The sequence below is a fragment of the Bidens hawaiensis genome, unplaced genomic scaffold (genome assembly GCF_021521415.1).
Source record: "Bidens hawaiensis isolate Kalapana, Puna unplaced genomic scaffold, B.hawaiensis_p1.1 tig00025990_1, whole genome shotgun sequence".
In the NCBI taxonomy this organism is placed as follows: domain Eukaryota; kingdom Viridiplantae; phylum Streptophyta; class Magnoliopsida; order Asterales; family Asteraceae; genus Bidens; species Bidens hawaiensis.
In genome coordinates this window covers 4,165-76,253 of record NW_027494178.1, presented here as the reverse complement: position 1 = coordinate 76,253, position 72,089 = coordinate 4,165, and the positions used below count along the sequence as shown (strand labels likewise).

Genomic DNA, 72,089 nt, shown 5'->3' with positions numbered 1-72,089 from the left:
TGGGGTCTCGTTCTGACGACCCTGACTAGATTCGGCCTTGCTGGCCTCATGTGTCGCGATCGCCTGCGCGATTATTTCCGCGAGTTCCTCGGGTGTCATGGTAATTCCCTTGGCTCTGGTTGGAGGCATTCTTGTTCTTAAAAAAAAAAGAGAAAATATAACAACCTTAGCGCATGTACCATGAGCACATAGTGTTTTTATCCTTAATGTTCACTAGACATTGTGTGACCCGTGTTCCTAAGTGTGTGTGGTTTTTCTTTTGAAAATATTTTCCTTGAAAAATACTTCATGCGATTCCCCGACGGTTATAGTCTAGGTTAAAACTTCTTTTCCTAGTTCGCTATAACCAGTGCTCTGATACCAATCTGTCACACCCGGCCCTGAACGGCGGAAACAGCCGGGCGCGCGCGAGTGGGGATTGATAATTAAGCACGGGCCATTGCAAACATTCAAAGTAAGATTTTCATTGCGCATGAAATGTTTAATACAAATACATTACATTGTTTAAAGATTACATAAAAACATCCAAGTATAAAAACTGTTGAAGATTTCCACGCCATATCCCCTTTGCGTGGCGGGAACAACCGCGCGCATCGAAGGGATAGAACTAAAATCTTCCAAAAAGCTAGTTTTAGATGTTCAGCGTGAGGTGCTCTAGGTGTGACTCCATGCGCTACCTAGTTATCTCCTGAAAGACACGTAAAACATTTGAATCAGTATAAACTGAGTGAGTTCACAAGTTTTAGTAACTTGATAAATCGTATTGCATCATAGTCTTGATAAAAATCATTCTAAAACATAATTCTGATAGCATCATTGAAACACATGCTTAGTAAAACATAGTTCTGATAATGTTTCCTTTGATAAATCCGTCCCGCGGGTTACGCGCGAACATTTCTGAGAACCGTGCTCGTCTGTGTAAGTGGCGCTGCCACTACGAGCGAATAATACCATCCCGCGGGTTACGCGCGGACGTTGTGCCGAAAAAAAACAAGGCGCTCGTCTGCGTAAGAGGAGCGACCTCTACGAGCGGGCTCAATCCCGTAGTACTGCCCCGTGACATGCTAGGCACTCGTCTGTGTAAGAGGTGCGACCCCTACGAGTGGGCGGATCAAACCAGCAGTCCCTACCCTTAGAGTTCCAATGGTAAAGTGATCACTTACTCGAATCTGGTGCACTAACGTCGAAAACCATAGATAACCGCTTGCATTGCTCATCATAAAACATAATTTAAACACATAATCGCTTGCATAGCTTGTAAGTATACCATGATAAAACATTATTTCAGTACGTGTCCCTCGCCCCGAAAACAGTTTAAAAATAGTGAAAACAGTGAAAATAGGGGCTGTGAGACTCACCTGTGGTTCTTGTTAAGGGATTAATCGAGATTCGGGTTTTCTTGGTGTTGGCCTCGGAATTGAAGGTCTAGAATACGATTAAATAGCAAATATATATATTAAGATCAAGAAATAGGAGAATATAAGGGTTGGAAAGTAGATCTCAGGGTTATAATCTCGGCTTACCTAGTAACAGGAACGGAATTGAAAATCAAACGGATGCTTGGACGATGATTAGTGCAATTTGCAGTTTTAAGAGAGAAGTTTGAAGTGTGTTTGGGTGATAATTTGGGTTACATATTTATAGGCAAGATTTAGGGAACACAATCCCTTGCTTTAGGGGGTTGTAATCTTTTCATATCTAGGTGTAATGATGATAAAGTATGGAAATTATTATTATCTATTTAAAAGTGAAGGAGTGGATAAAAGATTCTGAGGACATGCAGGTCTGTGGTTGGTGAGAGTAGGGTGGCTGACAGTTGACTTTTCATGTTACAGTATGCTTTTTCAGGTGCTTTTGTCAGTGTACAGTTAAAAAGTAGAAATCTCTGAAACACGCAACTGTTTCCTTTTTGGGCGGGAATAATCCCCTTATATCTGGAGATTAGGCTAAGTGTTCTGCGCGTATAGCTTTGTGCGCATAGCTTTCTGCGTGAAGGACATTTCTTTGCTGCGGGTAGGTACGTAACCTTCTCGCAGTCAGGGACATTGAGTTTCATTTGTAGATTCTCCAGGTGGTCTTGATATTTCAACATAGTGATCAGTTATGTTGAAGTCAATTCCATCTTGGAGCTTCAGACAAATTAACTCTCAATGTTCCTGCCATGCGGGGAGGTTAGTTCTCCTTCCGCACGCGCATAAACGATTTAGGATGCACCCGCCTTAGCATCATGCGGGACGGTCAACCCATCAGACAACATAAAGTTAAGTTACATGAAAACATAAAGCCAAAACATTCGCGCATGGCGCACATAACATATGCCCACGCTGGTTCTTACATCGCGCGCTCGCGCAGGGCGTACATAACAATTGCCCGCGCTGATTCTAACATAGCGCGCTCGCGCAGAGCGCACATAACGTGCCCCGCGCTGACTCTAACATAGCGCGCTCGCGCAGGGCGCACATAACGTGCCCGCGCTGATTCTAATTTAGCGCGCATAATATTCACAATCACCTAATTATTAGGTTGATTACTTAGTTTATAGGGTTGGGAGATTACCGGGTGTCACAGCACAGGCCATGCTGGTTGGTGGATAGGCTACGGCCAACAGTAAAGGTCGGCTGTATACTGTTCCTTTACTGCCGGCTACGCACTGTTCCACCAACTGTAGGCTGCGCACGTCCCATCGTAAGGGTTGGTGAGTAGGCAGCGGCTAATAGTGACAAACAGTACTAGAGGGTGCTCCTCCTCGTATTGTTGTCGGTGAGCTGTCACCCTGTGATTGGTTCATGGGCTGCTCTGGTCAAATTGTCTGTTCCGCCCATACCTTAGTAGGTATAGTACGAAAGACCTTCCAGAAGCATACGGACTGGCTCATTTAGGCGGGAGTATTCCCGCCTTGCTCATTCCTTCATGTGACTACTGAAGTAGCGAATGCCTTGTGCGTGTAGCCTTGCTGTTAGTGCGGGTAGCCTTCCCTGATGGCTTGTATCCGCAGCTGCGGGAACAGGCGGGGTACTTCGCCATTGGGAGGCTTTCCCTGCGGGTACAGCTGGCGTACTGCGCGTAAGGTTCCCTGAGCATGGTGGGTCCTGCTGGAGCAGTTGGTCATTGCGCAGACGTCCCTATTCAAGGTGAGTCTTGCGGGTCCAACTGGGCTCTGCTGGGACCTACCTCTTCAGTCACCTCACCGGTTGTGATATATGGTCACCATAGTGGGTAGTCTTAGTCTTAGATGAAAACTTAAGGGTGTGTATGTATATACTAAATTCTTTTCCTTGTTTTTTTTTCTATATTTTCAAGACTGAAAAATAAATGATTTTTGTTTTATTCTAATCGTTCTCACCACATATATTCTTTTAAATGACACCTTTGTACAATTGGTCTTTTGGTTAAGTAACATAAGAATGATGGTTTAAGAGTTTAAATCTTTATGTTTTATATTGGTGAGTTTTTTTCTTAAAATGTGTTTTTAACTGAGTTAAACTTGAACGTTAAAATTAATACGAAGAGTTCACATTCCAATTTGAAAAGAATCACTCAGTATTGGTGGTTCTTCCAAACCATGTGAAAAAAAAATTTGAATTGTTTCGAAAGTCAATAATGCCTCTCAACTTAACTTTCACAAACTCAAACCTACGGCCTACTGATAATAAAAACATAATTAAATTATCTGGTCTTTTCCTTGAAGACATCTCATAGACAAAATAATTATAATATTATTATTTTATGTAGTAATCCATCATTTTCCCTTTTTTTAGTTATGTATATATTTTGTACTTAATTAAAATAAATCTTAATCTTTACATCTATGCATATTTTTGACACAAAATCAACTTTAGGTATGAAATACAAAATAATACTGTAAATATTTGTACTTGTCGGTTTACATGTATTATATTATATAAAATATTAAAACGGTATTATTGTAACACGACCATCTATCTTTCTCCTGTTCATTATGTCAAATCAGCATTACGTAAACATGTTTATAGTGATTCTCATCTTTAAATAAGTTGATTGATGATTACATAATTTTATTAGTTAAGATGAATATTATATTGTTTTTGTTATACTAAAATAACATTCCATATACCCAACGTCTTAAACTTACATTTTCATATTGAAAAAGGTTTCGTACTCACTTTAAAATAGATTTTCAGATGTGACATGTCACTAAATAAATGCAACATGACCCTTTAGTAAATTTAATTAAGATGTAGACATATATATTAATGACAGAATTACAAATTTTGTCCTTTAAAATAAGACGAATTACGGTTCGTGTCATTTTCTAAGTTTCCTTGCAGGCGGTGTACTTTAAACTTTTTTTTCCTACAAGTTTTGTCCTTTGCGCTAACTGGGTTAGAAAAAATCAGTTAAATCCCATCACGTGAGGCGCATGTGAGGGTACTTTTGTCCTTTCATATATCTCTGCAACTAAGCCCTGTATCACTCTTCCCCCTCCCTCTCAATCTAATCAATTCCCGGCGATTAAAAACTCGACAGTTAGACCCTAAACCCTCGTATCCGACTCGACTCAACAACCCGACAGTTAATACCTTAAATTGCACATCATTCTCAGAACTTAAACACGTAAGATGGATGATCCTCCTCCTCCTCGATTCTACATTCGTGAAGCTGATGAACAATCAAATGCTGATGCGTTTTATGGTAAGTTAAAACTTTAGGGTTTATAATTGGGTTTATTTAACTAACAGCTGTTTAATCTTGTTTGTGTAGTAAATAATCCACATTTGTTCACGATCAAGATGCACCATGGTGGCAGTTTCACTAAATTTCCTGGACGGGTTTATAACAGAGCTGTTGTCCATTTTGTTGACATGCTAGATATTGACAAGTTTTCAGTTCACGAGCTTGATCGAATCTTGCTTGAATTATCCTATCCTACAGATAAGGTTAGATTCTACCATTATGTAGTACCGGGTTCTGAATTGGATTGGGGGCTTAGAGCTTTGGGAAGTGATGATGATGTTAAGGGATTTTCTAAGTATATTGGAGCTTTTAATCAGTTAATGAATGTGTATGTTGAGCATGAGTTCACCTCTGTACACACATACTTCTGCTCAACCTCAAAGTTTACCATTGAAGAGATAACAAATGAGGAGTTTCTTGCAAGCGAGGTCGTACTAGATAAAGCAAACTCAGTTAAGAAAAGGTTGCTGTTGGAATGGCAAGATAGCACAATGAGGTTGTTGTTCAAAAGGTAGTTGTGGAACAAGACAAACAGGATGCAAATGTGAATGTTCAAGAAGAGAATAATGTTGGTGTTGTTGAACAACAAGACCAGATTGATATATGTCATGAGGATCCAGAATTTGACCCTATGTTTGGAGAGGATGCTTTTGGTGTGCAACCTACAAATGAGGTGGAGATTGATTACAATGGTGATGTAGATGGAGGTGGGGATGGAGGTGGATATGGTGTGCAGCCTACAAATGAGGTGGATATGGATTACAATGGAGGTGGGGATGAAGATAGTGAAGATTCTTCAATTTCAGATGAAGAAAGTGGAGATGAGTCTTCAAGTTCAGATGAAAGTGGAACTGATGATAGTAGGGATTCTAACTATGAAATGAGATATGAGAGTTCTGATGATGATGAACATCTAGAGGGTTGTCCAGTTAAGAAACCAAAGAATGTGAAGAAATTTAAGAACAAAAAGAAATCTAAAAATGTTAAGAAAACTAGGGATGGTGATGAAGATTCAGAAAGTGATTCAGATAGTGACTTCAACTATGAAGATGGTGAAACACATGATGTAGATGTATATATGAGGGATTTCAGACTGCATACTGATTTTGAAGTTGAACAGCAGGATGCAAATTGTAGTTTAGAGGTTTTGGACATAGAAATGGACGATGTGATGTTGGATAATGATAGGATGTATAATGAGAAACAAAGAAATGAGGGGGACATGGATTATCTTTTCCATGTGGGACAAGTTTTTGGTACAAAAGCAGAGGTGAAGGATATGATCAAGGCACATGCAGTTGAAACAAGAAGACAAATTAGGATAAGAAAAGATGATTTGGTAAGGGTCAGGGCTGTGTGTGAAGGAGATATGGAAGATGGGTCCCACATGCAGGGGGTTGGATCTAGCAGTGCTAATAAAGATGAGGGACCAGTCCAGAAAAGTATTGGGGGTAGGGGAAAAAGGAAAGACCCACTTGCTATTAGATGCCCTTGGGTACTGTTGTTGTCATACCAAAAGAGAACAGCTTCATGGAAAATTACAAGGTTGATAAATGAACATAAATGCCTTCAATCTAGGGAAATTTATGCTTGCACAGCCGGGTTCCTCTCAAACCATTTGGTTACTGATCTTCAAGATGACCCAAAGCTGAAAGTTAAATCCATCAAAGAAAGGTTTCAAAGGAGGTTTGAAGTTGGTGTGTCTGAGATGAAAGCTTATAGGGCAAAGATGTTGGCTAGGGAACATATAATTGGAAATTTCAGAGGCCAATATGGGTTATTGAGGGATTATATTGAAGAGTTGAAGAGGACTAATCCAGATACAACAGTGAAGCTTGAATTAGAAGAATGCTCAGATCCAACATCTGAGACAAGACAATTCAAGAGGATATGCATCTGTTTGGGGTCTTTGAAAAAGGGGTTCAAAGCAATAGGTAGGGATCTGTTGGGACTGGATGGGGCTTTCCTTAAAAGTGCTTGGCCTGGTCAACTTTTAACAGCAGTTGCTCTAGATCCAAACAATGGATACTACCCTTTTGCATATGCTGTAGTTGAAGCTGAAACATTGAACTCTTGGGAATGGTTCTTGGAATGCCTTGGTGATGACTTGGATATAAACAACAGATCCAAGTTTACCTTTATGAGTGACAGGCAAAAGGGTCTTATACAGGCTGTAGATAAGTTGTTTCCTTCTGTAGAGCATAGGTTTTGTGTGAGGCACATTGAAGATAACCTAAGATCACTCTTCAAAGGAAAGCTTTTAAGGGATGCTCTTTGGAAGCTGGCTAGATGTACATCACCTACACAATATGAGAGAGAGATGAACAACCTAAAAAACTTGAACAAAAGGTGTCATCTTTGGGTATCTAAGATCCCACCAGAAACATGGTCAAGGTCACACTTCTCTGGTAAGTTTTTAATTTTGTATCCTTTATTCTCTCATAACTTTCAAGTTTTGTCCTTTATCTGTTGTGTTTTGTTATAATAGGTAGAGCAATGTCTGATGTGTTGACCAACAACATGTGTGAATGTTTCAATTCAAAGCTGGTAGATGGAAGGGACAAGCCTATTATCACATTGCTGGAATACATCAGAGAATATGTGATGAGGAAGATTGTTACTGTGTTGAAGGTAATTGATAGGTCATCAGGTACTAACACCATATGCTACACAAATTATGGAGTCAGTGAAGAAGGAAGCAAGCAGGTGAGTTGTATGTGAATATTTACTTGTCTTGTAAATGATGTGAATGGTTTACATATTTGGATGATAGGTACTCTGTGCATTGGAATGGTGAGGATCATTATCAGGTAACAGGTCCATATGGTGATCAGTGTGTAGTGAACATGAGCACAAGTACATGTGCATGTAGGAGATGGGAGATAACTGGGATACCTTGTAGACATGTGGTGGCATGTATTTGGGTGAAGGGTGCACATAACAGATCTGTTGGCAGGCCAGAAACATTTGTCAAACCAATTTACACAATGGATAGGTGGAAGGCAGTGTATAGCTACAAGGTGTATCCCATCAATGGTATGAGTATGTGGCCCACATCACAAGTCCCAATCCAGATCACAGCTCCTAAATTAAAAAAGCAAACTGGAAGGCCAAAGAAATCAAGGAAAAAGTCAGCAGTGGAAAGGGAAGATGGTGGTTCAAGGAAAAAGTCAAAGGTTGATGCAAAGGGCAAGGGAAAGGCTGTGGAGGGTGAAGGCCAGAAAGTGAAGGCAGTGAGAAAGACAAAACCAAAAGGATCAAACACTTGTGAGACATGTGGTCAAAAGGGTCACAACAAGAGATCATGCATGAAAAATTTTGCAGATTAATGTGCCTACTGTTTAACTGTTTTTGTAGTTTTTATGACTTTATGGTATGGATATTTTTATGACTGTTTTTGCAGATTAAGTTGTTAGACTTTTTGTGAAGTTTTTCATGGTATGGATGTATTAAGTTGTTGTCTGGACTTATTTTAAGTTTTTCAAACACTTGTATGGATGTATTAAGTTGTTATGGATGTATTAAGTTTTTCATGTTTTTGAAGTTTTTCATGGTATGGTAATGGTTGTGCATAACTGCAGATGGATGGATCAGATGTTACTTATTTTAAGGGTTTGGACATATTTGCCCTTGGATCAGATTTTACATAATTTAATGGTTTGGCAGATGGATGTTTGTGCAGATGACTCATTCATCTTTTTGTGCATATGGATCTGCAGATGGATGGATCAGATGTTACTTATTTTAAGGGTTTGGACATATTTGCCCTTGGATCAGATTTTACCTAATTTAATGGTTTGGCAGATGGATGTTTGTGCAGATGACTCATTCATCTTTTTGTGCATATGGATCTGCAGATGGATGGATCAGATGTTACTTATTTTAAGGGTTTGGACATATTTGCCCTTGGATCAGATTTTACCTAATTTAATGGTTTGGCAGATGGATGTTTGTGCAGATGACTCATTCATCTTTTTGTGCATATGGATCTGCAGATGGATGGATCAGATGTTACTTATTTTAAGGGTTTGGACATATTTGCCCTTGGATCAGATTTTACATAATTTAATGGTTTGACAGTTTTTACTTATTTGCCCTTGGATCAGATCAGATCATATTATGCAGTATTCATCTCTTGGTTTATGGATGTTGTAGATGGATGTGTAGATAGTGCACAATGTGCAGATTGTGCATGATGTGCAGATTCTGCATAATGTGTAGATTGTGCATAATGTGTAGATAGTGCACAATGTGCAGATTGTGCATCATGTGTAGATAGTGCACAATGTGCAGATTGTGTATACAATCCATCCAAAAGTCCAAAATAAAATAACCAAAGATCCAAATTAAATCCAAAATAAACTGATGATACGTTGCTTAAAAGGGATCCAAAATTACATCCAAAATAAAGTCAAAATACATAATACTTAAACTGCATAAAGTCCTAAATTAACTAATAAAGTCAAAATACAAATAGTCAACAACTTCAAATTCAGTCAACTAGTTACATTTTCATTGCAATTACAATTGCAATGAAAATGATCCAACTAATGACCAATCTGTTCTTCATCTTCCTTGCTTGTTCTTTATAACTCTTTAAACTTTGTTCAACCATGTTTTTCGATTTCAATAAGCCCGGGATAATCTCCAATGCCCGTTCACACATTGGTGGGTCACGCCATCCAAGAAAGGGGCAATCCGATGTCTGGAAAAGAGGAGAAACATGAAGTATAAACAATTGACTGGAACTTAAATCGAATTACACACTTACCATGTCCGGACAAGAGAAAAACCGACGACCTGGATTTCTATCAGTCCATGAAGTTCGAACAACTGCTACCTTGCCACAAACACAGTAAGCCATCATCAATTGAGCCCTGGTATTTGAATTTCGCATCGAGCCCTAATTGATTGAAGCCCTAATTGAGTCGCGTCGGATACGAGGGTTTAGGGTTTAACTGTCGGGTTTTTAATCGCCGGGGAATTGAATCGATTGAAGGTGGGGTTGGGTTAAAAAGAGGGGGAAGAGTGATACAGGGTTTAGTTGCAGAGATATATGAAAGGACAAAAGTACCCTCACATGCGCCTCACGTGATAGGATTTAACTGACTTTTTCTAACCCAGTTAGCGTAAAGGACAAAACTTGTAGGAAAAAAAAGTTTAAAGTACACCGCCTGCAAGGAAACTTAGAAAAGGACACGAACCGTAATTCGTCTTATTTTAAAGGACAAAATTTGTAATTCTGTCTATATTAATTGGAGCATGTGATTTGTAACGAGTTTTTTTTTAATTGATTTCTGTCTATATGTTAGTATTAGTTTTTAATATACCTCATCGTTAAAAAATAAAACCCATAAATAGTTAGATGTTCACTCTCTCAAAATATAATATCGTTATAATATTATAGTTCTGTCGCTACTTCTAGGGCCACGGGAAGTACTTTTGATCGAAATATTTTCGGTCCCCAATATGTAAGTTATTAGGTTGTAGCAAAATATTAAACGCGTCATCTTTATTGGTCCAACGACTTAAAAAAAATTAACTGATAGTGAAGCAAAATTTAAACCTGAATGATATTTGGATCTATCATATTCACATTATTATGTAGAAATATTAGATTAAAACATGGATTATTGTATGAATAAATCTTAATAATAACTACCATTGTATAAAAATAGAGAGGTAGAAGTGTTTCTTTAATAATAATTAATAGATAATTGTTTTTATCTAGCAATAAAAATTGAAGGTTAATAAAAATGTGGTGGATGGGTAGATATATGAAGTAATATGAGTAATAATTAACGACACCAATTTTCCACCAAACTCTAGTTTCAAACTCTAGCTTTTAAATTGACATTTTGACCTTTCAAACTCAAATCATTTAATGACCAAAAGATAAAGTCCATATACAAAGCTTCACCTCCCAACCCCCACCCCTACCCAGTTGGCTGGCTTGCCAACCCCATTAATTGTGCTCACATTCATATTATTTTGATTATTGGCTTTAACATCTAGAAACCAATATAATTTGTTAAATTTATGATAAACAGTAATATTTGGATGTTAGAATGACTTAAGAAACACGACAAATTGTACCACGTATAATAGTGTATTTTAAGCGTCATTTATAACATAAAATTTCAATTCCAAAAGATTTTTCTAGAAACCGACATTTGTCCTCTTCTTATCTATCTAGTAACGTCATCTTATTTCTTAATTCAACAATCTCAAGCTTTACGTATAAAATAAAATAAATATATATAAAATGCACGATATTATCCGACTATTTCACAAACAAGCAAAATTATATTCATGTAAAACATTCTTTTAGTCAATACTATCATCACTTTACAAAATGATAATGTTATTGTAAGTAATAAGTATAATACAAACTTATTAATTAAGAAAAATAAATTATATCTTCTGTTTCACTTCCCGCCAAACCAAAATAAAAAAAAAAACTTACATAATAGTCCCCAAAGATTCTATTGTTTACAGTTTACCTCCTTTTATTTTTACTTCCAAGTAATAAGCAAAAGTAGAACAAGATCCTGAAGAAGAAACCCCAAGCCAAGGTGATCCATAAACAGCTCCATTTGCCTAGCACATTAACCCCTTGCTGCTGCAATAAGTCGGACCCAGTGGTCAGGCACGTCGACCCGGTCAAGCTATACCCTAATGTATCACCCATGTTTTGTAACAGCTTAAGTTTCAAGGACTCATCGAATATGCCGAGTGGGCTCCCATCGAAAATTTGAGTACCCCGAACAAAGCATTTGTGGGGATCTTGAAACTCGTTGTGTAAAACCGCTTCGTACGGGTATTTAACTAACGAAATGTAGTGAAACCAAATCCAGTAGTCAGGGATTCGATCACGGTTGATGAAAAAGCCGCTAAATAATAAAAAGTAGGCGAGTATCGCGACCACAATGACGTATCCGATCATGACATGTGGTACAACAGCGGATAAGAATGTAACGAATGAGCTCCCAGCCCAAAATGAGGTTAGGATTATGAGGAAATAGAACAAAAACCCGACACCCCCCCGTCGAGCCCCACTGCCCAGAATGTGATTATTGCGAATGTGATCGATAGGATAATAAGCGAAGGGATCGTGACGAGTGAATGGGACAAGACGTATGAGGAACGGCGGTACGCGTTGTACGCCGTTTCCCTCATGAAAATAAAACGTTCTTGAATGAATATTGGTAACGCATCCGCGCATGTGTAGAATGTTGTTGACATCGCGAATGCGAAAAATCCTAATCGCTCCTTAACGCCTCTAGGGGAGTTGTCGAGTTTCCAGAACACGGTGGCTAAGATGAACCCGGTTACCATAACCGCACCTAACCGAGTAGCGAATATTTCTGGCATTCGCCACGAGTTTTTGAATGACCGTTTTGATAACACTAGCATTTCCTTCCACATTGGGTTTGCGAAATTCGGGACCATTGTGGTAGGGCTGACGTGATCAGTGGTAGCTCCCGAGACTAATTTGCCTCGGGAGATACTTGCACTAATCGCTTCTTTTAAGGATAAACCGTGAGTGGGAGTTTCGTTTCCCGTGACAGTATGTCGTGAGCGTTTTAACATCTGCCATGACTTGTTGAACTCGACTAAGCTTTGGGTCCCACCTGGAGAACCTTCGAGTTCTCTTATCAAATCAAGTGCAAACTCAGTACGATTCTCCTTGTCGGGTATCGGATGGCTGAAATCCGCAAAAAAGGACAAGAGATTCGACGGTGAGCCGCTATAAACCGTCTGTCCACGCGACAAAAACAATAATCGGTCTAATAACCCGAGTAACCGAAAACTCGGCTGGTGCACGGACATGATCACTATACTTCCGGATTGCGCAATCCTTTGCAATACTTTCACTACCATATACGCGCTAGTCGAATCGAGTCCAGAAGTCGGCTCGTCTAAAAACAAAATAATCGGATCGTGAATAATATCAGTTCCAATAGAAACGCGGCGACGTTCTCCACCAGAGATGCCTCGGTGACCTTCGTCACCGATGACTGTGTTCGCCGCGTTTCTGAGCCCTAACTGATCAATCAGGGCTCGGACTCTTTGCTTCTTTTTAGACTTTGACAACGTCCGAGGGAGCCGAAACTCGGCTGCGAACATCAACGTTTCTTCGACCGTTAACATCGGAAACAACAGATCGTCTTGCATAACATAAGCTGATATCACCTTCAACAACTTCGATTCCAACTGCTCACCATTCAAAGTAATATTCCCTTTCAAACTTCCTTTTGCTATTCGATTCGCTAACGCATCGATAAGAGTCGATTTACCCGAACCACTTGCGCCAAGGACCGCGAGTATCTCACCGTCTCTAGCTGTACCAGATATATCATTCAACAACACCTTGTTTCCATGAAACAAGTTCTCTCCTCCAGGCTCTGCAGTGGTTGCTAAAGAGCCTGGTTTATTATGACCTGACAGTACAGCGGGAAGGCCAAACTTTCCACGTGCCTTCACGCTGTACGTCAGGTTAGTAAACGACAGAACAAACGGCAACGCCTGTGGGACGGAGTCATTCCCACAGTCGTTGCCGTTGTTCATTTTGTTCATTTCCAGTATACGATGCGCGGTGTTATCCCCGCCATACTCCAGAAGCTCAGCGAGAGTTGGAGAGGCGGGCGATAGTTCCGCAAACTCCGGCAGGTCCGCCACCCCTATAAGAGCTGACATTTTTCAAGTAACCGGACTTAATGGAAGTTAATTGTAGAACAAACTAGCGAGTTAATAATAATAACAGGAGTGTATATGTGTAGGTGGTGGGATATGAATATGATGCACCTGTTTAGTTGATGATTTAAAGATTAACCTCTATATGTATATATAGAGAGAGAGACCTATATATATACACATGTATGTATATATGTATTGTCGAAGCACGAAATGAATCTAACCTGATCCATGACGATGTTTCCACGGATTTTCGAGATGAACGAACCACGTCTTGATCTTCTTCTTCAGCTGCTTGAGACCTGCGATGGCTTTTTGGGGGCGTGGAGGTGACTGCTAAGAAATCCTAAGATCTCTTGTTTACAGACACAAAGAAGTGGTGGTGGCTCTTATTGAGCATGACCCGTCAATAAGGAGGTGGAGACCTCCTTATATAGAGTCTCATGGCCACCATCATGGTACCCTAATGGGCCTAGCCCAGTTAGGGTTACCTCCACAAAACCCCCTCAGCCCAATAACATTGTATTAGTCCATATAATAAAATAAGCCAAACATAATAAATTTAGGGTCGTAAAACCGGGTTTAGTACCATACCCCTACAAGCCCCCCAAGTCCAGCGTTGCTCCTGGGCGCGCAAGCGTCTAGGTGGAGCGCTGGACTTTTATGAGGTGTGTTAAGTCATGGGGCGGTTTTTTCCCTTTTCTTTGGCCTTGTCTTTATTGTCTGAGTTTTGGGAAGTTTTCCTCATGATGGTGACATGTTGCGGTCCTTATGATAATGATGGTGCCCTGTCATAAATAAGATATAGGACGCATCATAGTGGCGCGAGGCCTGATAAAAGATGGAGCGCGCATCTCGATAATAATGTAACATAACTTGCGCGCGAGGCAGCTTACGAGTTATGAGAATAATAAAGCCTGCGCGTAAGGCGGCTTACGAGCTATAAGAATAATGAAGCCTGCGCGCATGGCGACTTATGAGCTGTAATAATAATGAAACTGGCGCGTGAGGCGACTTACGAGCTATAAGAATAATGACAGCTTGCGCGAGTTGCGGCTTACGAGCTATGATAATAATGAAGCTTGCGCGTGAGGCGACTTACGAGCTATAATAATAATGAAGCTGGCGCGAGTTGCGGCTTACGAGCTATGATAATAATGAAGCTTGCGCGTGAGGCGAATTACGAGCTATAATAATAATGGAGCCTGCGCGCAAGGCGACTTATGAGCTATAATAATAATGGAGCCTGCGCGCAAGGCCGACTTATGAGCTGTTATAATAATGAAGCTGGCGCGTGAGGCGACTTACGAGCTATAAGAATAATGACAGCTTGCGCGCGAGGCGTCTTATGAGCTGTATGAATAATAAAAGCTTGCGCGTGAGGCGTCTTACGAGCGATAAGAATAATAACAGCTTGCGCGCGAGGCGTCTTACGAGCTGTATGAATAATAAAAGCTTGCGCGCGAGGCGTCTTACGAGCTATAAGAATAATAACAGCTTGCGCGCGAGGCGTCTTATGAGCTGTATGAATAATAAAAGCTTGCGCGTGAGGCGTCTTACGAGCTATAAGAATAGTAACAGCTTGCGCGCGAGGCGTCTTATGAGCTGTAAGAATAATAACAGCTTGCGCGCGAGGCGTCTTACGAGCTGTATAAATAATAAAAGCTTGCGCGCGAGGCGTCTTACGAGCTATAAGAATAATAACAGCTTGCGCGCGAGGCGTCTTATGAGTCGTATGAATAATAAAGCCTGCGCGTGAGGCGACTTACGGGCTGTAAGAATAATGAAGCTTGCGCGTGAGGCGGCTTACGAGCTATAATAATAGAGCTTGCGCGCGAGGCGTCTTACGAGCTAAAAGAATAATAACAGCTTGCGCGCGAGGCGTCTTATGAGCTGTATGAATAATAAAAGCTTGCGCGCGAGGCGTCTTATGCTTCGACATGTATATTCACACATATATGTGAATAATGTTTGGCATGCTATCGTTTTCTACTATTTAAGTAATAGCAAATATTATGTAACATGATTATACTAGAAAAAAATGGTACGCGTTATTGTAAAAGTAATTGTATAATTTTGTAGATGTATAAAAATGTATTTTTTTTTCAATTAATAGTTAAATATATTACACCTATATAAGTCTATGGAGCTTGGCGAAGTTCATAAGGAGGTTTTTCACGGTATTGTTATTGTCGCTTGTTGGAGAATTTGGAATGCGAGAAATGAGAAAGTCTTTGAAGGAAAAGAGGTTTAGATAGACGAGCTGATTGGAGACATAAAGCCCAACGGGTATCTTTGGTTCAAGTTTAGGTCTAAATATAGCCAAATAGATTGGTCGAAGTGGTGTAATTTCTCGTTTATGTAGTTTTATAGTTAGTTTTTTTGGTGGCTTCTCTCCGTTTTTGTGGAGGTGGCTGGTTGTTGTTTTGGGTTTTCTCGTTTATAAAAGTTACAGTTTCAAAAAAAAATATTTGTTTTACCTTTTTAAAGTGTGGTTGGTTGTGAAAATATGTAAGTTAAACGAATTTAGAAACTTGATAGCTTAAGGCTTAAGCATATGTATATTTTAACACAAAGTAATACAAAAAGGTGAACTTATGCGTGAGATTGTGGTTATAACTTATAACACTTTGTATCGTGAATAAGAAGCACTTAATTAAGTTTATTTTAACATTGGGAGTCAATTGTCTATGGTATATATGCCCTTTAGTGTATTTGGTATACCCTTGTCGAAGAAGAGTGGAGTTAGGGCGGCACTTCGGCACCATGCGTAAACAGTGTACCTCTTGTATCGACGTCTGCCATTAACCCTTTACGAGGTTTATTACCACAACGTTAACGACTGTAACAGTTGATTAATTGTTGGACTAGTTCCATATTTGAAGCCGTCAATTTCAGTGCAATCTAACATCTTATTATGAGATGAAACGCACAAGATAGAGTATTTAAATTTAAGACCACCGACTCCAACAAACTTATTAACAATGATCTTTACTAGTAAGTGGCTGGAAAGTTAACTACTTGTAGAATTGTCTTTTTGGTAAAGTGCCTGGTTTCTAGCTGATGAAACACCGGAAACCATTTCCAAACGGCTGATCATGAATCAAATATGGAAAAAGTTTATGAGGATAATTATTGGCCTCTTATCATCTGTCGGAAAAAAAATGCCGTACAATTGATCAAATCAACATTAGTTGGTAGTTTAGAAATCACATATACAAATCAACGCTATAGTAAAACCTACTAGCGAGTTATATTGATATGCTTTCGGGTTCTAAATCATGTGTTATATTGAGTTGTTACATTGCTCTTGAATAATTAATCAATTAACTTCCGTTGCTATTGTCCAAACTAATTAACTAGTATTTACTATGCATTAATTAGCAGCTTACTTTGAAAACTTATATAAAAAAAATACTATAGTATTTTAAATAAATTCGTATAAAATGAAATATATGCTATAAGTCAAGACATATATTATTCAAGGTGTTTGGAAATGAAACAAGGTGTTTGGAAATGAAAGACACTACAAACACGTTTTTCGTTACTCTCACGAGACTCGGTACATAATATGTTATCGTATAAACAAATTTTTTTTTTGTGGTTGTTTAATCTCTAAGAAAAGATAATAAATATTATTAGTTACAACTCACATCAAATATTCAATTAGTTACGATATTTTCATAGTGAAGAGGTAGGTCCCAGCAGAGCCCAGTTGGACCCGCAAGACTCACCTTGAACAGGGACGTCTGCGCAGAAACCAACTGGATCCGCAGGACCAACCATGCTCAGAGACGTGACGTCCTTACGCGCAGTACGCAAGCTGGTCCCGCAGTAAATGCCTCCCGATGGTGAAGGACTCCGCCTGTCCCCGCAGCCTCGGATACAAGCCATCAGGGAAGGCCACCCGCGCATCAAGGCTACACGCACAAGGCACTTAGCTCTCAATCATTCAGTGTCACCTGAAGGAATGAGCAAAGCCGGGAACAATCCCGCACAAAGGCGGGAGGGGGAATACTCCCGCCCAACTAAGCCAGTCCGTACGATACGGGAAGATCTTCTATACTGTACCTGACGAGGTATGGGCAAAAGATCTGACCAAAGATACGACAGCTTATTGACAACAGTATGGCGAGCAGCATGCTCCTGTACTGTATGTCACTATTAGCCGCTGCCTACTCACCAACTCCTGTCATACCACGTGCATAGCCGGCAGTTGGTGGAAAATGAATAGTACACAGCAGGCCTGGTCACTATCAGCCGCTGCCTACCCACCAACTACTAGCAGGGCACGTGCGTAGGACACAGTTGGTAGAACAGGAATACTATTCAGCCAGCCACACCTCCTTGGAAACCTACCTTCGGCTATAAATACCCAAAATGGTATGACCATCTCATCTTATCTTATATCATCATATTATACATGATATCTGCTCTAGTAATCTCTTAATATACATTTATATTTAAAGAGCAATCTAGTCTGATTCTCACGCCGGAGGGTGGTCACAAGGAGGAACCCCCCCCCCTTCTCAGTGACAAGCTCACGGTGTCTATTTTGCAGGTTATCAGAAGAACCATCTTCTCAGGGTCTAACCCCTCGTGGGAAACATCTATCTAACCCCCAGGTTACCAGTAATCTGCCCGGGGTCCGGTTAGTGTTTCTTCATTGGCGCCATCCGTGCATAAAGCTAGAACTTTATTTTTCTCCAGTTTTTTCAAACTTCTAAGATGGTTAGAGAAATTCCGGTAACCACAACCCCAGCTACTGGGGGGAATACCGGCAACACAGTTTTTACAAACACTACCCCGGTTACCCAAGCCGGGGCAAGTGAAGTAAATTTTACAAACACTACCCCAGTTACTCAAGCTGGGGCAAGTGCAGTAAATGACCGCCTACTGGGATCCACTGATACCCAGTTTGAGAAACGAAAACTCCCCCGCCAAACTCTCGATGAAGTTAAGGCATGGGCGGAGACACGACAAAAGGAATTCCAGGCTGAGTTGGACGAACGCTTGCGTTCCGTACAACAGGCCGACGAATTCGAATACTGGGAGGATGACTCGGAGGAATCCGACTACGACGCGAACCCTCGCCAAAGGGCAAAAGGGAAGCGTAAGGAAATGGAATCCCAACCGATAAGGCATTTTGGACAAGCCTTCAAACCAAAAAGCACAGGTGGAAGTCCACGAGACTTCTCCAAAACGTTCAGACCAAACGTTGCAAATGCGGGAACGTCCAAATTTGCAAGGGACATTGCGGAAGCAATCGCCCCAAAGAGTGCCAAACAAATGCCTAACATAGGCACATATGACGGTATATCTGATCCAGACGATCATTTGAACAGGTTCATAGCGGGGGCAACCGTCAGCAATTGGACGGAACCCACGTGGTGTTACATGTTCCAAATGACGCTTGTGGGGGCTGCTAGAGCTTGGTTTGATCGTCTACCGGTCAACCACATCTACGACTGGGCAGACTTCCAGCAGAAGTTTAGCCAACACTTCAGTCAGCAACGGAAGTATACCGAGGAGCAATGGACAATCCTCAAATGCATACGAGAAGAAGATGAATCTCTGCCAAACTTCATCACTCGCTTCAACTCAAAGAAGCTAAGTTTGGGCAATATCAGCGAAGATCTTGTTCGCGCTGCCTTCATCCAGGGCGCGCATGACCCAGAGCTCATCCGCAGCCTAACGGGTAAAGATGGCATGCCATCCACATGGGATGCCATCATGACAGCAGCAAAACGTTATGCAGAAACGGAGAAGCAACTGGGTAGAGATCTCCCACAGAGCACAAACCTCTACACTCAGAAGACGAGAGAAGACAACGTCCTCACCGCCCGACTAAATAAAAAGCGGAAGCTAGGCATTTGGCAGTCAAGGGTAAACTTTGACACCTCACCCGGCTTGCAACATCGATTGGGCGGAAGGGATAATGTACAGCCGCACCGGAACTCCAGATGGACGCCACTCACCAAAAGCGTCACTGGGGTATTCGCCACTGAAGAGCTCCCGTGGCCAAAGCCTCCAATAATCCGACATCGTCATGATGCTGATCGGAGCAAATACTGTGACTTTCACAAGACAAAAGGCCACAACACTGAAGAATGCATAGACGTAAAAGACATGGTCGAAGCATTTGTCAGAGATGGGACGCTCGCGCACCTCGTGGCGCAATAAAGGCTGAGCAGGCGGGTGCGTGTAGAACCTCAGCTGGGGAAAACACGAATAAAAATTCCAGCTTCAATGTCGAGACTACATGCTGCGTAAAGAACGAGATCCCGAACCAGGTGCGTATCGGCTCGATGGCACTCCCATCCCAACATGGAAGGGAGCTCATTTACACAGTTTGCATGTAAATCAATTCCAATTTGTAAAGAAAAGGCCAAGAGCCACTTCTAATGGAAATGATTCTCTTTAGAACATCGAAGCTGATGATTTTACTTTTCTGAACACTAATATGCCGGCTTTCACCGCATAATTACGTAAAGTCGTTGCGTGGGAAGGCGGTCCTACCCGCACAAACCCAATAACAGGACAAAACCTTCACGCAGGTCAGTTGAAGGGGAAAAGTTCAATTATCCCATTAAATGAAAGTGCCGGTCTATCCGCATGAATCATGAAAGGAAACTGAACACTAACCTATCGACAACCGCGCGTCGAACGGTTCAAAACAAAATTCTTAAAAGGATGAAGAAAACCTACACGCAGGTCAGATAAGGGTAAAGTTTTGCCATCCTACTAAGTGCAAGTGACGGTTCCACCCGCACAATCACGAAAGAGGAAGCAAAACTTCACACCTATTATCAACCACGTTCAAAGGTTAACTTATCCTCAAAGGGTGAGGAAAACCTACACGCAGGTCAGATAAGGGTAAAGTTTTGCCATCCTACTAAGTGCAAGTGACGGTTCCACCCGCACAATCACGAAAGAGGAAGCAAAACTTCACACCTATTATCAACCACGTTCAAAGGTTAACTTATCCTCAAAGGATGAAGAAACCTACACGCAGGTCAGATGAAGGTTAAAGTTTAGCCATCCTACTAAGTGCAAGTGACGGTTCTACCCGCACAATCACGAAAGAGGAAGCAAAACTTTAACCCATTATCAACCACGTTCAACAGGTTAACTTATTCTAAACACTTGGAAAATTGCTAATTTAAACTAAGTATGCAAGTCATAAGTTTATAAAGCAAGGAACCCAGAGAAGGAAATAACAATCTTATACGCAAAAAGATTTGTATTTCACAAGATTATTACAAGAATGGCCGGGTAACTACCCGCCTACAAAACAAAATCTAGTCTATCCTAGCAGCGGGAAGGGATCTTCAGAATCAAGCTTCAGGACCACTTCCACTTGGACCCGCCCCATCAGTAGAGCGTGGCGGTTCAAGGAAGGCCTTGAGGATAGCAAGTCCATCATCAGCAGCAGCGACTTCCTTCACCTTCTCCACCACCGGATGCGGGAAGGCGGCATATTGGTTCATCGCTTGGTCATATGCAGCTTCGGTGTCCACATCGAACAAAGGGAAGTTGGAAGGCGGGAAGCCTCTCTCAACGAACCCTAGACCAAGCAGGAAGCCGGCCTTTTCCCCATCCTCATGAGAAGCGTTGAGGGCTGCGCTCATGGCATCATCGTAAGTAGTCTCTGAGAAGACTCGATGCACAACCTACAAAGAAAAAATACAAGTGTCAAACACCTTTTCTATGTACAAAGGAAAGCGTGAAGACGTAAAGCTAAACATACCTGAGACAACGCTTCTCGAAGAAGTCATTCCTTGGCAACCAGAGCTTCTTTAAGGGCGGCTTGAGCTTGGGTGCAGGCGCATTCGGCTTCGCTTTTGTTAAGGTTGGCAAGTAGCACTTCCTTTGCGGCAGCCTCTTCGACGCCCTTAAGCTTCCGCTCGGTATGGTCAAGCACGCCCCTCTGGTCCAAGATCTCCTGGAGCTTCTTGGCATCTTCCATCGCCAAGGCATCATGAGCACGTTGGAGAGCCTCTAATTTGGCCTTGAGCTCCTCGTTCTCCACGCGTAAAGGCTCAGCAACGGCTTCAGCCTTGGTGGCCCTCTCGGTTGCGTTCCTCGCAGTCTCCTTAGCCAGCCGAAGCTGTTCGTTAACAGCTTGGGCAGCCTTGGAGCGGGCCTCGAGTCGCGCTTGAACCTCAACCTCGAGGGCCTTGAAGGCCTTCTCCTTCTCCGCAGCAGCTGCGGCCAACTGTTGGTTCTCCTCCCGAAGAGCCCGCGCTTGAGATACATCCTTGGCGCGAGCTGCTTTCAACTTGTCGTTTTCACGACAAAGCAGCTCGACGCGCGGCTGCATCCGGGCCTGGAGAACCCGAAGCTCATTGGTTAGCCTACCCTCCTGGTAGCTAGCCATGGCTTCCCCCAACGCACCATGGGGAGCAGCGTGGCGAGCCCATTCCACGCACTCCACAGGGGTACGAAGGGTTGTTCCTCGGCGGATGTTCCATCGCGGAACATACACTTCATTGGAATCCGACACTGCAAAAGAAACAAAGCAGTTAAAAAAATGAAGAGATATAAGAAAGGCCGAAAGAACCCTACGCACCTGTAGGGTCAACTACAGGCCGATAGCCGCCGAACCCATCACCTGAACCCAATGGAAATCCATCCAAGAGGTCAGGCAGATGGGAAGGTGGCGGAGAGATGCGAGAAGCCCCACGCGTACCTGATTGTCCGGCCGTCGTTGCCGATGGCGAGGGCATAGTAGCAGCCGCCGTGGTCTCCGCCGCGGTCGCTGCCGCAGATTCTGCAGCAATGGTAACCGCCGGCTCGGTGAAGGATGCTGTAAAAATCGCACTCACGGCCGGCGGTGACGTCATCTCGGCTGGAACAGTCGGCTCAAAGGAGTGAGCAACTGAACCAGCGGAAGCAGGCGCAGGCGCCTGGGTCGACGCCTCAGGTAGGCTGACCAAGCCTACCGTCATCGGCGGAGAGGTACTCCTCTGCGCTCCACCCTGGAACGCGTCAACATCCACACCTGCGTAAAGAAGATAAATGTTAACATTAAAGCTATGAAGATAAAAGCTAAGAGAAAGTTGTACTTACGGGTTTTCTTGAGCTTGAACGTACGGACGGGCGGGGACGAACCCGATGGAGCCGGTCTCTTGATGCCGGTCACCGTCGTCGTCATTGGTTCTCCGGAAGTAACAGTCGTAGCCTCCGGAACAGTGGTCTTCTCACCACCGGGGTTCCCCGCCACCTCTTCACTATCTGACTCAGTGTCAGATAGGAGCACTGGATCGGCTGTGGAGGCCGCCTTCTCCTTCCCTTTCCCGCCGGCAGCCCTCTTCTTCCGCACTAACGGAGGACCATCTGCGGATTCCTCAGAAGAAGACAGGATGTCAGGAATTCCAGCAGCGGGTACAGCACTGAGGGGTGGAGGAGAGAATAACGCCTTACCTGGCCGCCGGTGGCTCAGGATCTCGTGGCCCAGCGGATAGACCTCCACAAACCGATCCGCTGTTTGCTCCAGGATGGGCAACTCGTTCTCGTCAAGAGCACGAGTACCCACCCGCACGGGACCGTCAGCTTCCCGCGGGTACAGGAGCGACTCCAAATCGTTCCCCTCTGAAAGAAAAGAAACAGTTAGAAGACAAACTCATATCAGCAAGAAAGACAAGACATACCATAAGGAATAGAATTCAAACCGTATTCGAGAAGGATGGGAAACCGAGACGCCTCCTTCCATACCCGGCTCATCCCCAGCATTACCATCCCAGACTCCGGAAACCGGTAAACCGGAGATTGGACAAGTGATATCTTCGCGAACCATTCCGCCTCCTGGTAGCTGGAAGCGTGAAGGCTCGGAAGCGCTTGCCCCTTCTTAAACTTCATGGCAATGGGGATGGCGCGGGCAGAAATGTAGAAGAACTCCCGCTTCCACGATCGGAGACTGCGCTCGGTCGCGCAAATCTTCAAACCCTTGATCCGGGTTGTCAGGGTGTACCACCCCTGGATGCACCTCCAAGTATAGAAGGTCATCAGGCGGTCCACATAGGGCTCGATGCCCAGAATTCGGCACACCCACTCGAAGTGCCGAATCTTGGCAATCGCCATCGGATGCACCTCGGTCAGGTGCACACCGTGCCTCTCCAGGACACGGTACACAAACTTTGTCAATGGGAACCTAAGGTTCCCATAAACAAAGAATGCAGCATATACCCCGATCTTGCCACTGGGGGCATCGTACACAGTCTGCTGAGGTTCAGGAAACTCAGGCTCAAGAGACTCAAGCATGAATTTCCTGACGACATACTGGTACAGATCGATAGGTAGAGCACACTGGCACTCGCCAGCAGTACTCCTATCGTCAGCTACAGCTTCAGCATCATGAGAAGACATATTGCAGAGGAAGAAAAAACGATTTCGGAGGAATGCTCAACTGAATAAGGGAGTATTCACCAGAAATCGCCTTAGAGATGAAGAGAAGTGAAGGTGTGAATTACAAAGGACCCTCTCCCTCTTTATATAGTGATCGCAATTAATGCGATGAAATTAATGCGGAAGAGAGAGAAAACGAAGGTGCAATAAAACTATGACACGTGGCAAAAAGCAAGCTGGCAACAGCTGTTGACAGGACGCACACCATTAATTTCGCGGCCACGCGCCCGAAAAATCGCGCCCACGCGCCTGAAAAAGCGTCTGGAATGACCATGTACTGTCACGTCGCCATAACTTCCTGCACGCCCTGACACAGTCAGAAGAAACCGTCGCACGACGTTTCAGATGTTTGGACTGTTCCTATCTTTCCACCAACTCTTCGAATTTCAAAAAATTCAAAATTCAAAAAGATTAAAAAGTAAGCGGGAAAATACCCCCTTACCTTGGCAAACAAGTAACCGTAAGACGGCTGCGGGTACAGTGTTAAGGCAAAACCCTTCACATACCTAGCACCCGCAGGGAATTGAAGCCAAGAAAACCTTGGCAAACAAGTAACCGTAAGACGGCTGCGGGTACAGTGTTAAGGCAAAACCCTTCACATACCTAGCACCCGCAGGGAATTGAAGCCAAGAAAACCTTGGCGAACAAGTAACCGTAAGACGGATGCGGGTACAGTGTAGGCAAAACCCTTCACATACCTAGCACCCGCAGGGAATTGAAGCCAAGTATACCTCGGCAACCAAGTAACTATAAGCCGGGTGCGGGTACAGTGTAAAGGCAAAACCCCACATACCTAGCACCCGCAGGGAATTGACGCCAGGAATACCTTGGAAGTAAAGTAACCATAAGACGAGCGCAGGTACAGTGTTAAGGCAAAACCCTTCACATACCTAGCGCTCCGCTGGGAATTGAAACCAAGAAGGATCTTCTGGGCAATGCTTGCGGAAACGGAAATAACATCCCCGCATAGCGGGAACGTCGAGAACTACGTTGTTTGAAGCTCCAGGATGGAATTGGTGGTTTTAACATAATTGATCACTATGTTCAAAACTACCAAAACCTCATGGAGAATCCACACAAGTGGGACTCAACGCTCCTGACTTGCGAGGAGGTTACAGACCTAACCGCATCATACCCAAAGACCAAGCAGGAAACTCGGGAATTTCTGCAAGTGACAAGGACTTCCGCGGGAGGAATCCCCATGGAAAACCTTAAAAAACCCCTTTTCAAAAACCCTTTGCTTAAAGTCCAAAAGTTCACCTCACTTTATTAAACACGCATGAGAAGAACATTGGACTGGGGGGACTTGAAGAGGTAGGTCCCAGCAGAGCCCAGTTGGACCCGCAAGACTCACCTTGAACAGGGACGTCTGCGCAGAAACCAACTGGATCCGCAGGACCAACCATGCTCAGAGACGTGACGTCCTTACGCGCAGTACGCAAGCTGGTCCCGCAGTAAATGCCTCCCGATGGTGAAGGACTCCGCCTGTCCCCGCAGCCTCGGATACAAGCCATCAGGGAAGGCCACCCGCGCAGCAAGGCTACACGCACAAGGCACTTAGCTCTCAATCATTCAGTGTCACCTGAAGGAATGAGCAAAGCCGGGAACAATCCCGCACAAAGGCGGGAGGGGGAATACTCCCGCCCAACTAAGCCAGTCCGTACGATACGAGAAGATCTTCTATACTGTACCTGACGAGGTATGGGCAAAAGATCTGGCCAAAGATACGACAGCTTATTGACAACAGTATGGCGAGCAGCATGCTCCTGTACTGTATGTCACTATTAGCCGCTGCCTACTCACCAACTCCTGTCATACCACGTGCATAGCCGGCAGTTGGTGGAAAAGGAATAGTACACAGCAGGCCTGGTCACTATCAGCCGCTGCCTACCCACCAACTACTAGCAGGGCACGTGCGTAGGACACAGTTGGTAGAACAGGAATACTATTCAGCCGGCCACACCTCCTTGGAAACCTACATTCGGCTATAAATACCCAAAATGGTATGACCATCTCATCTTATCTTATATCATCATATTATACCTGATATCTGCTCTAGTAATCTCTTAATATACATTTATATTTAAAGAGCAATCTAGTCTGATTCTCACGCCGGAGGGTGGTCACAAGGAGGAACCCCCCCCCCCCCCATTCTCAGTGACAAGCTCACGGTGTCTATTTTGCAGGTTATCAGAAGAACCATCTTCTCAGGGTCTAACCCCTCGTGGGAAACATCTATCTAACCCCCAGGTTACCAGTAATCTGCCCGGGGTCCGGTTAGTGTTTCTTCACATAGCCACCCTAGTCCCTGTAGAATTTACGACAATTAATTTGGCATGCAGGAGGCCTCTCGTCAAATTTCACTTGCTAGTCAATTTATCGATTTTCAAATCAATTTAATTATCTGAAATTAATAAAGGACGCCTAGTTTTGAAAATTGATCAATTTTGCGTTCACGAATACTATTACACTATATCAAAGTCAACTTCACCTCTTGCTTCATTAAAAACTGAATTTACGTTATCAATATTATCAATTATTTATCGTTTATCAAGATATGTAAATACATCATTTGATACTATGATATATGTGGGGGGTAAAAAAACGAATCCATATCCGAATAACGAATTCAAATTATTTGAAAGTTTCGAACATCTGAATTTTCGAATTTAGATTTGGACAATGATTTTGAAAATGTTCATATCTCTGAATTTCGGATATTGAAATTCACCATCTAAAATTCAGATATCTGAAACTCGGGTTATTTGAATTTGGACGGGATACGTTACTTATGATTTATGAGATATATTTCCGGTACTTGGTGGTGGTTGCATGCAATAAATAGACGGGTACTAAACTACTAATTAGTGCACTTGTGTTTGATGTTATATGTGCCATCCTTCTATTGTTAAATCAGTAGTCGCGCCTATGATATTTGACTATGTTGTTTGATAACGCTAGCTATAAATAGTACAATGTTGATTGATGAGCGTGACATATATCGCCAAACTCGGAAGACATTGTATTCAACTCATATCTTCGTCAAAACATATCCGTTAGTTTCTTGGTCTCAAATGAATTGATATTTAATTGATGAATTTCAGGCAAAGTGATTGCTATGGTTTTGGAAAAACTAAACCAAAACTGTTGAATCAGTTAGGTTGACTGGACCGGCTAAACTGGCTAACACGATTTTGTTTTGCTAGTTTGTTGGTTTAAGTTTGTTTTGCACGTTGATTCTTCTCGAAACCCGTGTAATTTATAAATCTACAAACAACCCACCACGTCACAAATATAATCATCCCGATCAACTCTTTCTTAGACTACCTGTAGTGGCCTACAAATTGTAGCGAATTTGGGCGAGCACACCGCCCCCCTTGGCGATTTGGGGGCATAAGGTTTTTATCGCCTGGTTTGTGTGTGTGTGGTGTTTGTATATATTATTATTATATATGTGTGTGATATATATATATATATAGGATTGATTTCTTTTAAGAACCACTTTGAGTTTTAAGAACTCGAAAGAACTCAAGGTAACAAATTTTTTTTTCGAATTTTTTTTACACATGTGTAATACGTAAGTGTAAGTGATGTACAAAAAATTACGGTATTTTTTTACACACCGAATCGACTTTTTACACATGTGTAACTAACGTTTAAACTTGTGTAATTATCAAAAATACTTATTCTCTCTCCTGCTTCATTTTTTAATTGAATTTAATCTCAGCCACATATTTCATATCATTTAATTAAATGTGTGGTTCAAAATTGAGTACTTAAAGTTCTTAAAACTCACCATGGTTCTCAAAATAACCCTCCCATATATATATATATATATATATATATATGGGGCTACAACACCATTACACCAAAAATAACAAAAACTCGCTCTTTTATCACGTGGCGTAAAACACCCTATTTATCAATAGGCCCAACCATAACATATAAATGCCAAATTCGATTGGCAACGTACACTTACCTAGACTTGTAAACGAACCGAACAAGCACAGACACTTAAACGAACAATATTTTTGTTCATGTTCATTGGTTTAAAAATGAACATTTTCGTGTTCCTTTATATTCGGTTGTTTAAAATCTAAGCGTACAGTTCACGAACATAACTGAACAAAAGTAAACGAACATAAATGAAAATGAATCTATATGAAAAAACATGAAATAACAAAAACAAACACAATTGAACACACTTAAATGACCAAATATATAAAAACCATTAAGTAGAAGATTCATCCAAATATTATTTAATTATTTTCTATTAACATGTGCATGAACATAAGCGAACATAAATAAAAGCCATAAACGAACACAAACGAACGAAATATGTCTTCATGTTTGTTCGTATAAACATACACAGAAATTTTGTTAGTTTTCGTTTGTTGGTTAAATAAACAAACATTAACGAACTTCTCTTCGAATGGCTTATGAACGGTTCACTGAACGTTCATCTCATAACATGTTCAAAATATTTAAACATTTTTTCTTGGTAGCCTATTCGGCAACACCCTGCCAAGCATGTATATTAATTTTACAAGGAAGCCACTTAAACCGATTTGGAGAAAAGCTTGTAAAAGAAGGCAAAGGTCGGGTGAGAAAAACATGAAAGGCTCGGGAATGCAAGAACAACAGCCAGGTTTCAAGTGTCAACAATACCAGAGATGGAACGACGCTTCACTTTCTATATGACGTTCGTATCAAAAATACTTGAAAAAAAAAACAAATTTCTTTTATTTCCGATAACTTGAACCCGAGTACCCGATTATTGGCATCCCTACCCGTGGCCTACCCTCGGGGGTTGGGAGTGGAGACACGCCACCTCAAAACATAGGAAAGTCAAATCCTTATACAAGTTGTACCTACTTGTACAATATTCCAATGCAGCAGAACAGTGTCCATTTATTGGGAGGCTTACGTCGGAGACATTGCATATACCCAATAAGTGCATGTCATGTGAATACCATAATTTGAGTTCATACCACCAATTATTGTTTCATAAATTGAATTATATTCACATTATAAGTTTGTATCACAACAAAAACATATTCTATAGCTAAAAACATTCTCTGATTATACTTTTGTTTAAGGTAATCGAACTAACCATGCGTCCAATCGGTAAGTTTGAGATCAATACAGTTTCTTTCACGATTTGAAAGTTCAACCGACGACTTAAATCCTGCAACCAATATTGTAAACCTAACCAAACGTGTAACCTTTTTTAATTTATTTTCTTTTTATTAGACATGTATTATATTTAAAACCATATTTATAATTTAAAAACTAACAAAAAAAACAATGATTTTGGGTTTATAGCAAAAACAAATTTATATTTTTGTTTTCAATTTTTTTTTTTGGTTTTACATTGCTATTTAGGCTTTTAGGTACACATGATTAGATTAGATGGAGAAAAGACATGATCCAAAAATGATTGGAACATGTAGAAACCTACATTTTTGGTGTCATAAAGTGATATAAAAAAGAACCTTGTTTATTGTAGTTTGTAGATGAGGTATGCATTGTATCTGTTAAATCTTGCAAATAGCTAATTTTGGCATGCACTAATTCACATGCTATACCAGGCTTTGTTGTTTGACTCTTTGAAAAGCCTACAAATCCGACCAATCAAATGTGACTGATTTGGCCTCAAGACCTAAATTATTAATTAATAACGGGGTTGACAAGTCTGGCTGAGCATGAACGGTTTCACACAACTAACTTAGTCGTGTTTGGGTTAGTGTTAGTGTAACTAATAGTTATTGGAGTTACCTTTGTTTGTGTGAAAATTGTGTATTGTTTGTGTAAGTTGTAACTACATTGTGTGTAATAAATAAGGGGTAATCAAAGAACTTGAACATGCCCATCTTTGTTATTTTGTAGGCCCGGATGTTTTCAGTCCAACGGGCCCATCGTTATGAGACTGGTCAAGGTGGTCAAAACGGGGTCAAAATGTAACATTTATAGTTTTGCTTAATGACGAAGCTTGGCGAATACGCCGGGTTGCCGGGACCCAATACGTATAAAAAAATTCATGAATCAGGGTGTTCGAACTTAAAAGTTTCAAACAAAAAACGGGTAAACTTACACTATGTATAAAAAAATTTCGGACAAAAACACATTAATTTAGACTATTAAGGAAAAAAAGGGGTGGTCGGAGCCACCCAGGACACAATACAAGCTTCATCCTTGGTTTTGCTTTTTCCAATGTAATGTATACAAGTCTCGTGAAGTAAATCACATTTCAATTCAGTTATTATATACATTCGATACGGTTATAAACTTATATTACTTGTTTGGTTATTCAGTATGATCATAATAACCATAGCTATAACCACATCAAAAACCATATATATAATCGAACTACTTTTTTTAATTGGTTCAGTTATTTTGATTATCGTTTGATTTATGTTTTTCTACTCAACGTTAGTTTCAAGCATGTCAGCCCATAAAACTTAGAATTATATGTTAAATATTAAAAATTATAGCACAACGAAACACTCAACTTAATCTTACGACCAGTTTTTTTTATGTTTAAATTATTTAACTTATATTAGTTTTATTTATCTTTTAAGTTGTGTTAGTTTCAATTGTCATTTATAGTGAGTTATGAACAATAATGACAAGGTCAACAAACCAATTGGTAAGTCTATCCCAAATATATAATTAACGTGTTCTGATTAGAAGATATTTTATAACACAATTAACCAATCAGGTTGGGTTGGAGGTATTTGAACCGGCAGCCTAACCAAAAGCAAATTAGACATCCGCACCAAATGCAACCAATCGAGATTCTAATATCAGGCGATCCTTGGACCCCAAAAGTCATGTTTAAACAAGAAAATCATTAATATGATAAATAACGTACCTACTAGCTCTTCCATCCACATGTTTAAAAAATATCATAACATATTTATACTGCGAGATAAATTTAACAAATATATAGACACATCAAACAACTTAGTATATACGTACACATAGTATGTAAAACGTACTTATTCCACGACATACGAATAACTATACGAGGACGATGCTAAGGAAATGACGAATGCCATGACACGAAAAATAGGTTAAGTGTCAACTTAGCAATAAATGAAGTGTAGAATTTAGAGGACGGGTGGGCAGTAAAGACCGGTGGTGGTTCCTATCAACCCCATGATGCATTGCCTCCTGTAATTAATGACACACGCTTGTTGTTGTTACAACTGTTGATAACATACGGTAGAATCTAACACCAAAGCTTGCATTGCCATCACCACTTTGGTGGGATGGTAAAGGCTTTGGCCTTTGGGTGAGAGGTCCAGGGTTCGATTCCTGGCATTGGCGGTATAATGTAAATAGTAGGAGGAAAGCTTGAACATTCAAAAAAAAAAAAAACAAAGCTTGCATTCAACGGGTTAATAAATGGGTCGTTAGTTGTTAACAAGCTACCATAGGCCATAGAATATAAATAAAAATAAATAAATATAATAATAGTTTTGAAAAACATGTGATATTTAATATATTTACCTAAAAACAGAAGGTTTCTATTTAGGGATATGAGTAATAGCTTAATAAGAAAGATATGTATAGGCAGGCGCGTCAAAGGCGGGTTGAATTGTTCAACTTGAAGAAAACTTGTATTTTTATTTTGTTATAAAACACCAGCTCTAACCCACACGTATTTAAAGTCATGTAGACTAAACATTAAATAGTTAGCCCGTTTATGTAAACATGTTGAATGGGTTGACAGGTCAGATTACATAAAAGTTGATATTTTTCTTAAAATGTTTGTATAGAACATTGCCACTCAAATGATCTATTAAGTGTCTTCGAGTGATATGGTGTGTTGGTAAGGTGTTTGTTCTATATCTTAAAGATGAATGTTTCAAATCCTACAAATTGCATGCATAAGTTGTTTACGCAGATAGACTATGGTTTGTTCAAATTGCGGTTTCCGTTTCTATGGTTTATTCATATTTGCTATTTATGTTAAAAAGTTAAAATTTGCTGTTTCCGCACATAAAATTTCATTTTTATTGCATTTTTTGTTCCTATGGTTTGTTAAAATATGTTATTTCAATCCAAAATACGTTCACGGATCACAAGGACATAAATTATAATAAAAATGAAACTCTAATAACGAATATAGGAAATTAAAAACTTTTAGATTAAAATAACATATTTAAACAAACCATATTAAAGAAAATCCCCTACGCTTTTTTTTTCAATTGGAAGAATAGGGTTGGAGTCTCTTAATAAATAACATTTTAAATAATACGGAGTAAGTGATTAAGTATGAGTGGCTTGCAATTGTTTTTTATTTAACTATATATTAAAGTTTAAACTAGCCTTTAGCATCTGATTCGATACTCTTATAAAAAAATAGACCAAGTGTTATGGTCTTTTTATGACTTAGTCTATTTTATAAATTTTGATGGTGTCATTTTATAACTTATTTTATGTATTAGACTAAGTGTGGTGGTTTTTTATCGAAACGTCATTCACAAACCACACAAGCAAATATGGCGCCACCTGCCCACCCACCATTTCAATACTCCAAAACCACTTGCGTCAATAGGGGAGGCGTTATTGTGGTGGCGCTAGCTAAAGGAATAAGGGACCATTGGGGTGATAGTTCCAAGAAAAAGGACCCTTATAATTTGTTTAAAAATAATTAAAAAAAAAGTACATTCACATCTACATTTTTACATTTTATCTTCAGCTCTTTGCCTCCTCGTCTTGTTAATATATTATTTTCCGTTAAAGAAAATAATCCATGGAACTCAGCAGCCCGATATTCCAAACCCAATGACAAAACAACTTGAACAACATGTTTCGGTCCATTTTAACGTGACGAGCTCATGAAAACTACAAAAAAGGCAAGCCCGAATCTTAGTAAAACTTGACGAAGAAGACAACTAGATCTTAGGGTGTCGTAATAAACGAGACAAGCTCATGAACACCACCATCACCAGGGGCGGACCCACATAGGTCTGATCGGGGTCCCGGGACACCGATGTTTTTTAAAAATTACTTAGAGACGGTATATTAAATTTTGTAAGGACCCCATAAAAATTAATACTTGGAACCCATACTATTAAGATTGAACTGGTACAGTATAAAGTCCCTTGTTTTACTTGTGAGAGGTTGTAGGTTCAAGCCTCACCATACTCCTTTTTTGTTGTTTTTTTAATATCCTAGTCTTAGTTATTCAATTAGGGTATTTGTGCTTTTTGTTAGTTTCTCTCATATAGTCATTATCACCATGCAACATATATAATGTTAACATGGATTTTGCATATTCTTTTATTATTTACCTTGTGTATGTATATTATAATTAATCATTTATTTGTGTTAGAGTTACTTTTTCATGTTTTGGTCAATTATGTAAGACCATATATATAGATTATGTTCATGTTTTTCGGGTATGAATTAAAAGTGTATGTTTCATCTAGTTTGTAATTTAGATTCTTTCTACTTACTCGTTTCCAATGACACCATAGTTCCGTGTTTTATTGTGTTCCTCGCCTCGACCCGACCCGAATAACGACCGACCCGAAAAATTTTGTAAACCGGAAAAATTGGAACCCCATTGACAAAAAATCCTGGGTCCGCCACTGACCATCACCAACGCCGCCACACACTATAATGTTTATTTAATTCCTTTGTTTTTTTTCTCGTCTATTAAACAACCCAAAGTGAATATTCATTACATTCTTATATCATAACCAAACATATAAATGAATTGGTAATGATCCATTATCTTCATTTGTCAATTCCATTACAATTCACTTAATTACCATACCAAACATACCCTTGTATTTTTAATGTGCTACAAAATGAAGATCCAAATTATACGAGGTGAAGATAACAGGTGTTCTGTAGTCGGACGTGTTACGAAATAAAGATCTAAATTAATGTAATTCAAGTTCGATTCATGCCCCCATTAGTTAGTTTCAACGGCATCAGGTGATGATAGGAGACAAGTCGAGTATGTAGCGTTCTCTAGTTGAATCCTTAAACCGAACGTGTTTTATCTCGCATCACTATCGTGTCTTCGGGCGAGTGTTCGCAGACGTTGGCTTTAGGTAAGTGTTTTCCGCATATCAAATGGCAAGTGTATATCAATAAGATGAATTTAACAAGCATACCATAGGGGTGTTCTTCGGGTTTTTTAGGTCGGGTTCTTCAGGTTTCAAAGTTTTAAATCTTGATTAGAAACCCAACCTATATATCTCATAGGTTTTTCGAGTTTGAGTAATTCGGTTCGGGTTTTTTCAGGTTAACTTAATCGAGTTTCGAGTATCCTAAAAAAAATAAAAAAAATACAAAGCTAAAATTAAAACAACATATTCTTCTTTGCTCGTAATACAAATAATAAAATAATAAACCAACAAAAAAACTTAATAAAACAAATTCAAAAGAAGAGCAAAACTAACTCGGACCGTATTCGTCTTCAGTCGAATGTGATTTGGTTGTTCGATTATGGTTGTTGTTAGTAACTTTAGTTGCTAAGACTTGATCTATTATACCTAATTCAAAACTAAAAATTATTCAGGTTGACCCGAAACTTATAAATCAAACCCGATAACCAACCAGAATTACTTCAGTTCAGGTTTAGGTTAGTCTTTTCCCGGATTTGGTTTTTCAAATCGAGTTAGTTTATGTTCGGGTTTTCTCATGTAAGGTTGAGTCTCGGGTAAAAAAAAGTTACAGCCCTAGCATACCATATGAAGGATTAAAAAAAAAGAGTAAAAAGTAGGAAAAGGAACGAACGGTAGAGATACAAGGACGCCATTAACGCTCGGATAAAGATCTCTCAAGCTTCAATACAATCTCTATATCTATTCTCCAGCGTCCGATCTCTCTCTTTCGCGCCAAATACAAAAATCACCAATTTTACAGGTGTGTCAAATTTCACAATACTTCTGTCCTACTATTGGTGTTTATTATAATTTATGTTATATTGATAACTGTTGAAAGGTTTAGGGTTTAGGTAGGTGATATACAATGGCGGATGTACCAGGGAGTCCGGGTGGCGGTGAACAGAATTCGAACTCCAGGGAGCAGGATAGGTTCCTGCCGATCGCTAATATAAGCCGGATCATGAAGAAAGCGTTGCCTGCTAACGGTAAGATTGCCAAAGACGCTAAAGAGACCGCGCAGGAGTGCGTTTCCGAGTTCATCAGTTTCGTCACTAGCGAGTACGTACGTTTGAGCTAAGTTGCGAATGCGTAGTTGTAAATTTGAGCAAGTAGCTGAAATTAACTGTAATTGGCAAAAATAGTTAGTCTGGTTCCACAACCATTCGGTTATGGTTACGGTTAATGTGTCATTTTTTACTGACTTTAACCAAAACTGAACTGAACCGAACCTTGTTTGTTTGTGTTGTTCACTTGTTCTGTGTTTAATAACCTCTATTTTCATATTTTTATACCTCCATTTATAGATTTGAACATTTAAATTAGGGGTGCAAACGAGCCGAGCTGTACTCGAGCTAGGATTGATAAAAAGCTCGAAACGAACCCCGAGCTTTTTCGAGCTCGAGCCTCAAATAAAGCTTGTTTAGTTATCGAGCCTAAACTCGAGCCTTGTGTGGGAAGCTTGTTTAGGCTCTTGAGCTCGTCGAGCCTTGTGTATTTTTAAGTTTCACCTCTTTTGGACTTCTAGTTTTATATATGAAGTAAACATGTCACATCTGAGCTCAAGCCAAGCTTAGGCTCGTTTATGGTTTTTCTTAAAATATATAAGAATAATAATAAATGTATGCAAGTTAATCGATAAATAATAAACGAGCCGAGCCTAGCCCGAGGTGAAAAAGCAAATCATGGGCCTTGCTCGAGCTCTCGTATATCAAAACGAGCTGAGCTCGAGCCCTCGTATGTGAAAACTAGTTGAGCTCGAGTCTCGTTGAGCTTTGGCTCGGCTCGTTTACAGCCCTAGCTGCAACGTTTATAACAGAGCCTGGAACACCATAACCAAGCTTGGAACCTGCATATTTCAGCTTCGAAAGTTTATAACTGGGCTTAAAACACAGTAACTGAACTATATTTAACCTGAACAAAGGTAAATACACTGGACAATTAACCGAACTTAACCAAAACCAACGGTTAACCGACCATTTGGTTATGGTTCAGCCAAATTGATTTTGCACACCCCTAATGACTACTGTAAATCAAGAAACTTGTAGCAGATTTTTTTTTTGGAAGTTTTCTGAATTGGATTAACTATAAGTTTATTGAAATTTGCATTCTTTGCGCGTTGTAGGGCTAGTGATAAGTGTCAGAAAGAGAAGAGGAAGACGATTAATGGTGATGATTTGCTATGGGCAATGGCTACGCTAGGGTTTGAAGATTATATTGAACCACTCAAGGTTTACCTGTCTAGATACAGAGAGGTAATTCAGTTTGTGGTTACATAAATGTTTTAACTAATGGTAAAAACTGAATGAGATCGTGTGAAAGTGTTGTCTTTACAGTTTAGTGTTCAAATTGCTAATTTGGGGGTTCAAATTGTTGATTTCGTCAGTGTTTTAAGATGTGGAGTGAAGTATCATTTATGCTTTGATAAGCAAATTAACAACTTTTGTGTTTGGATAGAAGCTACCTGCTTATGATCATTTACTTATTCTGGGTGCAATTGATAGTTTGGGAGTTGTTTGTTTAAAATGGTTATCTGATAATGATGAGTAATTGAGTAGTTTACTTTTAAATCCTTAGATAGGAAAAATCGGCAAAACACTAAAATAACTTCTTATCAGAATATTACATTATAAGACCGCATAGGCCAATCCAAAGACTATCTTCTGCATTATGTTTTGTTGCAAGCGGTTATTAAGCAATATTTATAAGCAACTCCAAACATCCCTCTAAATTTAGTAATTTACCATCTCTACAGTTTCAAACAAGTTGTTTTGTGAAAAACAGTGCTTTTATCTTGTAATGTTTCTGTTGGTATCAGCTTCTCAGTTTCTTAAATTTGTTTTTAAACGCGTTTTTTTTGTATTTTCCTTCTTTATGATGTTGGATGCTTATGTGGAATGCTGACTGCACAGTTTGAGGTTGGTGATTCACTTGGCATACTTATAAAAAGCCAACTTGATTTACAGCTTTTTAAGTGTTAAAATAGCTAACAGAGTGGTATATTTTACATAGGGTGATACAAAGGGATCTGGCAAGAAAGATACAGTTGGATCTCAGATTGTTCCAAATGCAGAGGTCAGTAAAAGCACTGATTTTTTTAGCTTCAGTTTCTAGTTTATGCAGGGTTGACATTTCACGCAACACGACACACGACCTAAAAATAGTCAGTTTTGATTTGTCATGTTTAATAAACTGGTAGTATTCGAGTTGACCTGTTTAACTCACATAACCAAACATGGTATGCACAGGTTGAACCTTTTAATCTGCTTAGTTTAAACATAATTTATAAGGTCAACCCGTTTACGACATTTTAACCCATTTATTATATTAGAAATTTCTACCTATTTATGTACCATTAACTCATTTTCAACCCGCTTGACAGCTAAATAGGTTACACTGGCCATCTTTGGGTTACAAATTTTAAGTGTGTCTGGTTTAAGGGTTTAAGGTTGATGTATTTGACATGAATAAATACACGTGTCTTGTTAGGGTTGATCAATACAATCACCCAACTTGACACGATTGCCACCCATTTTTATTTTTTGATCGTTTTTTTTGCTTATGATTTTGCATTGGTGTATCGATATGCAGTATACTCATCAAGGATCTTATACACAAGGCATGAGTTATTTTTAATTAGCACCTTTGGACTTTCAAGTAAGATATATCTTTCTCCCTTGATTAGTTTTTTTCTGCACTCTATTGGCGAGTAAATATTTTGTAATCTCTTGGTGAATTGTTTCATAACTTATCAGTAAATATCAAACTCAAGGCTGGCTAAATTATATGCTTTGTAATCTGTGGAATTATTGGTTGCTCAATATTGGTATAGCTAAATTTTAAGCCTTATGTATAGAGTATTTTGCAGCCGAGGGGACATGACATGATCCGCTTGTTGATGCTTTGTAATCCGTGGAACTATTGGTTAAGAACCATCAAAACCGTATAAGAACATAGATCTGGTGATTTATTGTGGGTAAAGTTTTTGATTTTTTTTCTCACTTTTTTTATGTAAAACAATGATAACATGTGCATATAGAGCGATTTAGGTGTGGGACAAGGTCTCAAACCGAACCAAAATCATGATTTTGTTTTTTCGGCTTTAAGAGACCGCCTGGTTTGGGTTTTTGGTTTATCTTATGTATTCGTTTGGTTAAATTGAGCTTGAATTCCTTGAAATGTTTCTATTTGAATACAAGGCCCAAAGTAATAGAGCTGGTCCAAAACGTTTTGGACTCATAGTCATAATAATAAGTTTGGGTAATGAATCAATAACAAACATTCAAACAAGCCTTCAAGACTTGTGTTTAGATTTTATACATTTTTACTAGGGTATAGCCTGTGTTACACACGGGTGGAAAAACATGTCAACAAACATAATAAATTTAAATAACAAATTCAAGCAACACAATACTTCTTCAAACTTTCAGACCAAAACGTTAACCAATTACATTGTCTAGATATTAAACTTAAAAGTTACAATACGTTAATGTACATTGAACAACCAAAAAACATCAACAAAAGACATAAACATGTTATTACATATTAAACCTCCATCAACTTCTTCAAACATTCTACCAAAGGAAACTCATTTTCCTTCACCACCTGAAAATATAATAAAACAATAACATCCAAATTAAATGTACCATAATAACATATTTAATAATGAGTAACATTTAAACATTAATAAAGTTGTTTTTATTAAATTTTTGTTTTTATTAAAACAAAGTAACATACAACAACAAACAAAGTAAAATGACAAAATAAAACATCTTTCTAACTTAAACCATTAAACCAAAAAGATATATCAATAAAAACATTTTTTGGCCGTCATTTTATACCTAAAAAATTTGATACTCTTTTAAAACAACCCCTTTTGAAATATTTTTAAAATAGTTACAAAATATAAAAAAAATTGGAATTAGTCAACTTCAAAAAATTATGAAATTCTTTTTGATTTTTTACTAATCTTGCAACAAACTTTTAAATCACTGATATTAATATTTTGTTAAACTTGGAAAACTTAAAAACGAATTACAATAAATGAATTTTTAAATAACTTTGGAAAGATTAAAAAATTTAATGTTGACTTTGAAAATAATTAAAGGTGAAAAATACGATACAAAATCAATGAAAACAAAATATAAACGTATAGGAAATAAATTATCAAATATTTTTAGTATTCTTTGAAAACATTATGAAGACTAGACTATCAAATTGTTTGGATGCTATAATTAGAAGATTTATATTATGTTTAAAAAACTTATTAGTTAAAATGGATAAAAATATAATACGTGTTTATTATACATTATTGAGAAATTTAGTGACATTAATATTTTGTGAACACAAATTCAAAAAAAAATAAATTTGAACACACATAACCAAATTTAAAACGGTAAATATAAAAAGAAAATTATGTTTTGGGTGCGGAATCTCATAATCAATTGAATCTACTATAAATAATAACAATAAGAAATTAATATGTGATTAATTTAATTTTTGAAAAACAAAGTGAAATGTATATTAATAATTCGTTGAAAAAATTACATAGTTGTAGCGAAAATATTGAAATTTGGATGTAGTTATGATGGAATATCAATAAAGAATACGATATCGAATGGTAAACTTATAAGTGACCGAAATTTAAGTTTAAATTTGTTCTTTCATGTAAGGATATAAATAATTTGACATATTTCATGTGAATAATAATATTAATAAATTATGAAAAGTTGTCATGTTTAGTAATATTCACCAAATCATATGTGCCGAATAATATTTAAAAATGATGATAAAACGGTTAATTAATTTATGATATATTAACTATTGATTATTAGCAATTATGTCAATTTGAATATTGTGTTTTAAAATAACGCGGTTATTATTTTAGTATTAATTAATAATTACTATTCACGTAATTAAAGTAAGATTACATTACAATTATGGTAAGTATTTTTAGTTTGACAATCAGTTTTTTGAATATTAAAATGATAACTTATTCTAGTTAATGCCAAATAACAGAAATTAAAATCAAATCGGTTCTAATTTTACTAATATGACTAATTAATTTAGAAATAAAAATAAGTTAATATTTAATAATAATACGTAGCTTAATTTAGGAATTAAATAATAATAACAATAATAAAAAAACATAAATTCTTTCCTTAATTATCGTTATTATTGTCAAACCTTTAAAACAAAAATTATATTCAAATAATCATCTCCAAAAATAACCGGTTGATTGTAAAAAAAAATATTATTAGAATGTATTATATAATAGTTTTAATATTTTCATGTTTAAGGTTTTTCCGAAATCAGTTTATATTTAATAATAATGCATTGAAAATACTTTATGAATCAAAAAATAACAATAATAAAAACATAAATTATTATTCATTAAATATCGTTTTTAGTCAAAGCTTTAAATAAAATTTGAATTTCAAATTATAGTCAACATGTTAAATATTAAATTAGATTTGAATACCAATTATAGTTAAATAATAACATATCAACTTAATGTATATTTAAATTTTTAGAAAATTCTAGAATAAATAATATTTGGAAGATCAATATTATATTGTAAGATATATTTTGAATTATTATATAAAATATTATAAAAAATTTAGTAAATTTATAATTAATATTTCTGGAATATAAAGATCAATATTGTCTCCAATCGATTCGATTCCGTTAAATTATATATGAAACAAATAATTTACAAACAAATTTATTAAACATTCAAAAAAATTGTAATTAACAAAATATTAAATCGAAGTTTCTGACTTTTGATAAAACTGAATCAAAATTGGCCAAAAAAAAATCATAAATTGGACGGATATTATGTTTTTTAATATTTAGTAAAGAAAACAATTAACAAATTTGACGGAAAAAAAATCAGAAATTGGACAGAAATTCACTTCTTGATATTTAATAAACAAAACAATAAGAAAGTGGCCAGAAATTAAAGAAATTGGACGAAAATTACCTTTAATATATTTACCGGATGATCTATCTGTTATAATCTTCGTTAATTGACCAAAAATATCGTTATAACATCGTCTATGAGGAACGACCAATTGAACGGAATCGAATCGATTGGAGACATCAATAACCTTGGAAGTGAAGAAAATCATAGTAGATTCAACAATTGTTGGTAAATACTACAGACATTCGATGTTGGATATGAGCGACATAATTAGGGTTTGTATCTTCGTGAGGAGGTTTGAGAGAAAAATGAGTGGTGGAATTGGTTGTGAATTATGAAAATGGATCGGGTATAGTTTTATGTGGACGAAGCGGGTTATTTACGGGTCATGGGTTATAAATATTGTAAAATGGGTCTGTGTGGAGGGATTTTAATATTGATTTATTTTAATGGCTAGAAATTAATAGAATAGGAAATATTACACATGACATTTAGATAGCAACCTATGTGGAGGGCCTAGAATGATGCCATGTGAATAATTCTATTGCTTTAATAGTATTTAAAGATTATCAATCCCGAACATTTTATACATGATGCATGTTATCCACATTAAATGTGTTAAGTTATTCTATGAAGGGTAACAAAAATGAGAACGATGAGAAGAACTTGTAATCACACAAAAAAACCCCTAAAAAGATTTTTTTTTTTAAAAAAATCATAACTCAAAATTTATTAAAAAAACGAAAAAAATAAAAACACAAAAATATTGTCACTGTCTTTCTTGTTCTCAAAAAAAAGAAAAGAAAAAAAAAACAATGGTGAGTGAAAAAAATCATTGTGTCTTTTTGTTTATCATTGTGTTTTATGTTTATTTTTGTCATTGATTGTGTCTTTTTTTCTCGACATTGTGTTTTTTTTCTTGGTATTATGTTATATTATTCAACATTGTGTTATTTTTTGTTCGGCGTTGTGTTATATTTTGTGATCTTTTGTGTTTTTGTAGTTATAATTGTGTCTTTTGTTCATTTTCGTTATTTTGTTTTTGATCTCGGCATTGTGTCTTTTCGTTGAACCTTTTTTTACGGGAATGACAGGGGAGACTTTTTGGTTTTTTATTTTTTTTTTGTTTTTTATTTAAATTTTGAATTACGATTTCTTTTATCATTTTTTTGAATTTATTTTTAATAGTTTTTTTATGTGACCACAAATCCTTCCCACACTTTTCATTTTCATCTCCTTTGTATTTTAACTTTACCCAACTTTAAATACGCACATTGATTTATCGCCTAATGCATATAATCGAAACCAATACTTCAACAAATGGGTCATATAACTTATTTGTCTTAAAGTTTTATGACCAATGTTATCCAAAATCAGTTATAGTTTCCTCGTACTATATAACACAAAATTAAACACATTGTAAGATTCTTGATGTCATTATTTGATTTGTAAAATTTTCCCACGTATTCTAGTTTATCCTAGTTAACACAACTTTAAAAGATTATCAGACAAACTCACAAGAACAGTGACGATAACTAGTGCCGTAGCAGGTCAAAGTTCAAGAATTTGAAATCGTATTTAAAATTTGTGATTATGTAAGTTGGCTTATTTTACATGTTCATGGGTCAAGAATTTGAATTCATATTCAAATATATAATAGTATGTACATAACGGGCAGTTATGACGCACAAGAGCACCAGGTAAGGCATAAAATCACCAATCTCCATTTGGCTCTTTTATCATATATGTTATTCACATAATAATATAGTATAATGTAATATTTTAACATTCAAATTAATAATTTTACGTTATTTGAAGTTTAAACAAATAATACAAGTTTACACTTGTTTTAATGTTAATTAAACTTTTATATTATGTAAGCAATCTGTTATATTTGATGAAATAATAAACCTATGTTTAGTTTTTAAATACTAAATAATGAAGATAAATGTATAAAAGGGTGTGTGTTTTCCATGTCATGTATAGAAACTAGAAAGATTAAAGTTGAGTCTTAAAATGTGTTTTTCCTAAAAGATAACAATAAACGTGTTGGTTGTTTTTTGATAGATGCTTGGTCAAAGTCAAACTGATGCCTTCAATCTTTTTTGTTTTACAAATCTGCCCCTATCTTCGTTCACTCATACAGCTGGCCACGTCTGTGACTGGGGTGTTGGTGTAATTTGTGCAAATGATCCTCACGTGGCTTTCTAATACATGTGTTCCTCCAACACACTTCATTCATTTGATTGCCCCACTAAACTTTATTCAATTACATATGATTAGCTTAGCTTCTCTAATGCGGTTCGTGGTGTCGACAAGGTGAACGAGAGGATGCTGAGGTGGAAGAGAGAGGGTCCTACATAGAGTTGGGAGAGCAATTGTCAGTATAGGCAGGCAGTTCGTGAGAGAAAAACAAACGTTTGTTATAATATAGTGTTCTAAACATGTTTCAATAGAAAGAAAAAAATGTAAAAAAAAATTATCGACTAGCTTTAAAAAGCTAGGCCAATACAAAAAAATCTCCAACTTAGCAATGAGTCAGAGATAAACAAATTACAGACTAAACTAGATCATCCTCTCCATGATCTAACTACAAACTCTCAAGAACACGAAATACAAATTCAAACCCTAATAAATCTAAATCTCTAGAGAGAACATACGAACATATCGTCAAACTTAAAAACATTTCGAATAAGGAGACCCGATACCTGGTTCAACTTAAGCCCATCAGCGTATGTCCAGCTCCAGACTAAGTCCAATCCAGCCTTTGAAGTTACAAGCCAGTCCAGCACCTCTTGAGCCCAACTTATTTTATACCATTCAAACTCATTTTCATGTTACAAAATACCAAAATAATTATATGTCAACTCATGTTAACTTGAGTGACACATGTCAATTCATGTTAACTCGGCACCTATGTGAAATTCGGCCAACATTCTATAGTTATTATTTCGTTTTTAATAATATATGCATACAAATGATAACAGCATTAAAGTAGTACATGAATCATGAATTTAAAGTGAGATTTGGTCTTTAAATTTATAAAATATAATAATATCATATATCTTCTTTAAATCCAGAACTAAAACAGTTTTATATTTATATAAAAATTCATAACCAAATATACCTATTTTAAAAACATGTGACATATACTGTTTCTTTTATGAAAGTTTGAATCATCAGAAGAATTACAATGATAATATCATAAAGAGTACTCTTATCACAAATTATGTTTAGTTAGTAGGATAATTATAAACATTGAAGTGTTATAAACCAATACACGTACAATTAGACCACACGTAGTGGTCAAATTTTCCTCCCAAAACGTGGTCCACAACGAGCTATACACCGCCCTTCTCCCTCGTTTTGGTTGTGAGAGAGATGGTTTGATTATGTAATGATTGCAAGGGGATTTTGAGGCATATTTGTAAAGCTACTGGGTCGACTCGTGTCACACAACCATATATATACTTAGTTACTATTACACGTGGTCTAACATTCAATATATTTTAGAAATTTATGAAATTTAATCATCTATCAAGCTTAGCACCATCTTGGTCTAGCTGTCACCTCTCTCACACACATTAAACACACACACACAATTCCTTCCTTTATATATAAAAAAATATAAATCAATCTTTCAATTGACTCTTCTGATCTCTTCCCTTAATATTATTCCTTCTTTCTATATTCCCATCGATCATCATTTATTTTACATTTACATCAACAATCAATCGGCTAACAAGATATCAATGACAATGATGACCAACAATAACAACAATGCCGGAATAATACTAGGACCGTTTGGTGACACCACGTTGACCAAAGTCTTTGTCGGAGGACTAGCATGGGAGACTCCGAAAGAGACATTAAGAGATCACTTTGAGAAGTACGGTGATATTCTCGAAGCCGTTATTATCAATGACAAAGCCACTGGTCGATCCAAAGGATATGGCTTCGTAAGTATCTATTCTGTTTATATGTTATAATGTCCCCAAGATATATGAATATAATATTTAAAAAATGGTTTTGCTATTTTAAAAGAGTTAAAAGGACTTCTATTTTGATTTTGATGTAAACACTGCTTTTTTAATATTTAAAAATTTAATGTAACGTTTTTATTTTGTTTAATCTTTATGCTTTATACGCATTAGGTGACATTTAAGGAACCGGAATCCGCGAAGAAGGCTTGCGAGGATCCGACGCCGGTGATTAACGGCCGTCGTGCGAATTGTAATTTGGCTTCACTCGGTGCTCGTCGCCCGAGAACGTTAACTGTCACACCGCCGTCGCCACCACCATTGCCACAACACCAGCAAAATGGTAATTTTTCAATTCATTACGTTTAATTATTTTTAGAAAATTAGCTATATTATAAAAACTATCTAGTAAAAACTAAATAAAACTGCGAGTTTTTTTGCTCTAAATCAAATAGTGGATTATTTTTTATTTGATAATGTGTAGGGCCTAATGTGATTGTGGGACCGAGATCCGTGGGGGAGATCATGCCGCCTCCACGTCACGTGCAATGGTACTATCCACCAACGCCTACACCGGCGTCACCTTACCACCACCACCAGACCGCAATGCCTTACTATGGCTATGCCCCGGCAACATATGTAGCTACAATTGATGTCAGTTACAATCATGTAAGTGGATCCAGATCAGTTACAGTTTAGTTATAAATAAATTACAACTGTATAATCAAATTATTATAAAAATTAATATATAATAAATTTTGTATTTATACAGAAATTAGGGTATACAGGTGGGGCCTACATGAGTGGAGGACACTATGTAATGTATCCTAGTCAAGGTGCGCACACATTAATGCCAATGTATCCTATGTATCCATCATTTCATCATCAATCTCAAGCAATGGGCTTACCGGCCCAGTTCTTATCTGCTGGCCCAATAAATGCTGCTCCTGCTATTTACTCAAAGCCCACACAAATTGCTCCAACTCCAGGTATATTAATAATTTAATATTTAATATTAAAATATTTTATTCTGTTCCTGATACTGCTTGATTTTGTGATGTATAATTTATACTGAGTTCCATAACTGCCACTATAAAGTAAACCAAGTTGAAAAGTATATCATATTTATTGTCTGGGTAATGTTTATACTTTTTAATGTTGTGTAAATTAAATATATTATTAAATTAATGTCACATGCAAAGATGCTCCTTTTGGACATAATGTTTTTGATGATTTTGCCAGTAAGGGTGTGGCAGAATCACATGGTTCCAAAGGTGACAATACTTATTTGCTCCAACCTGTCAAACATGATACAAGTTGGTCCATGTATGCTCATCCTTCACTTACACACACACATGACACATGGGGTATCTAAGTTTTATAATCCCTTATTGGTCGAGATTAATTTCAACTCAGAAAATGTTTCCATACAGCCTCAACTTTGAACGTATTTTCCTTTATCAATCTCACTAACTGAAAATACGTTTGAACAACTAACAAGCCAACAAGATTAGTTTTCAGTTAGTGTGGGATTACAAATTTACCGGAGGAAAAGACGTTCAAAGTTGAGAATAGTGTTGTAAAAACCGTTAGGCGCTAGTCGGACGGTGGGGTAGGGGCTAGCAATTAATCGGGATTACTAGGGACTAGTCAAGATTAATCAGATTGGAATTTATATGTACATTTTCAAATATACATACATACTCCAAATTTTATGTATAAAATTCTTAAATTTGACCGATTTTGGACAAATGGTGATTAATCGGCGACAAGTCGTTGGGGTGAATACTAGGGATTAATCGGTGCCTAATCGAGTTTTTTACAACACTGGTTGGGATTGTGGGTAAAAATTTCCTGACTTATGATTAATCCCGGCCAATAACCCTAATTCGTATAATTTGCATAAATGGTCCTTGAACATATATAGTAAAAATTGTTAGTCCCTTTACTTTAAAGCGAAGTTAATTTGATGGTACCATGTGCTATGATAGTTGTACCTTGAGCAGTTGAGAACTACTAATGATACAAGTAACAGTGTGTTTGGCTGTTGAATAGGAACAGTTGGGTGAAGAAGAAGGTGGTTAAAAGTGGCAAATAACAAAAGAGGAGGGGGTAGAGTGGCTTTTCAGACCAAAGTTAGTAAATTTGATCAGCCATGACCAACTCTTCTTTATTTCCTTTTTCTTTTAAAATTTTATCTAATTTACATTATTTTTTTCTATTAATCCTTAACGTATTATTATTATTATTATTATTATTATTATTATTATTATTATTATTATTATTATTATCCTCGTATCTAATTAGATTCATTTGTTTCTCATCATTCTCATTCTATAATTAACTTGTATCTCGCAAGACATTTTAAAATAGGAATTATTGTAATGAATATCAATTAAAATTGATCTTATATTTTTATAGAATTTTGATACATTGACATTTTGAGTAGAAATCTTTAACTAATTTGAAGATTTGTGTGGATCTTTTTATTATTTTAATTGGAACACGTTCAAAATCGTCGATGACATGAATATTACGGAATTGAAGGTACCATAGGTTACACCTATCAGGTTATGAGGTAAAATTTAGTCTGTAACTAATCTTTTGGTTTTTTAAATTTTTATAATCTATCTGGTTAAGTTAGTTGTTTATAAAAGTACAAGTAAAATAAATAATATTGGACTATTTGTTATTAGCTTGAGACCTGTAGAGTGTAGACTAAACGGTTTAATTAAAATTAATTACTTAATATATAAATAATTAAAATACAAATTTAAATATTAAATGTAACATAAGAAATAACATATTAGTATAGATTCTAGTGAGATGTGATTTTATTTTTTATTAAAATGTTCGTAAAATTGAAGGAGATTAGGCTAAGAAATATGTAGATATGTAAAAATTTTAACTAAAAAGTAATTATTCTCAATTTAAATGAAAACAAGAATTCTAAAAATCAAAACTTTGTTTTTTTAATAGGATTGACTTTATAATTCAAAAAGGGTTGTGACGCAACTTGTTGCTTATTTATTTATTTGTCACTTCACTATAAATTTGTAATCGTTTGAAACACTAATTATGAATGAGTTGGATAATAAAAAAAGTTTGAAAATATAATATGATAACCCTGAGGAATCCAGATCCACTGGGCTAACTTAACCCATATACAACAAATGTTACTGTGGAATGTCTTTCTTTTTCTATAAAATACTTAGTAACTTGACAATTTCAATACAAAATGCATACAATTTCAATACAAAATGCATTTGAAGTATAGAATTATAAAAACTTATTTACCGTGTAAAGGGATTAGATGAAAGAAAGAAAAACATTAACGAGTACAACAAAGTGATAAAAACTAAAACATGTAAAAATGTATAACTTCCTTGTGTCTAAAAATAAACTTTTACAGTTAACCCACAATGCCCATCCAACCGGGTCGAATGGGAAATACCCACCTGTCCACCACGACTCCACGTACAAAACAAGTTATATATCCACGTGGCATATATTGCATGAAAACGTGACACGTATACGTTCCCATTCCAAAAAACACTACACTTAACCTTAGAAAACAGTTATAGATCCGTACCAAAAGAAACATCTCTTTATAACCTCAAAACTCAAAAACAAAAAAACATAACATAACAACGGATCATTAACATGGGCACTGAAACATTTGTGGAGATCATACTCGCAGTCCTCTTGCCTCCTGTTGGCGTCTTTCTTCGATATGGTTGTGGTGTAAGTCACATCTCTAATAATAATATTATTTCTTTCATTAATCTTCATTTTAATTTCAGTTTGTTTTATTCATGATTCAAACCTCCGTTTGAATTTCATTCATATTCGTACATTACGTGGTCGATTATGGATCTTGAGTCGTTTTTGGGTTGATCTAGGTTTTTTTTCTTGTTTTTTGTTTTTTTTGTTCAGTGACGAACCCAGGAAATTATTTTATGGTGTCAGTATTATTCGGTACTTGCATACTTTGATTCTAACAACCCGATGTCAAAATTTACGAGTCATGTTACCGATCGCTTTACACTTATTTTTTAGTACTTAGATTAACAAATTAATTAAATGGTTTTATTTGAAAAACATATTTTGGTTTCTGTTAATTACACTTATATAACGAGAATTTATAGGAAATAGATTTAACTTATTTTGTTTATATATAAAACCAATGGGTTGAATTGTTTAAATTGTAGGTGGAGTTTTGGATTTGCTTACTGCTGACGGTGTTGGGATATGTTCCGGGAATAATTTACGCAATTTATGTTTTGGTTGTTTAGAAGTTAATAATTAGTGCAGTGCTTTGGATGGAAGTATTATGAGTTTTGTTTGTCCATAATGTTTTAGTTAATATTTATATGCATGTATGTTAGATCTAAACCATGGTTGCATCTTTATGATCAATGTCATATGTTTACTTGTTCGACTTGTTACATAAGCTTTAATTTCTTTATGGTTTCTTGTCTTCATTAATTGCTCACATATTAACAAACCTAGTTCAAACACATCTACTCGTTTAAGAAAGAATATACTCAAAATTAAGGAAGGAGTGTCTTGAAACGAATGACGTGAAACACGACACAATTTTAAGCGTTTCTGCGTTATGATTATATTCCGTTCCGTCTCATCAATTCAACACTAAGCCTAAAAATTTTATAACCGGTTAACACAACACAATTGATACTCCTATGACACTTGATACTCCTCATGGCCAACATCCTTCACACCTTTTAGGCGTATGATGCTGATGCCATGTGTTATATCTTGTTTGTCTTGGTCCGTCTTGATGATTTCTAGTACCTAAGACGAGTATGAAAAACAGCCCTTATATATATAAGATAAGGGATGCTTGAAGTTTTGATTTACTTGGTGATCTGGAATAGATCCCAAACATCATATGAGCAATTGAGCACCTTTATATAACTCATACCATACGGGCCATCAAGGAGATTAAAAAAAAAACAAACTTGAAGCTTGATGGGTGTTCTCATTTTACAACCACATTTCTTTTGTAAAAAAACTTCTTAACCAGGCGATGTGGGATTGTATGAACTTTCCTAGATGGATAAAATGTAATTTCTGAGGTGAACCATGAAACAAATGCAAGTATACAACTCTTAAAAGTCTTTTAAATTATAACTTTGGTCGCTCTATATACTTTCTTACTAAAGTCTTTTAAATAATAATGCGTTTTATGTGTAATTGTTAGTTGATAATTACATCATCATCTTCATTAGTATGATTATATACCTGTCTTAGTTGTTTGACTTAGTGTCTTGATGACATATTTTATTTGTTATTATTTCAGTTAATTGTTGTAATTATTGTATCCGCATTGAATTGCTTTTTTATTATTGTGTATATCAAATACTTGTGGTTTGTTCACCAACCGTTATGTTGACAAAATATATATATTTTTTTATGCATGTTGCATGTGCATATATTGGATAAAAAGAAGTTTGAAGCTTATAGATTGGATCGTAGGATACCAACGGATATTGTTTTTGGGTTTATGGATGATGCTTATTCGCTATTTTGGAGAACTAATGTGATTTGTTTGAATTATAAATGACCAAATGGCAAAAGACTTCCTTTATGTTTGCACGGTTTTCAATTGACGTCCTTTGGCAAACTTAATAACATAAAACATCCTTTGTGTTCAAAAAACCTTGCACGGTTCGTCCTTTTCACTAACGAGGGTTAGTTTTTCTCGTTAAAACCACTCATGTGCACCTCATGTGAGGGCAATTTAGTATTTTTAACCCCTCGAGGGTTATTTGTGTAATTGAGTTAAAATTTTGGTCAATGATTAAATAAACATTTTTCTCTTTAACTCTCTCTCTCTCTCTCTCAACTAAAACCATCACCAACAAACAACCACCTGCCACTTCCATCGCAGCCACCACCACCACCCGCCTTCACTACTACCTACTGCCACCACCACCCGCCTTCACTATTGCCTAACATAAACACCACATGTCGACTTCCATCACCACCACCGGCCACCTATAACAAACCCTAATTTCTTCCGGCCACTAGTAACAGAGCACCGGTGGTGACGTGACGGAAAAGGGGAAGAACACTAACAAGAATTCGTGGATTAAATCGGGGTATTTTTTTGTAAACCCTAACTTTATGCTAATTTGGGGGGTTTTTAAACCACCGTTGCCGCCATCTCACCGGTGAAAACAGTTTCTCAGTCCCAACAATAGATATTACAATCTAGATTCTCTAACACGGAGCCGATCTCATTCCCAAACCCACCGTCGTAGCCGTCGGAGTTCAGATCAACCACCACTGCCGCCTGCCGGACTTCCTCCACTGGTCGGAGCCGATCTCAACCCCACCACCACCATCGTCGCCGTCGGAGTATTCGGATCTGAACTCCAATACAACCTCGTGAGTGTCATCAGTTGCTCCTCCGTCTTAGTATTCAGATCCACCGTCTACATCATGACCTGACCCAAACCCGCTCCGTGGAAATTGGACAGTGGTGATTGTTTCTGAGGAGAGGGCGAAGATGGTTGTAGGTGGTTGCGGTTAGGGCTGAGCAAAAAACGGTTCGGAACCGTCAGAACCGAGGAACCGAAACCGAACCGGTGCCTTTGAACCACTAATGTGTGTTACCTAACAGTTCTCGGTTCTCATAATTTGCATTAAACGGTTCCCAGTTCGGTTCCAGGTAAAACTGGCGGTTCTTGACTTGGAAACGAAGAACCAGAATATTAAAAACATTTTAAATAAATTTACCAATCCTCATTTTTTATAGAATAATTTATTAACTGGCATCCATTCAATCTTTTTTTAATTCAAATCTTCTTTCTTTACGTTCAAGACCTAGCAACCAATATTAATTTTGATTTAATCTATCAAGGTAATTTAATATAAAATGATTTGATCTTCCATGAATCTATCGTTGCTAATGATTTATTTAACTTCAACAATTATTTTTTTAGTAAAAAATATAACGAACGTTCATTTTGTAATCTAAATTAGTTTTACCGTGAAAGAAGACATACAATTTTATAAACTTGTTTTTTGCAATTTGCAAAATTCGCACAACTCATTTTATAAATAAACGATCGAACCGGTTCTCGCCAGAACCGATTAGCGAGAACCGGCTTTACCGGTTCTGGAACTAAACCGGTTTACTATAATAGGTTTCGGTTCCGGTTCTATTTTTCACTCATTTTCGGTTCCGGTTCGGTTCTGGTTCCGGTTCAGTTCTCGCGGTTTTGAACCGTTGCACAGCCCTAGTTGCGGTGCAGGTCATGGTTGCAGGTGACGTTAACAGTGGTGTTTGTGGTGGTAGTTGGGTGTGCCTGAAAGAGATGTTGTGAATTGATTCATGGTTGTAGAAGTGACGTAACAGTGGTTTTTATTGGATTCACACAAAAGATCTCTTTTATTAAAGTGGAACCAAATGTTTAAAACAATTACAACATAAGTACCTGGAATTTGAAAGACCAATTTGCCCTCATGTGCTTTGCACATGACTATATTTAACGAGAAAAATTAACTCTGTTAGTGACAAAGGACGTAACGTGATAGAGATTTGAAACTTTAAGGGTGTTTTCTGTTATTAAGTTTGCCAAAGGATGTCTATTAAAAACCGTGCAAACATAAAGGACGTCTTTTGCCATTTTGTCATTATAAAATAATAGTTAATGTTATAAGATTATTTAATAGTATCTTGTGAACTACTGTGTAACTAGTTGCACTCTAGTATTTTCGCTGTAGGTTGTGGTATGATAGGAACTCTCAAGTCGAACTCTGAAGTCAACTTGAGCCCAATTAAAACGATATAGTCGGGTTAAGGTAAAGCAAGGAGACTCGAAATTTAAAAAGTACGGCAAAAACAAAAACATAATGGGTTGTTTTGGATGAATAGTTAGTTGTAGGGGTGAAGCTGCACTAACTTAAAAGTAACAAACACATCAATCATATCACAATGCCTGAAATCCAAGAACCAGCGAGTCGTCATCTTCTTCTTTCAACCTAGGGTTTTCAGTCGTCATTCTCACAATATAACAAGATCCGACCCAATTCCCCTAAAATCTTAATCTCCCACTGAATCGTCCATCAAATACATCTTCACCTGATTGTTTCATCTTTGCCCACCAAGTGTTCGATCATTTGCCTCACTGAGTCTTTCAATTAATACTTGCTGGAATTGCTTTTTCCTCTTTCTGGATGCGACCCAGGTACCTGATCTATACTATTAGTTTGTTAATCATTGAATCTTGATTAGTTAAATAGATGCTAAACATATTGCTTAGTTAATTATGGTGATGACTGATGAAGTATGTAATAATCTATAGTAAAAGAAGATAATATTGTGATAGTTTGTATATCAATAGTGGAAATATAATAGGACTTGGGGATTGAGCAGGTTTTGCTTATTTGGAAGATTAGGTGTCGGTATTTGTTAATCACCCCATCGTGTCTAATTCGATACCTGACATGAAACTTGGTTAATCGATATTGACATCTAAATTTCCAAATTAACGATGCATCCTCTTTTGTATACCAACTGTTACAGTATTACATTATTATTCTTTTGCTATGCGTTATTAGTTATTACACTCTTTATTACTGTATTAAACTATTAATGATATCAGTAATCATTTAACATATTTAACATAGAATCTTTGCTAAAAATGTATCTATGATTGGTTAATCACATGTTGGTGCAGGACGAAGCTTTGCTGATAATCTTTGAGCCTGATTATCATCATGGACAATGCTGAGCCCTTCAGTGCCTCAACCGCACCGTTGACATGGCACGACTTCTTGGAACGTATGCGACATCCATCCGCGTCAGAATTTGTCAAATCAATAAAAACATTCATTGTATCCTTCTCAAATAACCCTCCAGATCCTGAAAAAGACAGTGCAGCCGTACAAGAATTCCTTGGCAATATGGAAACTGCTTTCCGGGCCCACCCTCTTTGGGCGGGCCGGTCAGAAGAAGAGTTAGAAAGTGCAGGTGAAGGGCTTGAGAAATACATCATGACAAAATTATTTACTCGTGTCTTTGCTTCACATCCTGATGATGTAAAAGTAGACGATGAACTCTATGAAAAGTTGGCTTTAGTTCAACAGTTCATTCGACCCGAACACTTGGATATTAAACCGACGTATCAAAATGAGACATCATGGTTGCTTGCTCAAAAGGAGCTACAAAAAATTAATCTTTACAAGGCGCCACGTGACAAACTCGTGTGTATCTTAAGTTGCTGTAAAGTTATTAGCAACTTGCTGTTTAATGCTTCGACTGATACAAACGAAAGTCTACCTGGCGCTGATGAGTTTCTTCCGGTTCTTATCTACGTTACCATAAAAGCAAACCCGCCTCAGTTGCACTCAAATTTGTTGTACATTCAAAGGTACAGGCGGGAATCTAGGCTAGTTGGAGAAGCAGCTTATTTCTTCACAAACATGCTTTCTGCTGAGTCGTTTGTTACGAACATAAATGGTGAATCGCTTTCAATGGATGAAGCAGAGTTTCAGAAGAATATGGAATCGGCTCAATCTCTGATTTATGGATTATCGGGTGATTATGATGGTGGTCAAAGCGGTCAAAGCATAACAGAACCGAAGGAAGTCAAGAAGGAAAACAGTAGTACTGTTGCAGTCGAGTCAACAACCGAAGAGTCAATCGTGAAAGACCAACCAGTGAGCAAGATCCCATCAGTTTCAGATTTGGAGACAAAAGGAGCGAGTATGATCTTGAAAGATGAAACGGCTATTAAAGAATTTAAGAATTTCCCGTATTTGTATTCGCGTGCGGGAGATTTGACTGTGGGTGATGTGGATGATTTGCTGAACCGTTACAAGCAACTTGTGTTGATGTATACGAGTCTTGCAAAAGGGGTGGGTGTTTCAGCCTCACCGGTTGAAACCCAAAACAATAGTGTAGCAGTTTCACCGGTTGAAACCCAAAACAGTAGTGTAGCTACAGACGCAGCAGATGAGGGGAGTACAGGGGTTTTCAGTGGTAGTTCTGATTCAAAATTAGCCGAAGAAGTCGTATCTCAAGCTGAAGACAAAGCTCAATAATCGAGTTTTGTCTTTTAACATGGGTGTGATTGGGTTTTTTGTTTTTTGTTTTTGATGATGGATTTTGTTTTGATCACTAGGGTGTTAAGTTTCTGGAGATTAAATCTCAATTGTCGTGTTGTTTGCAAAATTATGCAGGAATACCTTTTTACTTGTATCCACCATTTGTTGATTTACTTGCAGTATAACATAAATAAACAATCAACATTCTCTATCACATAATAAATGGCTTAGAATACTTAGATCAGATGCGTATTAATACATTATTATTTTGGTAACCATGAAAACCGTTACCCGAAAACTCATGGGTTTGTGGCAGCACCCAGCTAACCGTTCAATTATAGTAACACGCATGTACTAGTAACTATGCAAATGAAACAAATGGGAAGGTTTCAAAACACAGACATGCACAAACATATAGTAACACATTAATTCCAGTCATAGTAACAAATAGATACTATATTTACTTTGCAAAACAAACAGGGTGCCAACATGTAGATGCACAATAATTTTAGCCAATGTTTCCACTCGTCTTTCGTTAGTATCAACTAGTCATCAATCACAAACACAGTCGTGTCTCGTTTCTTGAAATTATAGCTTGTAAAATCCACCGCCTATACAAAAACAAAAAAATGAACTGCAATCAAACAAACGTATACAAGAATCCAACATGAAATGTTAGTGAAGTTTCGAGTGTATTGCTGAGTTCAAGATTATAGAAGTCCATCGTGTGCGCTTTAAACAATGGCCCCGCATGCCAAGTCCCCCGACGCAGCTTCAAAAACTTTGAACCCGCGACTTTGAAGACCTGAACACCGTCAACAGCAGGGGGCACGAAAAAGTGACCACTCCGTGCTTTCAAAACATTATCACCCTTGTGTTCCTGATTCGGATCCACAACAGACGGCTTAACAACTCCAAGATACCAACCATCCCCGCCAATCGAACCGAGGCATTGGGTCACATTTGCATGGTGTGTTATGCTGGAAAATTTGAGTGGCTGATCTTGAAGTTGCATGATATGGAATCTGATAGAATACATAAAACAATATTCATTTAGTAACAAATTATTGTTAGTTAATGTTGTAAGAAACCGCGCTTACGACTTCTGCAGGTTGAGATTTTTCTTGTTTAATTACTAATGTTCCGATTGCATTGTTATCAGTTGTTTCCATATTTTTAATCAAATTTCCAGCTAATGTAATCCTTAGATTTACCAATTAAAACTCCAACTGTAACTAATTATAAGCTCCATACTTCAGTTAGTGATACGGTTCGGTTCGGTTCGGTTCGGGTATTAAGTGGTATTGAAAATAAGAGTACTGACCTAGGAGTGCCTTGAGAGAGGTCGAGTTGAGCATCGTGAGGGCCGAAGTCGTCTCCGTCACGGGACGCCTCAATCACCTGACCGAAGTCTTTAAAGCTATCCGTTGTTGCTTCGATCGGTTTCAGTGTCACTACCCTCGGTTCCATTTCACGGTGTTAAGTCAAGTATATGGTTGACCCATACTACAAGACATAACCCACCAAACTTTTTTATACTCTTGGTTTTAGTTTTATTGACAAATCTTTTGTTTGTTTTTTGTTTGTTTTTTTTAACGACCAACTAAGTAACGGTACGCGACCCCCATTGGCTAAAGGTAGCCCAAGCCGGCCACTAGTCTGGACGGACGGAGCCCCTAGCGGTTCACCTATTGAGGGATTCACCGAATAAAACCCGACCCCCACGCCCGCCAAATGGCACGACGGCGAGGAGCCGGTAAAACCTGGTGAGATCAGGACTTGAACCCTGGCAAGCCATGATCATCCCTCACATCCATATAAATTGGTGATAGTGAGGTTTAAACCTCCTACCTCTCACTAGTAAAGTGAGTGCTCTTCCACCACATCCAATTTATCAAATCTTTTGTTTATAACAAGTTGAAACTAACATCAAAAGCTTCTTTTAACTTTTTTTTGTTAAGTGTATATAAAACAATCAAATTATCAGTAGTGTAATTAGTTAATTGTAATATGAACATAAATAAGTCGGGTGTGGCCAATTTATCAAATCTTTTGTTTGTAACAAGTTGGAACTAACATCAAAAGCTTCTTTTAAGTTTTTTTTGTTAAGTGTATATAAAACAATCAAATTATCAGTAGTGTAATTAGTTAATTGTAATATGAGCATAAATAAGTCGGGTCTGGAGTACACACTTATTTAATCTTATTATAAGTCATAATCTTACTGGTACTTAGGGACAAACATGGCCGGATCTAGGGTTGTGCAAGCCGTGCAGCCGCACAGGGCCCGTGAACCTAGGGGGCCCAACATGGCTTAAGCATGTGCAGTAGAGTGATTAGATGAATGCGAGAGTGATTAGAACTAATGTCAACCAAGATTGATGGAGAAATACTTTAAAATCGTTGACAAACTTACCATTTGGCAGGAAAAAATGGAGAATGGAGAAGAAAGTTACGGCTAGGATGGAGTTTATTGACAAACTTACCATTTGGCCCTTCTAATTTGTTTCATAATTTATTTGTTTCCAAACTATAAAAATAAAATTTACAAAACACCCCCCTTTGATAAAGTCTTATTGAATCTTGATCCAAACTATAAAATTATTAATAGTTTCCATTAATCCCATTTTATATACACTATATCGAACTACGCACGCGAAATCGACTGTTACATGAACTCTGATAAATTGAAATTGTATAAAACTTTGATTTCGTGAAGGCCAATTCAAGGTATTGGTATGAAATTATCCCTTGAAAGTTGAAATTGATTGATCAGGGTTATCCGTATATAAATCTACAATAATATTGTTTTGTTAATGGTATCACACCTAACATTCAATCACTGATTGTGTGTGTGTATAAGACTATAAGTTTATATGAGGGCCCATTTTTTTTAATCGCACGGGGTCCATGATGCCCCACACATTCACAGGGACGGCCCTGGGGACAAAGCCCTAAGTCATGGGGTTCCAAGGGGCAACGCCCCCTTGGCAGGGTCAGGGGCGGCAGCCATTGGCTGGATATTTTTAGACATATGTTGTTTTATTATAAAATTCTAAAAATTAATTTAATTAATTTTTGTAAAAATTTAATGAAACCAACATGAGTGTATTTTCAGTTTTGATAACTGTTGACCTTAATATATTTTGTTTTAATCATACGATACATCTTTGGTTCAATATAAAACACACAAAATCCATATCTGATTTTTGCACTCAAATTTGAGTTTCATCCGGTCAAAATATTTGAGAACCACAAATAATTTGATCTGATAGTTTTTACACCACTCTCAGATATCCAAAAATAATCGTTTGCAGAAATTCCCGAACAATAAAGGTTTAACAAAGAATAATTTTGATAGAAAACAAAGAGAAGTGTACTTCGGTCTTTCTCACCTTAAATCAACGAAATACTACATACAAGTATATTATATGATTCTCTTCTTAAAATTGTTTCCGTATCAAACACGCTTCTCGACTAATACTTATCATTGTACTAGATCTTCGATTTGTAAATACGAAATATGCATAAATTGTTGGCCAAATTGATAATTGGATGTATAAATGGAGAAAGTACGATAATGGATCACGTCAAAGAAATAACTATTGTCGATATTTGGATAAGTACAGAATGTGAATCTAAACCAGCAAAGTGGCATGTTTTTTGTGTCCTGGTACTTTTAACCAAATTATAGCAGGACTAACTGGTTTCATAAAGGTGTCGTGGGCATCAATTGAAGAAAAATTATTTCGCAGACACAATGAACATATGGCTACATGATGATTTAACATGTATCATAAGATGACAATGTAGTTGTCAGTGAATCGGGTTCATCTCAAGAACAAAGATATGGTTGATCCACGTTGGCACGCATACTTTGTTAGATCTAGCATTGGTTAACACATGTTTTCCTACTTTGTTATATCCAACATTCATTAACACATGTTTTCCTATGTAAAGCTTTTGATGGCCTTATTGAATAGTCAACTGGTGAGAGTATGCACAGAATTTACATAATGCATGTACCTGTCATTCTATTTGAAATGTATCTTATTATAATACAATGTAAGAATAAATTAAAAAAAAGCAAAATTTCTATTGGTAGTGAGGATGTGTATATTTCAATTTTCAAGACCAACAATACCTACTTTCTTTGTATTTCTAGCCAATGTCAACTATGAACAATAAACCATATACATATATAGTGCAGACATCTTTCATTAGGAAAATCGGGTCCTATCTTGTGGGCCATGTAGTGTGTGTGTATAAAATAAATAATTCGATATAATAAGCCTCCGTTACTAAGAAACAAGTATGAAACCTAGAAGTAGATCGAGACTAAAGAGTAAATGAACATTGTATAAACAAATGAAACCTAAGGATTATATGCAATCAGATGTTCATACTGTAGAATAGGAATGTCACCCTCACAAGTTGGCTCTTGACCATTAAAGAAGAACAAGGACCCACAAGACTTACTAGTTCAGCCTCAAGTCACGTCCACCCAAAGCCGGCTCGCCTCTTTCTCACCAGCTTTCATATGTTTTAGATAATATACACGTTAAATCAATGAATGTTACATGATCCCATTGGTTTGCAGGGTATTCACAGGTCCAACATGCAGGGTATTCACAGGTCCAACAAGATTAGTGTTAAATGTATATTGTTATCACATATTTTGTATTTATTATGTTTATTTGTTTCTCTAGTAGTGCCTGTATTATAGGATTATAGTTGTAAATCTCGTGTATATATCCGGTTGATTTGGGTGCATTACATCATTTTTTTTTAAATATTGATCAACCATTACAATTATGGTCTTTAAGCTATCACAAGCTAATTATGCATCCAATATATTAACTCGAGCTAACATGTCTACTTGTAAGCCATGTTCTACCCCAGTCAACACTCAACACATCTGCGAAGTTAAGCGTCACAGACAGGGAACTCCTACAAGATGGAGCACTATATATCAGATGCTGCTCTTCAGTAGTTAAGCATTACCAGACCCGATATATCATATGTGGTACGACAATTTATCTTTCTAAAAACCCAAACCAACACCAACGTACAAAACACGTGGAACTTGATACTCACTTTGTCTGAGAAAAAGTACGAGTTGGAGCAGTCCGCGTCTTACACGTTCCAGCAGATTATCAGTATGCAAATATATTCATTAAGAGCTTATCAAAACAATTACCCCACAGGAATAAATCCAGTTTAAACATCCAATCATTCACTGCTTCGACTACTGCCGGGGGGGGGGGGGGGGGATATAAACTGTATATTATTATGTCACATATTTTGTATGTATTATATTTATTTGTTTCCCTAAGTACTTCATGTATTATAGGATTGTAGTTGTAATCCCGTGTAATAGGTTGTCAAAACATGTCTAGTTGTGTTAAACAGGTAATAGGCGACGCGCTTAACACAAGTGTCAAACATGAATATGACTTATTTAACTATTTTATATCTCATATCAATAGCACAATTTTAAGTTTCATGTGCCAATTAGAAGAAATGATAAATCCTAACATACTAATTTCAATTATTTGAAAAAATAAAAAAAATCACATAGTGTACTTTTTATTAACAGATTTAATCGAGTCTTAAACAAGTGCTTAATTGACAGACTGTGTGTATATATCTCGTTGATTCTCATGGAAGTATATCGAAGATCAAACCTTTTCAAATACGAGTAACAAGTTTTCATGATTAAAAAAAAGCGTCGTTAGTTTTCTGATTTTGTTGGTTAGCGAGTAATTGAGTACAGGTCTCATAAGCTAAGCATAATAGGTTCTGATGTTTAAAAAAATTGTTGTTAAATAAAGGCCAAGAATGCTGCCAATTTTACTATATAAAAAATAAGTTGGTTATCATTTGAAGTTTTCAAGTTGATTCCAACCAATAAACCATATTTTATCTTTTTGAATAAAAAAAGATTGTATATTGTGAAACCGTGTGATAGAAAGATGAAAAGAATCTGATAGAATGCTGGACAGGCTGCTGTCTAGTTATACTTTACATGTTAAATCCATTTCTTAGAGTAAACCTTTCACATCATATTTGTTTATTGTCAAACAAAGAAAATAAAAATGTCTAATGTAACATCCCGAAATTTCTAAAGTAATAATTATTATATTATTTTGTCGGGTGAAATAAATGAGTTAGTGGAACGATAATAATAATAGCAAAATATGAAGGCTTAGTAGGATAATTAGATGGGATTAGATATGAACCAAAAGAAAATATGGGTCTTCGGTCCATGGGCTTAAGGGAGTATAAATACCCCCTTAAACCCCAATCATTTCCATTCCATCCATTTATCCATCCTAATCTCTACACACTCCAAAACACACACAACCCGAACCAAGATCCAAAGGCGAGGACCCGAGCTCGTTGGTGCTAGATCGTCGTGACGAACCAAAGCAACAAGACCAGCTCGTGTTCGTAGTTCGACTCATTTACGTTACGTTTATATCGAGAACTTGTTCGTTTAGGTTTGGATTAGTATAGAAATGATAGATCTGTGTTTGTATGGTAAAAACGAATCCAACAAAGCTAAACTTACTGAAAATGGATATGATTTGATGGGTTAATCGATTGATAAAAGAACCCGTAACCTATATGCCTAAATCGCACCCTTTAAACATCGATGTTAGGTCGATTTGATGGTTGGGGTTTGTAGGCGCTGGTCAGACGATTCCGTGGATACCTAAATCGAGTTATTTGGTTAAGAAACGAAGATGATTAAGGGATTTAAGGACGAACAGTACCTGCAGCTGGACAACTTCGCCTGCAAGCTAAGTTCGCCTGATGAATTTCGCCTGCAAAGCTAAGTTCGCCTGATGACAACTTCGCTGCAAAGCTAAGTTCGCCTGATGACAACTTCGCCTGCAAAGCTAAGTTCGCCTGATGAACTTCGCCTGCAAAGCTAAGTTCGCCTGATGACAACTTCGCCTGCAAAGCTAAGTTCGCCTGATGAACTTCGCCTACAAAGCTAAGTTCGCCTGATGACAACTTCGCCTGCAAAGCTAAGTTCGCCTAAGGTTTAACTTCGCCTAAAGCTAAGTTCGCCTAAGGTTTAACTTCGCCTAAAGTCAAGTTCGATTAGAAAATAAATTAAAAACGATAAGTAAAAGTAAGCTAATACTAGGCCACCAGATTAAATCAGGCGAGTATTGATACGTGTAACTTATACAGTCAGCCGAGCTCAGTTAAAGAAGGGATTTACAACTATCGGAGGAAGAAGCAGAGTTCAGGTGAAATTCTAGCCCCATTTATGTGTTATGTTTTCGGGGCTGTGTGCATACTCGATATGTTTGTTAATACGCTTATCCTAAGAGATAAGTGTATGCCTTATGTGAATGATGTGATATGTATGAATGATGGCTTGACGGTACGTGAACGATCTTCGGATATTGCACGTACTGTCAGGTTGTAACGCTAAGTATAAGTAAGTATGATATGTATGTTTATGTGTATGAATGTGATAAAGTTAATAAAAGAAGGAAAGGATGGTTGTATGGTTAGGAAGAGGGTACCGGGCCCTAATAATACTCGAGGTATGATGTATGGTTGTATGGTAACGAAGAGGGAATCGAACCCTACTAATATTCGAGAACTAGGGAACCGAACCCTACTAATATTCGAGGAAAGAGGGTACCGAGCCCTAATAATACTCGAGGTATGATGTATGGTTGTATGGTAACGAAGAGGGAATCGAACCCTACTAACATTCGAGAACTAGGGAACCGAACCCTACTAATACTCGAGGAAGGAGGGTACCGAGCCCTAATAATACTCGAGGAAGGAGGGTACCGAGCCCTAATAATACTCGAGGAAGGAGGGTACCGAGCCCTAATAATACTCGAGGAATGTAGGGCGTAATGCTCTTTATAACGTAAGATATGAAAGTAAGTTAATACAAAAGAAAGTATGAAAGTATGAATGAAAGAATATAAGTTTATGTGTATTGTATAGTGTATAATTGACTAGAACTCACTCAGCGTAGCTGACTTTTAGTATGCACGCATGTGAGTAGAATGAGACAGCTAGCTTGAGCGGGCACATGGTGGGCGAATAGGAGACTGGCATCTGAAGACTCAAGATGTTTTAATGTAATTGACGTTTATTTTGAAAGACAAGAATGTTTAATTAAGGCAAGTTTTGGATTGTTGTAACGTTTCATGAAAGTTTTTATATTCCGCGAAAGTTTTAATGAACTCTGATTTGTAAGAACTGTGTTTATGAGTAAATCCGACGCTAAAGTAGGGCTACCGGGTTCGGGGCCTTACATCTAATGAGATTATAATTGCATTCTCATCATTAATTGACTTTTATTGCTTACTGTTTTTGTTTTCTTTTTCCTCTAAGTAGAGGAGTAAGTTGCATGCCGGGTCACTATGACTGATTCCATGTCGTTTGTTCAAAATATAACGCGTCCTGTGATCAATTCATCAAGAATTTTCAAAGTACATTCGGTCTCTTAGACTCTTAGTTTGATTTTGCACCTAGAGGCTAGAACCAAGTTTGATATTTAAAGTATATTTTATTTAAGCCTCAGCATTTGTGTTCACTGAAGGGTTTTTGAGTCAGGCCTGAAGTGTCAAATAATCGGGGACGGTTGAAATCCAGATAGACGCAAGAAAAACACCGCTAAAAGAAAAAATGCTAAACATGTTTAGTTTCAATTCAAGAGCACCTTTGCCAAATATTAAGTTTTATATTTGGTTGTGATAGTATTTTATTAATCAAGCTATGTATGTGATTAGTTATTTTTTAAAATTTTCTTTGTGGATGTGATGTTATTGTTAGAAGTCACGTTTTCTCCTTCTTCCTATTAGTCACAAAGAGGACTTTGAATTGCAGGAAACACTTTTTTCTATAAATGTGTCCAACTATGATTTTTTTTATTAACTCTTGATGGTGATTTGTGCATAAATTACTGTCTTTTGTTGAATCCATATGTATAAATGTATGGATTTCTCTTAATGGCCAACTTTTGATGGATGTAGATGGCTAAGTATTTATTTATAAAAAATGTACATCTGTATATAGCTATAGCTATAAGTATGTATATCGAATATGTATGAAAGAGACTAAAGATGCCATTATTTACACAACACACAAAACCATTATAGACTAAATATTGTTCACGGTAAAATATTTGTTACGAATTACCGACTAGTAAAACATATAGATATCTATTGGTGATTATTGAATGATAGTCTAAACAAAAAACAAAAAAAGATTTACACTGAGAAATACTTACCAATGAAACTAAGGTTGTGTTTGTTTTTGTTTATAAGGTCTGCAAGGAGCCTATGTCTGCGGGCGCAGACATAAACTCTTAAAGACTGTTTGTTTAAAAAAAAAGATCTGAAAACTGCTTTTATGGTATAAAAAAATAAGTTTTTTTCACCATCTTCCCACTACCAAGTACCAACACCCAATGTCTAACACCACCACCACCCACCGTCCGCCACCACCCCCACCGTCCGCCGCCACCACCACCCACCACAACCGTCTGCCGCCGCCACCACCGTCCGCCACCACCACCGTCCACCGTCTTCCGCCACCACCAACCACCACCACCACCACCGTCCACCGTCTTCCGCCACCACCAACCACCACCACCTACCGTTCGCCACCACCACCACCACCGTTAACCACCCACCACCACCACCGTCCATCACCACCACCTCCCCCGTCGGCCACATCCACCTTCCACTACCACCACCACCAACCGTCCATCGCCTCCACCACCCGCCACCACCCACCGTCCGCCGCCACCACCATACACCACCACCCACCACAACCATCCACCACCACTATAGTCCACCACCCAACATCATCGTTCATCACCACCACCACCCATTGTCGGCCACTATCACGGTCCACCACCCACCACCACAACCGTCCATCACCACCACCCACCATTCACCACCTACCACCACCCACTTCCATGGTTCGTACACCACTACCAATTATTTTAGCAGTTTACAAACGTTAAATGACTTTTATCTACTGTAATATATATGATAGGTAACTAATTTTCAGCTTATGCATACGATATCCAGTTTATAAAACAAATGGTATTCTATTTTCAGATTGCAAACCTTTAGACCACATCTTCAGTTGCAAACATTAAATCAGATGAAATCAGATTGCATACAATTTTTGTCTTAAAAAACAAACAACTAAGTGAGTGTAATTCCCGGCATATATGACTGCTGTCAATGAGTACGCATACAAGTTTCATGATTAGATTTTGAAATCACCTCATGTAGTACGACTAGACCAAACTTAGGGAGGGAGGGTGGTTCATTGTGATGGTATTTTCATCACTTTGGCCACCTAATGGTATGGTGACACCTCATCCCAACTAAATTCATCGCTAGTGATGGAAATTAATGGGGTGGTGTGATGCTTTCATTTTTTTTTTATAAAATAAATACTAAAACAAGGTTAAATTAAATAAAAAATAAAACAAGATTAAATAAATGTTACGAAGATAAATAAATTAAAAAAAAACGATAAAAAAACATACGGCCCAGCCCAGCCCAGCCCAGCCCAGCCCAGCCCAGCCCCACTTGTCGCATATCTCGTGTTTGCGTCGAAGTAGGATCGATCTAAATGATTCGTCAAGATGTTCGTGCGGTTGCAGGAGTAATGTTAAATCGGCGTTTTTTTGTTTTCATTCAAATGGTTGATATACGCCTCGTCACGTTTTAATTTCGAATCAAGAGCTAGTTTCTTTCGCACCTTCGCCTCGGTCATTTCCGCCAACTTAGCCGACTTGTATTCTGCGAAGTCTTCTGCCACCGCTTCCTTTCCTAATCTTGACGATTCCTCACTTTTCTTGCGATGCGGTCGTGTGGGTGTGGGTGTGTCTTCGTCGGGATCGTCTCCGGGTCGCTTGTTCAAGTTAATGTTCGGCAAGTTCCTTCACAAGCCGTCGGTAGACGTTGTGTAGTTCCCGGACTCACAAGTTTTTAATCATTTTTAAGAAGATCCTTTCTTCCTTGAAACCGTCGGTCTATCCATGTCGACCACGGGAATCGGTTCCCACTTCAGGTGATGTCTCGCAACCTCCCACGCATCCATGTGGGGAAAAGATTTATGTCGGAAAATCTTGACATAATCGCCCAAGGCGTCCTTTATAATAGTCGGCTCGCTCATGCCGCTTTGTGGATTTCGGGCCTACAAAACATTTTGAAAAATATATATCAAAATTGTAAAAATAAAGTAATAAATTATAAAAAAAAACACTAATAAATTTTAAAAAATAGTTACCCATTGGACGTAGCAAACATTAAATTTTGACATTTTTCGATTTAAATCTCCCCACTTTGAAGTCATTTGATCCATGTTTCGTACGTTAGACCCGGGAAGTTTGCCGAAATGTTCAATGACACGTCTCCATATCACGTCTCATTTTTGTTGGTTTGCGTTTTTTTTGTTTCGGAGGCGTGCAAGTAAGCCTTGGTCAAGGCGACATCCTCCGCGGACGACCAATGCTTCTTCACGACGGCGCCAACCTCCTCCGCGGGTTCATCTTCAACCACATTGTCGTCTTCTTCACGAAAAGCACGTGCAAATTGATGTATAACATCGTTATCGTCTAGGGGATCGGCGGACGTTTGAGACGGTTGAGATTGAAATATTTGAAAAGCATTATTTGGATAATTTTGGGTAGAAAATGGTGGAATAAAAGTTTGGTTTTGATACGGTTGAAAAGATTGCGATTGAAAATGTTTGTTTTGGGACGGTTGAAAATGTTGGTTTCGGGACGGTAGAAAAGGTTGTGGATGATAAGGTTGTTGTTGGAATAGTTGGGTTGTGTCGAGTTCATCTTGTAACCGGAATCTCGTCGGCTCGCCTAGATTTTGTCGACCCTTTGGTCGGGTTTGGGTTTTCTTGAACCCAAGCCACGTTTCCTATAACTCTCCATTGGTGTGATGTTAGAATGTTGTGTGTAGTAGAAGATTTGAGTTGGATTTGAAGATGGATTTGAGTTATTTATACAGGTTATATGTATATATATATATATATATATATATATATATATATTAATTTATTCAACCCCAACGGTCACCTAAACCCCCCCAATGGTCACATTTCTTAATATTCACCACGTGATGGCCATCACGGCCAGAACCCCATCACGCGTAATGAGGGGACCGACGACGGTGTTCAACGGGGTATGACGCGTGATGGGGTGGCCATCACGGACCACCCCGTCCCCCCTTATAGAACGACCTATTGGTCTTTGTCTTTGTTATCTTTGAATTGGTGAGAGCAACTTAAATCCAAGCTATAGATATTGAAGTTGAAAGTAACTTATAGAACGACCTATCGGTCTTTGTAATTGTTCTCTTTGAGATGGTGAGAGCAACTTAAGGGGGTGTTTAGGATTCTTTATTTTGCCTCCTTATAAATTTTTATTAAGTTAATAAGTTACAAAAGTATAACTTATGGAACCTTTTTTTTAACAATAAAAGCAATTCCAAACACCTTATTCTTTTTCAAAAAAATTATAAGTTATAAGTTGGTGAAAATAAGCAATCCCAAACACCCCCTAAATCCAAGCTCCTCCATATGTTATAGATATTGAAGTTGAATGTGATAATCGCTATTCGACGACTAGTCGACTACACCCTCTTCACAACAAATCCAAAGAAACTAGGATCATCTATTAATCATTCTTAACCTTTTTTAGCAACTTAATATATATCTAACTATCTATATAATTGCCTACCATGAAATTCTACGTGTCGCTCTCAGGTCCCCCCCCCCCCCATTCTCTAGAGCCACCAAATTGCTTGATTTATAAATTGAGGTTTCTCATGCATTTGACTCGAAATCGCGGGTATGGGTCTTACAAACCCAGATAGTCTTTAAATGGGCTCTTTGGCACCCGTCGCGTACCGCGATGACATGGTCTGACACGTCTGACACATTTTCACCACGTGTCCACACATGGCACACCGTCTGCCACGTGTCCCGACACGTGGCACATCGTCCGCCACGTGTTAACACGTGGCACACCGTCTGTGTAACACCCCGACCAAAGGCGGATTATACATCGGGGCGCCACATATTGTTTCATTACTCGTGACACTATTGGTGTCAATATTTATTAATACACATTTTATCGCGCACGCGCAGCGGGGAAAATAAAGAACATAAATCAAACATAAATCAATATATTATAAATTATAACATTCAAACAACATTAACTTGTCCTGATACATTTTAATTCTAGGTCCAAAAGTAAAAACGTCATACGTGTCCACAAGCTCCAAAACAGCTACTGCAAACCTGAACATGTGTTAAAATAAACGTCAAACACTTGCGTGTTGGTGAGAGATCAAGTTTAATACAATACATAGATAACAATAAATCTGCGCGCAACATGTGTATGTCTGGTTTTCAACAAGGGTGTAATCTGATCGGGACCAACTCTAAGAGACAAGACTGCCAGTGCTCACAATTGAGCTCACAAACAAGACTAACTGTGCATGTGTAAACAAAAGAGAAAATCATAAACGAATGTTCTCCCGTGTTCATCTAATGGTACCATGAAAACTGCGGAATAGACCGACAAGACGGTTAATGATCCACACATACAAATAAACAGCCAAGTCTACGTCCTCAACACATGGGATACTGCGCGACTAAAGTTCATAAACAGTTTAAGACTCAAGTTTTGTATGAACACATGAACATCCCAAAGCATTTAAAATAAAAAGGGATTAGATACGAGATAACTCACTTGATAAACGATGCGGTGAAAGATATGCAAGAATCAACTCTTAAACAAGCAAAGTTAACCTATAATTAAGATTATTGTTTTAATGATTTGTTTTAAGTCTTGATTATAAGTTAGCATAATTAATAAGTAAATTATTATATAATATATATATATTACCGGAAAAGCAGGGCAGGACAGGGAGGAAGACGGAGGCAGAGAGGAAGACGGCAGAGAGAGCAAGGAGCAAGAGAACAGGAGAGATTAAGTGTTTGTGTGTGATGTGTTATGAAAATATTATTATTATATATAGGAAAACCCTAGGAGACACAAACCCTAGAAAAAGGGGAAAAGATCTCAAAAAGTAAAAGAAAAGATATCAACGGTAAAAAAGTTCTGAAAAGTAAAGATATCAAAAGATATGGCAGCTGCAGGGGGCAAGATAAAGCTGACAGGGAACAGTAAAAAGCATGGGCGGATCAGATAAAGGTACTGGTCAAGCATGGCAAAAGCAGATCTCAAAAGATTATGTCAGTCACTTTATCTGCCAACCAATGGGGTTGGTGCGCATGCTGCGCCGAAAGTAACTATTCAGACATTAGATGGGTTAGGTCAACGGCTCAAAAGATAAGACAACACAAAAGCAAACGGCTAGATTTAAACAGAAGATACAAGGGTTAAGCGCGGGAAGGCTGAGTGCGCGAGCGCGAAGGCTGGCACAACAATCCTTAGCGCACTGCGGGAAGAATCACAAATCCTTAGCGTGCTGCGTGAAGAGCAAGAATTCTAAGCGCATCGCGGGAAGAACATACATTCTTAGCGCATTGCGGGAAGAACATGCATTCTTAGCGCGCTGCGAGAAGAGTTCTCTTCACGCTTCGCAGGAACAAGATGTCTTCACGCAGGCTTCCATGTAAGGAGTCTGGCGCGTGGAGCTGCAGACAACCTTAGGCGAAAGAACCAAAGGACAAGCAAAGAGAAGAGGGAAACAAGGCGTAAGGGTGGGACGGCGACAAGAGGGAAAAGAAGGCGGAATGAGAGAAGGAAGAGGGAGGGGACGGCGGAAAGAAAGAGAGAGAAAAAGGCGGGAAGGAAATATATATTATTATTAAAAATAAAAATACAAGTATAAATATTAAATAATAAAAGAGAGATCGGTCAGAGAAACGGGTACCTGGGTCGGGTCGGATCAGGGCAGATGTCACAGTCTCCCCTACTTTAAGAAATTTCGTCCCGAAATTTATCTCGAAGTAGGTTGCGCAGAGAACAGGTGCGGGTACTTGATCTTCATTTGATCTTCCCTTTCCCATGTAAACTCGGCTCCGCGCTTGGACTCCCAACGAACTTTCACGATAGGGATACGACTGCGCTTGGTTTGCTTAACCTCGCGATCCATAATCTCAACAGGCTCTCAACGAAATGCATAGATTCATCAACTTGAACTTCATCGAGTGGAATGTGAAGGTTCTCGTCAGCTAAACACTTCTTGAGATTGGATACATGGAACGTTGGATGCACATTACTGAGCTGCGGGCGGCAGGTCAAGTCTGTAGGCAACTTTTCCCACACGCGCGAGAATCTTGAATGGACCAACATAACGAGGAGCAAGCTTACCCTTCTTCCCAAAGCGGACAACACCTTTCCAGGGCGACACCTGAGGAGAACAAGATCACCAACTTGAAATTCGAGAGGCTTTCGTCTACGATCTGCGTAACTCTTCTGTCGGCTTCTGGCAGTCAGCAGATGATCACGGATCTTGGCGATTTTATCGGTTGTCTCTTGAACAAGTTCGGGTCCTGTGATTTGAGTTTCACCCACTTCGCTCCAACAAATCGGGGAGCGGCACTTACGACCGTAAAGTGCTTCAAATGGGGCCATACCAATACTGGAATGATAGCTGTTATTATAAGAAAACTCGATCAAAGGCAGGTGTGAATCCCAATTACCTCCAAAATCAAGAACACAAGATCGGAGCATATCCTCAAGAGTTTGAATAGTTCGCTCAGACTGACCGTCAGTCTGAGGATGATATGCCGTACTCATGTCCAAGCGAGTTCCTAGCGCAGATTGGAGAGATTTCCAAAAGCGAGATATAAAACGGCCATCGCGATCGGATATGATGCTCAAAGGAGTACCATGGCGGCAGACGATTTCCTTGACATAAAGCTGCGCGAGTTGCTCAACACGGTAGTTTTCACGAATGGGCAGAAAGTGAGCAGACTTAGTCAAACGATCCACTATTACCCAAATGCTATCATGTTTGCTTGCTGTCAAAGGTAACTTGGTAATGAAGTCCATCGCTACACATTCCCATTTCCACGTAGGAATTTCTGGTTGTTCGAGCAAACCAGATGGGCGTTGGTGTTCAGCTTTCACTTTAGAACAAGTCAGACATCTAGCTACGAACACAGCAATATCCTTTTTCATGCCAGGCCACCAATAAGTAATGCGCAAATCCTTGTACATCTTATCAGCGCCAGGATGAATAGAATACCGAGATTTGTGCGCTTCACTCAGGATATCAGCGCGAAGATTCACATCACAAGGGATCCAGATGCGATTAAGATAGCAGAGAATTCCACTCAGATTATGGACAAAGTGCGCTTCCGCGCCACACGCTAACTCGGCGCGAAGGTTACCGTTACTGATGGATGCGCGCTGCGCGTCACGAATACGCGATTCAAGGTTGCTTTGAATCGGCGCAAAGTGAAGATGCGTGCGCGGCAAGATACAGTTAAGTTGGCAGGGTTTTCGCTGAGCGCATCGGCTACCACATTAGCCTTACCAGGATGATACCGGATCTCACAATCGTAATCGCTGATGAGTTCGTTCCATCGGCGTTGTCTCATGTTAAGTTCCTTTTGATCAAAGATATGCTGAAGGCTTTTATGGTCAGTGTAGAGGATACACTTAGTACCATAAAGGTAGTGTCTCCAGATCTTCAAGGCAAAAAACAACTGCACCAAGCTCGAGGTCGTGAGTTGTATAATTCTTTTCATGAACCTTGAGTTGCCTCGATGCGTAAGCGATAACCTTGCCTCGTTGCATAAGAACACAACCGAGACCTTGGTTGGATGCATCGCAATACACGACAAAATCATCATTACCCTCAGGTAGCGCAAGAACAGGAGCTTTACACAACAAACGCTTGAGCGTCAGAAAGGCTTCTTCTTGCTTCGAGCCCCAAATATACGGTTTACCTTTGTGCGTCAGAGCTGTTAAAGGCAAAGCGATCTTCGAGAAGTTCGAAATGAATCGCCGGTAGTAACCAGCTAAGCCCAGAAAGGAAACGGATCTCAGAAGGAGAGGATGGCGTAATCCAGTTCTTGATTGCTTCAATCTTGGATGGGTCGACATGAATACCCATCTTGTTTACAACATGACCAAGAAACTGTACTTCA

At 38.1% G+C, this 72,089-nt stretch overlaps 4 protein-coding genes and 2 pseudogenes across 4 annotated transcripts; 4 read left to right on the top strand and 2 right to left on the bottom strand.

The window, feature by feature from the left end:
- Positions 1-11,052: 11,052 nt before the first annotated feature.
- On the bottom strand, positions 11,053-13,469 carry LOC143572680 (ABC transporter G family member 6 pseudogene; annotated as a pseudogene).
- A 21,346-nt stretch (positions 13,470-34,815) lies between these two features.
- Positions 34,816-37,834, top strand: LOC143572677 (nuclear transcription factor Y subunit B-1-like). The gene is made up of 4 exons (XM_077057766.1): positions 34,816-35,009; positions 36,073-36,217; positions 36,960-37,022; positions 37,539-37,834. Exons 1-4 carry the CDS (start codon positions 34,816-34,818, stop codon positions 37,581-37,583), a joined length of 447 nt encoding a protein of 148 aa, XP_076913881.1. The 3' UTR covers positions 37,584-37,834.
- Positions 37,835-44,402: 6,568 nt separating this feature from the next.
- On the top strand, positions 44,403-46,962 carry LOC143572665 (putative RNA-binding protein ARP1). The gene is made up of 5 exons (XM_077057754.1): positions 44,403-44,828; positions 45,024-45,192; positions 45,334-45,518; positions 45,622-45,838; positions 46,885-46,962. Exons 1-5 carry the CDS (start codon positions 44,622-44,624, stop codon positions 46,902-46,904), a joined length of 798 nt encoding a protein of 265 aa, XP_076913869.1. The 5' UTR covers positions 44,403-44,621; the 3' UTR covers positions 46,905-46,962.
- A 1,550-nt stretch (positions 46,963-48,512) lies between these two features.
- Positions 48,513-49,262, top strand: LOC143572664 (salt stress-induced hydrophobic peptide ESI3-like). Its single transcript, XM_077057753.1, has 2 exons — positions 48,513-48,593; positions 49,061-49,262. The coding sequence occupies exons 1-2, from the start codon at positions 48,513-48,515 to the stop codon at positions 49,142-49,144; spliced, it is 165 nt and encodes a 54-aa protein (XP_076913868.1). The 3' UTR covers positions 49,145-49,262.
- Positions 49,263-53,577: 4,315 nt separating this feature from the next.
- LOC143572678 (vacuolar protein sorting-associated protein 9A pseudogene) lies at positions 53,578-54,941 on the top strand (annotated as a pseudogene).
- Positions 54,942-55,242: 301 nt separating this feature from the next.
- Positions 55,243-56,399, bottom strand: LOC143572679 (uncharacterized). Its single transcript, XM_077057767.1, has 3 exons — positions 56,254-56,399; positions 55,597-55,954; positions 55,243-55,540 (listed from the first exon to the last, which is right to left on the bottom strand). The coding sequence occupies exons 1-3, from the start codon at positions 56,397-56,399 to the stop codon at positions 55,475-55,477; spliced, it is 570 nt and encodes a 189-aa protein (XP_076913882.1). The 3' UTR covers positions 55,243-55,474.
- Between the last annotated feature and the right edge of the window lie 15,690 nt (positions 56,400-72,089).

Bases quoted from the DNA above. Each gene is read 5' to 3' on its own strand.
- LOC143572677 (XM_077057766.1), top strand. From the start codon at position 34,816: ATGGCGGATGTACCAGGGAGTCCGGGTGGCGGTGAACAGAATTCGAAC. The intron at 35,010-36,072 runs GTACGTACGTTT...TGCGCGTTGTAG, and splicing joins ATCAGTTTCGTCACTAGCGA to GGCTAGTGATAAGTGTCAGA. The intron at 37,023-37,538 runs GTCAGTAAAAGC...ATCGATATGCAG, and splicing joins AGATTGTTCCAAATGCAGAG to TATACTCATCAAGGATCTTA.
- LOC143572665 (XM_077057754.1), top strand. From the start codon at position 44,622: ATGACAATGATGACCAACAATAACAACAATGCCGGAATAATACTAGGA. The intron at 45,193-45,333 runs GTAATTTTTCAA...GATAATGTGTAG, and splicing joins GCCACAACACCAGCAAAATG to GGCCTAATGTGATTGTGGGA. The intron at 45,839-46,884 runs GTATATTAATAA...TACAAGTAACAG, and splicing joins ACAAATTGCTCCAACTCCAG to TGTGTTTGGCTGTTGAATAG.
- LOC143572664 (XM_077057753.1), top strand. From the start codon at position 48,513: ATGGGCACTGAAACATTTGTGGAGATCATACTCGCAGTCCTCTTGCCT. The intron at 48,594-49,060 runs GTAAGTCACATC...TTTAAATTGTAG, and splicing joins TTCTTCGATATGGTTGTGGT to GTGGAGTTTTGGATTTGCTT.
- LOC143572679 (XM_077057767.1), bottom strand. From the start codon at position 56,399: ATGGAACCGAGGGTAGTGACACTGAAACCGATCGAAGCAACAACGGAT. The intron at 55,955-56,253 runs GTCAGTACTCTT...GTATTCTATCAG, and splicing joins CTCTCTCAAGGCACTCCTAG to ATTCCATATCATGCAACTTC. The intron at 55,541-55,596 runs GTTGGATTCTTG...GTTTTTGTATAG, and splicing joins AAACTTCACTAACATTTCAT to GCGGTGGATTTTACAAGCTA.